General features: G+C 37.1%; 1 protein-coding gene across 2 annotated transcripts; it reads left to right on the plus strand.

Moving 5' to 3' along the window:
• Positions 1 to 14,853: 14,853 nt before the first annotated feature.
• On the plus strand, positions 14,854 to 43,874 carry LOC121984362 (nucleobase-ascorbate transporter 6-like). 2 transcript variants are annotated; one of them, XM_042537253.1, is made up of 15 exons: positions 14,854 to 15,008; positions 15,124 to 15,342; positions 28,518 to 28,615; positions 29,382 to 29,558; positions 29,641 to 29,741; positions 29,822 to 29,897; positions 30,251 to 30,310; positions 30,455 to 30,642; positions 30,775 to 30,871; positions 30,957 to 31,043; positions 31,141 to 31,199; positions 31,313 to 31,404; positions 43,039 to 43,116; positions 43,198 to 43,358; positions 43,431 to 43,874. In XM_042537253.1, exons 2-15 carry the CDS (start codon positions 15,240 to 15,242, stop codon positions 43,647 to 43,649), a joined length of 1,596 nt encoding a protein of 531 aa, XP_042393187.1. In that variant the 5' UTR covers positions 14,854 to 15,008; positions 15,124 to 15,239; the 3' UTR covers positions 43,650 to 43,874. The 2 variants fall into 2 exon arrangements, with proteins under 2 accessions (XP_042393187.1, XP_042393188.1); XM_042537254.1 differs by having other exon boundaries at positions 14,879 to 15,045.
• The last annotated feature ends 28,215 nt before the right edge of the window (positions 43,875 to 72,089 follow it).

Genomic DNA, 72,089 nt, shown 5'->3' on the forward strand with positions numbered 1-72,089 from the left:
ACACTATAAGTAATATCATTTCCCAACTTATCGGGCCTATTGATTTATCGAGCTAAATCTCACCCTTTGATAAGTTAAAGAAATAAATATTAAATATATGTGCTTGTTATTATATTAGGATTAAGAGCACACACTTCCATAATAACTAAGGTCTTATTCTTTTATCAAGTCAGTATAAAAAGAACTTATCTTAAATAATCCTACTCAATACACTCAGAGTGTACTAGTGTAATTTATTAGTAAGATAAACTAATATCTAATTACACTACGACTATTCCAATGGTTTGTTCCTTTCCATCTCAGTCGTGAGCTACTCTTTATAATTTATAAAGAACTGATAACATGATCTTCTGTGTGTAACACCACATACCATGTTATCTACAATATAAATTAATTGAACAACTACACTTAGTATATAAATGTAGATATTTTTGACCAATGTGATTCTTTATTTCAAAATAAATGTTTACTAAAGTTAGACTTTTAGTATACACTCTAACAATCTGCTGCCATACATCTGATTCTCATCCCCTCCACATGCCGATCAAAAGCTTTCGTCGGAAGGGCCTTAGTGAAAGGATCTGCCAGGTTATCTGCTGATGCAATCTTGGCGACAACAACTTCTCCTCGCTTTACGATGTCTCGTATCAGGTGGTACTCACCTTATGGGCTCGTGGTTCCTTCAAGTTTGCAACTGCACCGCTATTATCACAATAAATTGTGATGATTTTGGGCAAACCAGGAATCACATCTAAGTCCATTAGGAAGTTCCTAAGCCATACAGCTTCTTTGGCTGCCTCAGAGACTGCCACATACTCAACTTCCATGGTTGAGTCTGAAACGCATTTCCGCTTAACACTCCTCCATGCAATGACTCCACCTCCTAAAGTAAACACATAGCCTGATGTATACTTACTATTGTCCCTATCTGATTGGAAGTTTGAATCCATGTAACCCACAGGGAGCATATTATCTGCTTGGTAAACTAGCATATAATCTCTAGTCCTTCTCAGGTACTTCAATATATGCTTTACAGCAGTCCAATGTCCTTGTCCAGGGTTACTTTGATATCTGCTAACCATGCCCACGGCAAAGCAGATATCCGGTCTCGTGCACAACATAACATACATTAGGCTTCCAACAGCCGAAGCATAAGGAACTGCCTTCATGTCTTCTATCTCCTTTGATGTCTTCGGAGATATCTCTTTAGATAAAGCTACGTCATGCCGAAAAGATAAGAAACCTTTCTTGGAGTTTTACATGCTAAAACGAGCAAGAATTGTATTTATATATGAAGTTTGAGATAGACACAACATCCTTTTCTTACGATCCCTTATGACTTTGATCTCAAGAATATGTGCACATTCTCTTAAGTCCTTCATATCAAATTGCTTGGATAACCATACCCTTACATCCGATAACACTTTGACATTGTTGTCAATTAACAAAATGTCATCTACGTATAGTATAAGAAATACCACCACGTTTTCGTTACACTTCTTGTATACACAAGACTCATCCAGATACTGAATAAATCCATATGACTGGATTACTTCATTAAACTAGATGTTTCAAGATCTTGAAGCTTGCTTCAGTCTGTAAATGGACCGATTGAGCTTGCGCACTAGATGCTCTTTGCCTTTTTCAATGAACCCCTCTGGTTGCTTCATATGGATGTTTTCTTCAAGACTTCCGTTAAGGAAAGTTGTCTTGACATCCATTTGCCAAACCTCATAATCCATATGAGCGGCAATGGATAAGAGTATCCGGATAGACTTAAGCATAGCTACCGGTGAAAAGGTCTCCTCATAATCGATTCCCTCTTTCTGAGTATACCCTTTCGCAACAAGCCTTGCTTTGCAGGTTTCTACCTTCCCGTCTGTCCCTCTTTTCCTTTTGTAGATCCACTTGCATCTAATGGCTTTTACACCATTTGGTGGTTCTACAAGCTTCCAGATTTTATTATAATACATTGATTCTATTTCAGTATTCATTAATCTTTTCCAAGATGCTGCAACTTTATCTTGGAGTGCTTCATCATATGTCCGGGGATCAGGTTCATGTTCACCAAGGATAAAATCCCAAGACTCTCCCAAAACATGAATCTTTCAGGTTGCCTAACAACCCTGCCACTACGACGAGGCACTTTGTGTAATTGTATATCATTTGTGATATATGTTGTAGTTTCTTGTGATATTTCATCTTGTACAGTTGGTACTAGATTAGACATGTCCTTTATTATTTCCTTAAGAATAAATTTACTTATGGGCTTGTGGTTCATTACATAGTCCTCTTCTAAAAATCGAGTATTGGTGCTTACAATGACCTTCTGATTTTTAGGACTATAAACCTCCTTTCATTTCTCTAGGATAACCCACAAACAAGTGAACTCCTGTCCAACTTATCAGTGTCTCCCTTCAGCACATGTGCTGTACTACCCCAAATCTGAATATGCTTCAGACTAGGCTTACGCCCATTCTACAATTCTATGGGAGTAGAGGGTCCTGACTTTAGAAGGTACTATGTTCACTTCCGTTTCCAGAGTATATCCTCAAAACGAATTTGGTAATTCTAAATAACTAATCATTGATCTAACTATTTCCATAAGAGTCTTATTCCTTCGTTCTACTACACCATTCTGTTGGGGTGTACCAGGTGCAGTCAGTTGGGATTGAATCCTGACTTCTGATAAGTGACTCCTAAACTCTCTTAAGAGGTACTCGCCACTATGATCTCACCGTAGTGTCTTGATACTTTTACCTTGGCGTTTCTCCACATCAGCCTTATACTCTTTGAACTTATCAAAACACTTAGACTTGCGGTGCATCAAGTAAATATACCCGTATCTCAAATAGTCGTATATAAAAGAGACGAAATATTCGAAACCACCTCTTGCCTGGATAGTCATAGGTCCACACAAATCAGAATGAACCAATTTCAACACTTCTTTGGCTCTATACCCCTTAGACTTAAAAGGCCTCTTGGTTATTTTTCCTTCCAAGTAAGACTCGCAGGTTGGAAAGTTTTCCACCACCAATGAACCCAAAAGTTCATTGGCTATTATCCTTTGAATCCTACTCAAGTCAATATGACCTATCCTTAGATGCCAAAGATATGATTGATTTATTTCTGAAGGTTACTTTCTCTTATTAGAGTTAGAAGATGTGTTATTAATTTCTATTTGTTGCATCGTGGGAGTTATTGGATTATAAATTGTCAACCAACGTACTAGAACAGATAACTTCCCTATTATTCTTGATAACAACTTTGTTATCAAAAGAGACAGAATATCAAGTTCTTTGATAGTTTAGAAACCGAAATCAAGTTCTTTCTAAACTTGGTATGTAAAGACAATTTCTCAAAATCCATATTTTATTCCTATAAGAGGATAAACATCTCCCACTGCAATAACTGCTACTTTTGGAGTAGTGTCCATGTAGACAGTGTTTTCCCTTTCATATAGTTGTCGGGTTTCCTAGAACCCTGCAATGAATTGCAGGCATCATCAGTGGCCCCTGTATCTGTTAGAGTGTATACTAAAAGCCTAGCTTTTGGTATAAACATTTATCTAGAAATAAGAATCACATTGGTCAAATGTCTACATTTATGATAAATGTAGTTGTTCAATTAATTTATATTGTAGATGACATGGTGTGTGGTGTCACACACAGAAGATCATATTATCAGTACCTTATAAATTATAAACAGTAGCTCACGACCATGATGGAAAGGAACAAACCATTGGAAGGTCGTAATGTAATTAGGTATTAGTTTATCTTGACTATATAATTACACTAGTACACTCAGAGTGTATTGAGTAGGACCAATTGAGGTCGTTTCTTTTATACTGACTTTATAAAGAAACAAAGACCTCGGTTATTATGGAAGTGTATGCTCTTAATCCTAATGTAATAACAAGCACATATATTTGATATTTATTTCTTTAATTTATCAATGGGTGAGATTTAGTTCGTTGAATCAATAAACCCGATAAGTTGGGAAATGGTATCACTTATAGTGTGTGTTGTTGATTATAGAAGGAAACTGTGTCCTAGAGATACTAGGTTGATAATGTCCTCAAGAGGAGCTCATAAAGATTGTCATGTTAAACCCCGCAGTGGACTTAGTTCGACATGATAATAAGGTTGAGTGGTACTACTCTTGGACTTAGATATTAATTAAATGAGTTGTCAGTAACTCACTTAATTAGTGGACATTCGATATCTTAAACACAGGGAGACTAACACACTCATAATAAGAAGGAGCCCAAAAATATAATTTGGGATTGGTGCGGTAGTTCAATGATAATTCTCTAGTGGAATGAATTATCATTGATAAAATTAAGTTGTGTGTTGGCGAACACGGATGCTTAATTTTATCGGAGACCAAAACCAATTCCTCCTCTCGGTCCCTATCGTAGCCTCTTATTTATAGAGTTCTATACCCACCTATACCCACCTTCTATACCCACCCATAGGGCCGCCAAGCTAGCTTGGGATTCAAGCTAGGGCCGGCCTAGGTATGAATTGGGGTGGCCGCCCTAGCTTGAACCCAAGCTAGTAGGGGCCAAAATAAATTAAAAAGAAATTTAATTTTAATTTTATTATTATGTGGAAGATATATTTTAAAGAGAATTAAAATTAAAATATCTCTTGTAAAAGATCTACAAAGATTAAAGAAAGAGATTAGATCTCTTTCCTTATTTGTAGATTGGAGAGATGTTTTATTTTTTCTTTAAAAATTATTCACATGTTGATAAAATTAAAATTATAGAAATTTCCTTTTATCAACCATGAAGAGATTTTAAAGAGAAATTTTATTTTTTCCGGAAACAAATTAGGAAGTTTTAATTGTTGATTAAAACTTGTCCTCTTTTGTTTTCCAATAATGTGGCCGGCCACTTGAAATTAATTGGGGAAATTTTATTTTATTTCTCTCAATTAAATCATGTCAAGGAAATTAAGGAAAATTTATTGTAATTAAATTTCCTAATTTGCCTAGGCCAAGGAATATAAAAGAAGGGGTGAGGGTGCCTTCACAAGACACAACATCTATTATTCCTCTCCCTCTTTTGTTCCTTGGTGTGGCCGGCCAACCTCTCCCTCTCTTCCTCTTGTGGTGGCCGAACCCTACCCTTCTATTGGAGCTCTTGTGGTGGCCGGATACTACTCGGAGAAGAAGAAGAAGAAGGAGAGAAAGCTAGCATCTCTTGGAGCTTGGTTAGTATTTTGTTTTTCTTCCTTGGTGAAGCTTCCTCTTTGTTGACCGAACCTAGCTAGGAGGAGAAGAAGGTGATTGGTGGTTTCTCGTCTCGGAAGATCGTTGCCCACACAACGTCCGAGGTTAGAAGAGGAATACGGTAGAAGATCAAGAGGTTTTTCTACAAGGTATAACTAGTAAATTTTATTTCCGCATCATGCTAGTTATTTATGGAAATAATACCAAATACAAGAGGCTTACGTTCTAGAATTTCGAATATGTTTTTTCAAAGTTGTGTTCTTTTGTTTCTTTCTTTTCCTTGTGATTTGATTGTTCTCTTTAGTTAACCTAAAGTTATTTTAGGAAATTAAATATTAGCTTTCTATTAAAGGTTTTGTCTAGTCGGTGGTGGTTGCTCCCATATCCAAGAAGGCCATGTGCCTCGCCATGTCAGTACTGGGAACCTTTTATGGAAATTAATATTTAATGGAATTAATAACTTAAGGAGACTTGGGTCGAACGTGTTAAGTTCCGCAGGAGATCCAAGTCAAAACCTAAAAGAACAAATAGATTAAGTTTTGGATCAAACGTGTTAAGTTCCGCAGGCGATCCAAAATTTAATTTAAAAGAACACATGGTAGCTAGGAAAAGGTTCAGACCTTTGTACAAAATTTTTGTACAGTGGAACCTATAGATTTTCCGAGTAGCATCCAACAGTATCTACACATCAGGTACCGGTAGATAACACCACTAAACATGTTTCTACAACTAATGAATAAAATACACCTATATTGTTTTTAGTTCTGAGAGGACAGTCCACCTTAATGTCCAAGTTTTATTTCCAATCATTATAATTGGGACTACTAAGTCTATTCTATAGTATAATAGCTAGGTGATTGAAAACCTAAGAATCATAAAACATTTGGTCAAGACTTTAGAATTTAAAATAATATTGATTCCTCAAACAATATCATTTAAATTCACCAATACCTCAAACTCCGTGAATTTTGTATGCCACGATAGTGTGGACGTATACAAATTCAAACATTTGTAAGAGGAGGGTTTTACCCATTAATAACCTTGTCAATCTATCTTTATGACAAATAAAATTACCTCAAACACCGTGAATTTTGTATGCCACGATAGTGTGGACGTATACAAATCCAAACATTTGTAAGAGGGGGTTTACCCATTAATTTTATTATCTTGTCAACTTAACAAATAATATTACCTCAAACACTGTGAATTTATCCAAATATTTGTAAGAGGGTTTTACCCATTAATTTTATTATCTTGTCAACTTGACAAATAAAATTACCTCAAACACTGTGAATTTTGTATGCCACGATAGTGTAGACGTATACAAAATCTCAACATTTATAAGAGGGGGTTTTAATTTTATTATCTTGTCAGCCTATCTTTATGACAAATTAATAGTTGGTTTTCCTTTGGTCACACAAATAATAGCAGTGACTCCGATGGAGAGGATATTATTAAATGTGCTTAAGTGTATACCATTACTTGATACTTAGTCCATTAAATAAGATTGCACCCCTTCCGATGGGGAAGATCACACGCTCCTAATTAATTTCCTATAATCATCCAAAATGGAAGTTTGATCTAGTGATCCACAAACAAACTCATCCGATATGGAGGAAGGCACTCAGAGCCAACGCACAAGTTTGTTTGCATCACCTACAAACCAGTAATGGAGACCGTGGAATTTATTTTAAAATCCCTCTCCCACTTAGTTATTTGAGGTGAGGAATTTTAACCTAGCAAGCACACATCACACACATCACAATAAATAAAAGCAATAAATATGGAAATTAATTTTCCAACTATTATGGTCTTTCCATCACTGTCCTTCGTGTGCTGCTAACCCTAGGGTTCATGCCGTCAGGTCCATCGAGCTTCCTTTTCCGCTGCGCCTCTGGTCCTCCAATAACACCACGCCTCGCAAGGATACGATCCGCGATAGAAAAAATAAAATTTTACATACATCGATCCTATATTCCACAAGGGAATGTACATCAAGTCTAGATAGAACATAAATGTAAAATCCTAGGGCTAATACAGCTCCTGCTGTATTAGTTAAATACAATCATACACACACAATAAAATGCCCTTGACATGTCCAAGGGTCCAATCACACACAATAACCATAAGCCGTAATAGTTGGAGCATGCAACCATAGAGTTAGCATATCCTACTATTATCCTGCCTAAATTATGTATGACATGTGCATAATTAAACTAAAACCAAACACATAGAGGCAAACCCTAGCTCTGATACCAATTGTTGGTTGCTACTCGGAAGATCGTACCAGTTCCACTGTACAAAAATTTTGTACAAGTGTCGAACTTTTCCTAACAACCTATTTGTTAGTTAGAGCCCTAGAGCCAATCATTTGATGATTGTTGTATGGACTCATTGCATCATATTCTTGTATATAAATAAAGACATTTGTTTTGGTTATTATACTTACTTGTATTGGTGTCAAATAACTAAGTATAATAGCGTCCTTGAGTAGAGGGTTCTTACCTATATCAATCGGTTAGTTGAACCGATAGTGAGATGATATAGGGAACACTACTCTTAATCATTCATAGTCGAGTATTAACATTCAGGGACAATGTTAATGCGACGAGACTAGCATGTAAGTCAACTAGATAACTTGATCTCACAAGTCATGGATATAGAGATATCAAGTTGACACATGGGTATGCATTGGAGAATGTATACTGAATGACCCGCCATGAGAAAGTATCATGAATCGTTATATGAGTGTCATATACTTTCTCATGTGGCTATTAGTATGACTACTAGTTCTTGGACCTGAAGTCACCATGGTTCCCTGCATAAGGAGTTACATACTTTGGCTTCGTCAAACGTCACCCGTAACTGGGTGGACTATAAAGACGATTACTGGGTATGTAACAAATTATGCGGAGGGATGTGAGTGATGTAGATGTGATCTATCCCTCCTATATGATGGGAGTGACATCGATATTCTTGATAGAGTGAGACCACGAAGTGCATGGTCATGCCCAAATGAGTCAATATGAGATATTGAGCTCATTTGATTGAGTGAGTCTACTTGGGATTCAAGATTTAGATTGATTAGAGGATGACACGGTCTATGCCTCACATTGATCAATCTAGATGTCTAGGATAGAAGGACAATGTCATATATTGTGAGGAGTCACAATTAGTAGTCACAAGGTGATGTTGGATCTCAACATTCTTGTAACTTGGGTAGTAATGATGTGTTGCTAGATACCGCTCATTACTTATGCTCCTAAATGAGTTTAGGAGCATTGCCAACGTTACAAGAACCTATAGGGTCACACACAAAGGACAATTAGATGGAGATTAGGTTCATTTGAAGAACCTAAAAGATTAGGTTCATGTGATGAACCAAATTGGATTAAGAGTAATCCAAATTAGGCTAATTGAGTTGGACTCAATTTGGTTCATGTATTAAATGAGTCTAATTTGGACTTAGATTCATTGAATCAATTTAATTCAATAAATAGGGATTCATTAAATTAAAATTGACTTGAACCAATGGTTAGATTTGATCAACCATGGGAGAGAAGTGGTCAAGTTTGACTTGACTTGAGAGGAGATGAAGAGTCAAGTTTGACTTGACCATTTGCCACCTCATTGGTGAGTTGGCAAGAAGTGGACCAATGATGATGCTCCACATCATCATGGTTGCTTAAGTGAGATGCCACCTCATGGGAGTTATCAAGAGTTGTGACTCTTGGCATCCCATGAAGGTTACAATCTCTCTTAAAGTGGTCGGCCACTTTAGATGAGGGAGTTAGTGCATTTGTGTGCTTGGTAAGTAACTCTCATCTTCTTCCTCAAGCTCTCATCTTCTTCTCCCTCTCCTCCACCTCCTTGGCCGAAACTTCTAAGGGTGCTAGCACACCTTTTAGTTGTTTTCTCCATCATTTGTTCATGTGGATACACATAGAGGAGTATCTACTTTCATACTCTCGAGATCCGACGAACCTTGGACGAGCGGGATACGCGAAGGGCTTCGCATCAAGGGTAAACTCTTCTCCTTTGTAGATCTAGTGTAGATCTAAGTTAGAAAACTCATACTCGAAGTTTTACGAAATTTTATTCTTCGCACGGATCCGGTGGCGGGGGTTTCGGGGTTTCCGCAACGCAAAAAGCGATTTTTGCGGCCCAAAAAACCCAACAGTGGTATCAGAGCCACGTGCGAAGCGAGTATGTGTTTTAATTTGTATTTTTATGAAAATTACAGATATGTAACTTTCTGTGAAATTATGATTTTTGGTATTTTTATGGGTATTTTTCTCGTAGAAGCGAAGCACAAGTGTTTAGACACTTGTAGGCTTCGACTACCGAGAAGATTTTTCCAAAACGGCAAGGTTTCGCCCCAAATCATTTTGGGACAGTGGACTAAGGCGTTGTAGGATCGCTTAGGAACACTCGCGATGGTTATATCGCGGGTAGGGGCGTTGCCCCTGACCTCGCAAGGGGCTTCGTTCCGCGATTGCGCCCGAAAATCACTAAACGGGACCGCCGGGAATTTTTACTCATAAAAAATTGTAATAAAAATTACAAAAATTTATAGAAATTGCATAATTTAGAATTATGTATTATTTTGTGATGGTCATGGCCCAAAAGACCCGATTAGATTGAAAAATTGTGTTGTAATTCATAATATTGTGCCTTTTCACATAGTGTCTATTGGTAAATATCTACCTATTACTTCCATGGCCTGCGTGTCATTTTGTGTTTGTGCGTGTTGTACTTGATTCGCGACCTGCGCATCGTGCTTTCCTCTATTTTATATTTCTTGTTGTAAATTAGTTTAGACTCGAATGTAACTCGAGTTTCACTTTTGTAATGTACAAAATGGAGCGGTGGAAGGTCCACTCGAGACGGAGTTACGAGGAGGGCGCGAGCAACACAAGGTGGTCAAAGGGAGGAGCTTGAGAAGTTGTTGACCTTAGGTTGACCATCCGATCTTCTCATTGGCTTAAGAAGATCGTAGTAGGGCCATGACTAATCACAAAACATTTAATTAATTGCTTATGTGTGTATATGTGATGCATGCTAGAATAAGTAATTAATTAGCGCCTTAACGATTCGATTCGATCAATCGCGTATATGATACACCTCGACGATTAGATTAGATCTAAATCGCGTACATGATGCGCTCTAATGATTAGATTAGATCTAAATCGAGTATATGATACACCTCGTCGATTAGATTAGATCTTAATCACGATAACTCGTAATGCCTACCATGCCGTGATACCTATCACTACCTCGATCACATGTAGTTGTTGAATCTGCCAAAGCAGAGCAACACATATTATCTTGGTAGGGTACGAAGGGACAATCTTGATCCCGCCTATCAACGCATGGGTGAGTAAAACTCAATTAGATTGAGTATAACTAGTTAAATCAAGTTTAACTGTAGGCATTTTTCCAATTGTTGGTAGATAGGACAAAATCACGTTTATATTAACTCTTGGGCGTATTAGCCAAAGCTAACTCGAGTTTTAATATAAATGCGGATCTTGATCCTATAAACAAGAGTTGCATAGAGATGTAATTGGTAATTAATTACCTACCGATCATACTAAGTCTTGGGCGTTTTAGCCAAAGCTAACTCAAGGCGTAGTATGATGTAGATCTTGTCCCACATGAATTATAGAATTCAATGGGAGCATCATTTAATTAAAAGGCCTAATTAAATGATTAATAGAATATGATATTTATTTTTCTGCATTTCTGTTGTAGATAACCATGATGTCAAATACGAACTCTTTCTCCCTGTGTTCCGTCCTTGAGAAGGACAAGCTCAACGGAGCAAATTTCCTAAATTGGTATAGGAACCTGAGAATCGTTCTCACACAAGAACGTAAACTGTACGTTCTAGAGCAGCCCATTCCGGAGGCTCCTCCTGCCAATGCCACGCGAGCAGACAAAGATGCTTACAAGAAGCATCAAGATGATGCATTAGATGTGTCTTGTCTCATGCTCGCAACCATGAATTTTGAGCTTCAGAAGCAACACGAGCTGATGGGTGCTTATGATATGGTTGAACATCTTCGTCAACTGTATCAAGGACAAGCAGGACACTGGAAGAGGAACTGCACAGGATACCTAGAAGATCTTAAGAAGAAGAGAAATAAGATTTCTACTTCAGGTATAAATGTTATAGAAGTCAACCTCTCTATTTATTCATCGTGAGTATTAGATACCGGATGTGCTTCTCACATTTGTACTAATGTACAAGCGCTAAGAAATAGCAGAGCATTGACGAAAGGCGAGATAGACCTACGAGTAGGCAATGGAGCACGGGTTGCTGCTGTTGCTGTAGGAACTTACTATCTATCTCTACCCTCTGGGCTTGTACTAGAATTAGATGAATGTTGTTATGTGCCTGCCTTGACTAAGAGCATTATATCAGTTTCTTGTTTGGACAAGAAAGAGTTTTCATTTATAATAAAGAACAAATGTTTTTCAGTTTATTTAAATGATATATTCTATTGTAGTGCACCTCTGATGAACAGACTCTATATTCTAGACCTTGAGAGCCCTATCTATAACATAAATACCAAGAGGTTCAAGTCAAAAGACATGAACCAAACCTATCTTTGGTACTATCACTTAGGTCATATAAATGACAAGCGTTTATCCCAGCTCCATAAAGATGGTTTGCTGGACTCATTTGATTTTGAATCATATGAGACATGCGAGTCATGCCTTTTAGGCAAGATGGCCAAGACTCCCTTTAGTGGACACAGTGAGAGAGCGACTGACTTGTTAGGTCTTATACATAGTGATATATGTGGTCCTTTCAATGTCGCTGCTAGAGGTGGTTATAGGTACTTCATTATATTTACTGATGACTTCAGTAGATATGGTTATGTGTACTTGATGACACATAAGTCAGAATCCTTTGAAAAATTCAAAGAATTCAAGAATGAAGTACAAAACCAGCTTGGCAAGAGTATTAAGATACTTCGATCAGATCGAGGTGGGGAATACCTTAGCCATGAGTTTCGTGACTATCTAGCTGAGTGTGAGATTCTATCCCAACTCACTCCTCCTGGAACATCACAGTGGAATGGTGTATCTGAAATGAGGAATCGTACCCTATTAGATATGATACGGTCTATGATGAGTCACACAGATTTTCCTACATTCCTTTGGGGCTATGCTCTAGACACGGCAGCCTTTATACTCAACTGAGTTCCATCCAACGCTGTAATAAAGACACCATATAAGATATGGGTAAAAAACTGAGATTAGCTATGATCTATTATTGGTTGAAAATGCAGAGTAACATCTTATTGAGCGTAAACGAAGAAAGAGCTGTTACATCGTTGTAGCAGCTAACATTCCAAGTTAGTTGCTACAAGTTGTAGCAGCTACATGGAAAGTTAGCTGCTACAAGGTGTATCAGCAAAACAAAGGTGTTGCTTAAATAATTTTAAATAATTTTTTAGCAAGTTGATATACTGCTACAAAAATATTTTTAGGGTTAAAATCTGCTAGAAAATATAACTACTAAAAAAATGACTTACCAAGCGGCTGTTACAAGTTGTAGCAGTTACATGGAGAGTTAGCCGCTACAAGGTGTAGTAGTTAATTGTCGAAGTAACTGCTATACTTTGTAGTAGCTACATGGACAGTTAGCTCCTATAAGGTGTAGCAGTTAATTGTCGAAGTAGCTGCTATAACTTGTAGTAGCAAAGGAAAGTCCAAGTGGCTACAGGCGTTTGTAGCAGGCGTCGGCCTTGCACGCCGTAGCATAAATCCTTCATTCCTTCTACGATCACCATTCCAAGTTAGCTGCTGCAAGTTGTAGCAGCTATAAGGACAGTTTGCTCCGAGGTAGTTGCTGCAACGTTTAAAAGCGAAGTAAAAGCGCCGCATCAGTAAAAAATAATTTCAAATAATTTTTTACTAAGTTGATATATATGAACTTAAATATTTGTAGGGGTAATATCTGCCAGAAAATATAGCTATAAAAAAAATAACTTACCAAGTGACTATTTCACGTTTATCGCTGCTACAACGTGTAGCAGGTAACGCGTAAAAGTGGCTATAGCCTGCAGGTGTTTGTAGCCGGCGTTGTCCCTGCACGTTATAGCATTAATCCTTCTAATATATGTATGTTATAACGGTGGGGGAATAACAAATTAAAATGAAACGAATTACCATTGGGAATGGAGAGAGATGATAAGCTTTCACAACAGCTGTGAGATTGAAGACGCTAGTGAAACTTTCTCGACGGGAGTGCGAGGTTCGACGGACGACGGACAATGGAGACGGAGGGAGCAAGAGAGAGAGAGAGAGCGGCGAGGGAGATTTTAATTTAGAAAATTTCCAACGCAGAAGTTTTGAATAGAAGGCGGAAGGGGAGAGAGAATAAATGATATATTTTTTTAGCGAAATCGAGCTGACAACGTCACGTCTACGCGTCGCTCACGATCACACATAATATATATATATATATATACACACACACGTTTTGTGGGCGATCGTATATATTGACCGTTCCATGAAATATTATTGGAATTGAAACAGTAAAATTAGCAATGATTACACAGACCCTTCCAACAAACCATATTTTGAAGCAAAAATCTTAGTCTTAACTTGTCCTTTTAGACAGGACCGTATTTTCGCTTTTCCAATTCTATTATTCAAAATGAAATTTGCCAATGGTTAAACATGGAGGCATGCAGCCATGGAGGAGTCACGCATGAGCTTGAAGGGTACGGTAGAGAAGACAAACTGAGCAAGTCACAAGCACAATTGATGGGGAACATAAGGGAGCAAGTTGGGAGGTCATTCTCCAAGAAGAGGACTCCATCTGCACTCGACGCTAACCTCACGTGCTCAATTTAACCAGCACATAGAATTTCTCTTTTCTTGTTTTTAAGAAAAGAGGAGAAGAGAAAAACTCTTTTTACCTGCAAATTTGTTTGATTCCTCAGTGATTTGACTTGCTTCTGATGACAGCAATGTGTCGGCTGCCATGCCTGCTTTGTCTCGTGTTAAAGGTATCGTCCAATTTCTGAATCACCTTCGCAATTTGATTTCCTTCCAGTGTGAAGTTTATCGACTATTTTACCTCTGGCATCAGTTTTGTTGCACGAAGGAACTGGGGTCTGAGAGAGACCATCAAAATAATGCTGATCTATACGATTTTACTCCTTTTCCTTCCCTTCTAATTCCCTCTGGTTTTTTTTCTTTTTTCTTTTCCCTTTTTCCCTTGTTAGTTATCTTTTTTTATTTCTCGATCCTTTCAAAAATCATATCACTTGCGAGTCTCGTTAGGCATTCACCATTCATTATTTACCTTCTTGGAGATGGAGCCGTGCAATAGAGTGAGCGGACCGCCTCCGGCTGCTACAATTAGAGTGGCCGATTTTTCCCCAGACTGCGATATTATGATAGAATATTTAAATAATAATTTAAATATAATATCTGAGTATAATATATTGGTAGGATTTTTTCTTTTAAATAGAATCAAATCGGTTATTTTAAAAATAATCGGTGACACCAGATTTATCAATTTTTTTTACCAATTAAAGTGGCCGAGGTGATAGCAAACAAGCCCCGAGCCATATAACGATTTAAAACATAAACAATGAGGTAAAAAATATTAATAAAAACCGGAAAGTCTGCAATCTTCCTAGTCCTAGAGCATGGCGAAGAAGCAAACCATCGGGGTCCCTTTGCCTAAACTTTAGCCATTATAGACGCAGATCTTGACTCCCATTCAGTCTTCTGTTCTAGTGGTGGGTGCATGCCGGCGAGCTGCTGCATCTCTTTATTGTGATCTTCGACTTCCGTTTTGACTGTTGGTCTTGGATTCTTGGAAGACTTTGACGTTTAGATCCTTGAATATTGTAGGTTCAGCTAGGAACGCTTGGGAAGAGGTCGGTCTTTGAGTTGTGTGCAGTTAGTGTGCATCAATTGAGTGAGGATTTTAGGGTTCTTAAAGTGGTTGTTTTAAGGCGGTAGATGAGATGTCTGGAGCAGCGCCGGCGCCGAAGCAGGATGAGCTAGTGCCGCATCCAGTGAAGGACCAGTTGAGTGTTGCCTACTGCATCAATAGCCCTCCGCCTTGGCGTAAGTTCTTCGTTTTTTTTCTTCCATGCTTCTTTGTTTCTAGCCATGCATTGCTTCGTTTCTTTCTTCTTCCCATCGAATAATTTCTGAGCATTCGTCGCCATCTTTTTTAGCATTTAGGACACTTGTTTTTACAGCTGATTTTTGTAATTGTATTATACTTGTGATAGCTGTCCCCAGTTCCTCTTTTTAAGATTTGACTTCTCTGAATCCCCTGATTCACGTCATCTTCCTCCAAGCTATCATTAATGCAATTAATGATGTTGCATATTTTCTTACAAACATCGTGTATTTACCAGTTTATCAAAATAATAATAATAATAATAATAATAATAAAGCAGATTTAATTCTCTGTATGCTTTTATCGTGTTTTTTTTTTTGCAGTTCACAATTTTCCAAGTTTTTATTACTGTAAAAGTGCTTTATTGTTTCCTCGTGTGGATTTTGGACGGATGATCTCTTCTCTCCCTTTTCATGTTTTTTGTTGTGTTGAATTGATTTTTATAACTAATTGATTGAATAAAGATATGGATGATTTCTAAAGTGAATAAAAAATTAATGTATAAGATTATTCAAATTATAAGGGTTGATCTAGAATTTCTGGAACAGCAAGCTCCACAGACGCAATACCTAAACACTAACTCGATTATGTGTAAGTGTTAATTCTTGTGAGACAATTAGAGGATGTGAAATTGGTTGAGAATTTGGGTAAATTTCTGAAATTAGGCTGCAATTGGAGGGATGGGAATTAATTAAATCTCAAAATTATTAAGAATTAATTAATTAAGCCTTTTCTTAGTGCTACACAATCCAAGGAAACATAAAAAATGCTATAAAAATGCTAGAAATCAATGTCAACCAATGTTGTAGTAATAGTCTAGATCTCAAATCTCATATGCATGTGGATTTGGAGGCATGCAAAATGCTGCAGTCACCTGCATTTTTTTGTCACCAAGTTGCATTTTTTGCATTGACACAAAAAGCACATTGGTTTGTCTTGCGAGGAAACAACAATAGCAAAGAACCATATAAATGTGGCATTCCTAATGCACCTTGAATCACAACATTCAAATTGTGTTGAATCGTCTAGAGAGGCTAGGGGGGTTGAATAAGCTTTGTTTGTAGCTCATTCTTATTCCTACAAGGTGTGAACAAAAACTAAAACAACAAAAGAAATAAGAACAAGAAGGCAAACGGATCTAGACACGAGTATTTTAATGTGGTTCAATAGTCCCTAGCCCTATTCCAAAGCCTATAATCCTTTTGATGGATCACTCCTCGAATGCACCACTATTTTTCTTCTTCTTAGCCAACAATATGAGGTGGAGAAATCTCTTATAACATCTCTTTACAAGATGTAGAATTTGAGCACAAGAGATTACAAATAAGAGTACAATAGGAGAACAAGAGTATTGAACACGAATGAGTCTACAGGTTCTCTCCCCTTTGTCTTCCCGAGCTGTCATAAACCCATAGCTTCAAGTTTGAATTCTATCTTCGAAATCACCTTGCCTTTCTTGTTGATAAGTCAATTGCTCATTTGTCATCAATCGGCTAGTTAGTTGATTTGACAACTAACAATTATCAGTTAGTTAACACCATCAATCAACTACTTAGCTCGTCATCTTGATTGTCATCTTCTAATACGTAAGCTTTTCAACTTGTTACCTTTGAGCATCAATTGATTAGTTCTTCAGTCTATGCGATTGATTTTTCTGTTCAGATGATTGATGGCTTAGCAGTTGGTTAAGTCAACTGTTTGGAATTGAAATATACAGTATCTCTGTTTGATTCTGAGTTAATTCAGTCATTAACACATCAGTTGACTTTGAATTCTCAAATGAGTTGACTCCTTCTCTAACTCTAGTCTTTTCTAAGGCTAAGTTCACACCTTAGTTTAATCACTTTCTAGTGTAGATGGATACTTAAACTCTTCGTTATAGAGTTTACCTTCGTGCTAAGAGGCTCTCTAAACCTTCGAGACTTCGTCGTGACAAGAAGCTCCTTACTTCTGGACTTCTATGCCTAGAAGCATCTTGCCTCCTGGACTTCATTGTTCCTAGCATCCGATCTCCCTGATCTACTAGAATTTCATGCCTTAATATCTAATCTCTTTAACTTTCTGGGATTTTGTTTTGCTCAGTGTTTATATCTGACAAATTGTTTTTCCTTATGCCAAGTTTTCAATCTTTGTCGACCTACTTGGACTTTCATTCATTCACCTGCAACACATGTCAAATTTCTTGCACTTGCACACTTGACACGCACATATGACATCAACAATTATCTCCCTAATTTAAACTTTGTAACATCAAAATGACATACCATTGCTCCAAGAAATTGTATCTAAAGAAAACTTTGATTACAGTGCCAATGTTGAAATTGCATTTTGGTGCTTGTGCTCATTCATGTTTTCTCGAACAAGACACAATAAAATAAATGAATTTGAGATAGCCACATGTGAAATAGAACATTGGATATGATTCATTTAAACAACAAATTCTAATGCTTGCACAACCAGAACAGTACTCTTGAGTACTATGTATTTTTTTAATTTTATTAATAAATTAATAAAATTTATTTAGAAAAGGACACAACTCGTGAATTTGTGTCTTTTCACTCCTTACAAGAAACCACTCCTATAAAAGGAACCTCAAAGTTTTGGGTAACTCATTCAATTCTCAATTAATGACCTTGGGTGGGGCAACATTGTCTTAAAAAAGAAAGGGTTTTCATAATCTCAACTTGACCTTACTCTCTCTTACTCAAAAGGGTGTTTATCGACATCCAAAGGGGTAATTCATTGACTAATGATATTAAGTTAGTGACTAACAAGATTAAATTACTGATGACACTATTGAAAGGGTACATCTACCACAAAAGAGGTGTTTGAACAACTAAAGGAGTGTGTTAAGATTTGTTATGTTGTTTACTTGTAGGCGCGGATGAGAGAAAGGATGAATTGCATATCCTTTCCTTTATTTACCTAGTGTAAAATAATGAGCGAATGAATTAAAAAATTCGTCGGGATTAGATTTTAGATATTTTTTTCTAGTCAAAATTAGATGGAATGAGCTTCCCGCCTCCCTTCTTCATCAACTTGCTTGAATTTCTCTCATGATGTTGTTGCTCGTAGTCAGCCTGGTGGTCTACCTCGTGGTTGCGAGTTGGTCCTCTTGTGGTCACAGACAACCTCACTTATGATCGAGGGCGGCCTCACTCGCAATTGTAACCCCATAGGCGGTCAGTTGCTGTTAGGACCAAAATAATTTAAATATCTCTACAATGGTATGATATTGTTCATTTTGGGTTTAAACTTTCATGGTTTTATTTTTGGGCTCTATCCAAAAGACCTTATACCAATAGAGATATCTTTTGCTTATAAATCTATGATATTTCTTATGTATTTTCAATGTGAGATTTTGTTTGTAACTTTACAATCGAACAATGCCCCCCCCCCCAAACAAAGGACCATAGGCTTCCCATGTCCGATCCTCAACCCACCATGAAGACCTGCCCCTTGGTCCACTCGACCTACTAGGACTTCCTTGCCTAGTTGCAACTAAGACTTCCTGCCTGGTGTCTGGTCCTCTTGATTCGAATACGGGAGCCCCCACTTCCTTTGTTCGAGGTAAATATTCTATTCACATGGCTTAATTAGACTATAGTTCTTGTGCACAGTCAGTGGTTAGATCTTCTAGCAGTCCGGGCTCTGATATTAATTATAGGATCAAAAGGAATTTAAATATCTCTACAATGGTATGATATTGTCCACTTTGGGTTTAAGCTCTTATGGTTTTGTTTTTTGGGCTCTATCCAAAAAGCCTCATATCAATGGAGATATCTTTCCCTTATAAATCTATAATCTTTCTCATGTATTTTCAATATGGGACTTTGTTTGTAACCTTGTAACCCAACAATTGCGACCTCACCGAAGTCTCCTATTTTCATTATTTTTCTTTCCCACCCCCTTCCTTCCTCTTTTCCTTTCCTATTTCTTTCCTTTTCCCTAGGGATTATTTTCTTCCTTGGATTCTTTCCCTTCTTCAATCTGCACCTCATAGTAAACAACACATAAAGGGACAAGATTCTCATCACCTTATTGATGGCCCATTAGTTCGAGCCATCAACTAACTGATGAAATGACTGATTTGTAGGAATCTCTTGAACATATCTCATTAATTGAGATAAATTTTAACAAAACTTTTAAGACAATATCTACAAATATAATGGTTGTGGGTCTCACTTCTATTGGAGAGAAATTGGAGAAATTCTCTAGAATTGACTTTATGTAGTGACAATAAAAAATGTTTTACTTAAAAAAATATGTAACTGGTTAGGTTTGTTGGATCGTGATAGACGAAAGAGAGGGGGTGTGGATCTCGTTCGTTTGAAACCTTTTCTTTTTGTAAAAATAGATCAAAGTAAATAGCAGCGAAAAATAAAAAACACCTTTGTTTTTACTTGGTTCGCAGTCCCATAACTACTACTTCAAGGCCCACGATCCTTAACCGCACTTGTTAGACGATCCACTAATAATAATTCGTACAAGTATGAATATAATGAATATGCAAGTATGAAAAGAATTTACTAATAACACAAGCATGAAGATTTAGCAAAGTTGTTGGAGAGCTTTTCGGAGCAGATATACACATCACTTGCACGAATAGTGACACAACAGAGATTGAATGAATCGGAGTGAAAAAGTTATTCTGGCTTGGAGCTTGAGATGTACTTTTATAAGAAGCGTTTGGTTGATCGAAAAAGCGTTCGGTCGACTGATCCTTTCGGTTGATAGATCTCCCTATTGATCGACTGATCACGCAGGCTTCCTTCTTTGCCGAGATTTGAACTTCGTGTCATTAATGCATTTATTGTTTAGTCGATCGAAAGATGTGATCGGTCGACCGATCACTGAAAATTCCTTCTTCATTGAGATCAAATATTCTACGTTTTTAATGTCATTTAATGTTCGGTCGACTGATCACCTTTATTAGTCAACCGATAAGCCTAAATACCAAAAGTATTATGTGCGATTTGAACTTTATGCCATATCAGCTTGGTTCAGTTGACTGTAGTTTCTATAAAACAGAGTTAGTCTGATATAACAATAATGTTCATGCAAAACAGAATTAACACATGACAGTAAGACCTTTCTTGATCTCAACTTGGAAACTTCCTGGTTTCTTTAGTTGGCTCAGCGACCTAGGATTTGTCTCTTCCTGGGATACGACCTTCCTATCACTCCACTCCAGTTGTTTAATTTAACTCGCTTGTCAAACATCGGGTCCTCCAGACTTGTTTGGACTTAACCTTAGCATCGAATCGGTTGCCAGGACTTCCACTTGACTCGATATCGGGTTCTCCAGATCTATCGAGTCTGCTTGCTAGATGTTAGGTCCACTTGACTCATTTGAACTTCTTGTTTGGTTCCATGATCTGCTACGACTTTCCTTGCCTAGTATCGAGTCCAGCTGACCTACTAGGGCTTTCCGAGTTGAGATTTGTTCGATCGACCGATCACTGAAAATCCCTTCTTCGCTGAGATCAAATTTTCTGTGTCATTAATGTCATTTAATGTTCTTTATCGGTCGATCGATAAGCCTGAATACCAAAAGTGCTTTGCGCGATCTGAAGTCTGTGCCATGTCAGCTTGGTTCGGTCGACCTATTTCTTCAGTTTTTGCAAAACAGAGTTAGTTTGATATAACAATAATATTCATACAAAACAGAGTTAGTTTGATATAATAATAATATTCGTACAAACAGAGTTAGCATAGTATGAAATAATACATTAGTAAGACAGTAAGACCTATCTTGATCTCAAGTTGGAAATCTCCCCGTTTCTTCAGTTGAATCAGCAACCTAGGATTTACCCCTTCCTAGGATACGACCTCCTTGTCACTCCACTCCAGTTGTTTCATTCAACTCGCCTGTCAAACATCGGGGTCCTCCAGAGTTGTTTGGACTTAACTGCTCAGCATCGGATCGGCTGCAAGGACTTCCACTTGACTCGATATCGGGTTCTCTAGAGCTATCGAGTCTACCTGCTAGTTGTCAGGTCCACTTGACCCATCTGAACTTCTTGCCTGGTTCCACGATCTACTAAGACTTCCCTTGATTAGTATCTTAGTTGAGCATCTTGCACATTGGATTAACTCATTAGATAATAATAAGATTTAACTTTGAACCTTTGACAATATCAAAACATAGATTCGATTATGGTGCTCGTTGCACCAACAAGGTTACCATCAAAAGATGCATCCAATGCATTTAAAGATTAACCTCAAGCGAAGGTAAAGTTGATCACGTAGAAAAAGATATTTTCTATGCAAGAACTGGATGCTCAAAAGGTTGGACAACGAACTATACTACGTATATACTGAAACCATTATGAAAAAGGCTTTGTGGGGGTCGTTAAACAAAAAACACAAAGCGCAGGAGGATGGTGACTTAAGTTGAACTATCTCAAGCAAAAAGAAAAGAGATAGGTTTCGAGGATCATCCAAATAAAGGAGATTACAATGTATCTATAAAGAAGACCAACAAAAGATTTCCAATGGAAGTGTGGACCCATTTGGACGAACTAATAACCAACAAGAAGAAAAGGAACCCTTACAATGGCCTAAAACAAAAGGCCAAGGGAACTTCTATTGTGGAAAACCTAACTATACAATCAACTCAAAGAAATAGAAAGTCTCAAAAAGAAAAAGCTTAAGGTTAGGTGCACCTTACCAAGACAAACTCCCTTACAACTAAGTGTTAGATCACATGCTCATTGCAGTGGTACTTGAAATCAATTTGGTTGATACCCTGAGACTAGTGGATCAACATTAGAAATGACATATATGTGCCAATAAAGTGATGTTCTCTTCCTCTACACTCTACGCTCTACATTCTTTTCTCTAAACAAGTTGTACATGGACAACTCATCTAAATCTAAGATCATAGGATTAGGAAGGATCATATTGAATATGTCCTTGGGAATAGAGCTAATGCTGGTTGATGTCTTGCACATTCCTAATATTTGAAAGAACGTGACATTGGGATTGCTGCTAATTAAGAGAGATATCACGCTAGTGTTTAAGGCTGACAAGGTTGTCTTACAAAGAACAAAGAATTTGTAGTGATAGAATACCTAAAGAGATGGATATTCAATTGAATACAGCCCTTGTAAAATAAGTTCATGTAAACAAGAGGTGGAAATAAGCCTTCATCACTTTTGTCAATGATTGTATGACATACTATTATGTGTACTTGCTAAGAAGTAAGGATTAAGTCCTTGAAATGTTTAAACATTACAAGAGTGAAGTTGAAAATTAACTTAGCAAAATCATCAAAATTATCCATAGTGATCGAGGAGAATATAGGGCATTGTTTGAGGAATTTTGCTCTAAGATGCATGCCCTTCACCAAATGACTGCATTCTATTCATCTCAATTTTAGGGTAAGTATGGACTTTAAAGTAGAAACCTTTAGCTTAATAATAAAAATAAAACTATAAATTAAAGCAAAGAGAGTTTCAAAATGATGAGTTTGAGTATTTTTAGTAATCTTTATGAGCTCTTCTTGGTACCATATTTATAGCCTTTAACTTAGCTTCACTTGAGTATGAAAATAGCTACTTTGCACGAAAGCAATTAACTCTTACTTTAATAAGTTGACTAAAGCTAGCAGCCTTTTGCACAACAAAGAATACATTAGTTGGCTAAACTATTATTATATCAGGTAAGCCTTCTTACAGTCACAATCTTCCTTCTTTTTTCAGATCAACTATTTCCTAGTTGACTAACTTCATTTCTATCCACTCAACATTTAACAAAAATATTCTATTCGCAAGTTGAATTAGTTTGAGTTGACTCCCTTCTCGACTCACATACTAATTGATTGAATTCATCATTTAGTCAAATTGTTGATTAGAACCAATTCAAAGTATGAGTTTTTGCTAAAGTTAAGTTCCACCTAGACCTCAAATCACAATTTCACTCGACTCTTACAACTCACCAAGAGTTACCTACCGGGCGGCCTCACCTCCATAAATTCATTCTTTATAAGAAGTTTTGCCTCGGAGTACCTAATCAACCTACCTTGACCTATCGAGACTCTTATATTATTTAACTTTTTTTAAGGATGTAGTTTTAATTTCTAAAACTCTTTAGATTTTTTTTTTGCAAAACTACAATTAAAAACCTACAACCTTATTTCTTCTCCTCCTTCCCCACTGTGTTTTTCCATAACCCTAATCCTTTTCCTAAAAACCACAAACAATACTCACCATTGTCCTTCCCTTCTCCCATTTTCTTTTGTCCTAAACTCCTCCCCTCCTCACCTTGCCGACACCAACCATGTCATTGCTACTGCTGTTGTTGCCACGATGTGTTGCTGCCATCACCTTTTGTTGGAAATTTCCTTTAGTGAAGTGAGCAACAAGTAAAGCTCCTTAATCCGATTGTGTCATTGCCTACAATCCACCATCAAAAGATGTGTCGTATATGTAGAGGTGAACAACCCGCAATATATAAGAGTGAACGGCCCATATATATACATATATAGGGTGAATGACCCGAAATGCATCTTGCATAAAAATAAGGTAAACAACTCGCAATCCACCCAATGAGTAAAGCATCTTCTATAATATGACTAACACTTAGGAATGCATGAAAAGACTCAAGAGTCCTTTTTGAATGCGGAGCAAATGCTCTATAATCACATAAGTTTATTATATTTTTAATTTAACATAAATAATCTCACAACTCTTATAATTGTAGAACCAAAGCACTATAATACAAAGGGTACAATCATTTCATTGTTAATTCAATTGAGAAATATGTATCTTCTTACGAGCATGGAGCCATAACTCTCTCGTATTATTTATCTATATATGATTGGTCTAACATAAATAATTATGTTGATTGATCACTTGGGTTTCAATGATAGTCTAAGTGTTTTTTGGGAGGGACTACCCTAGGGTTCCTTACGTTTCATTTAAGTTTTGAGTTGGCTCTTTGTAATTTAATCATAAACTCCTAACAAAGTATCAATGAATTGATAAATGACTAGAACGTAAGAAAGACAAGCAAATTAAGAGACATTACCAAGCAATAGGAGTAAATATGAGTTTGCAATTAATTTTTTTTTTAACAAGGGTATAATTTAAATCTCAAGTAAATTATTATTTATTTTCTATCAATCATGCATTAAATTAATTTATTAAAAAAAGGAAGAACATACACTACAATTTATTTATCTAATCCTCATTTCATGATCACGCAATATGTAAATGATTTCCTTTTTTTAATGATATCGTAATTATCTAATAGCATTCATGTTGTATATTTAGTGATGCACAAGATAGTTATGGGAAAACATGTACTCGATTGCACTAAGGAGCTTTACTTGTTGCTCTCTTTGCTAAAGGAAATTTCTGCCGGAAGGCAGCAGCAACAATGTGTCATGGTAGTGGTGGCGACAACAGCAGCAACAATGCACTTGGTGTTGGCGAGGTGAGCATGGAAGAAGTTTAGGATGATAGAAGATAGGTGAGGAGGGGAAGGATGATGATGGATGGTGTTCGTGGTTTTTGGGAAAGGATTAGGGTTATGTCAAAACACGTAGTAGGGTAGGAGGAGAAGAAATAAGGCTATAAGTTTTTTAATTCCAGTTTTTTACATAATGTAACATCCTACTCCCCTAAAAATAAATTTGGTCCTCCAAATTTAATAGTTTACCTAAAGGAAAAATATGAGGAAATCATTCTTGCATATCTTCCACCCCTAGGTAACCTTCCTATTGGAGTGATGTTGCCAAACCACTTTCACTACATGCACCCTCTTCTTTCAATACTAGTGCTTCTTGTGTTCCAAGATGTGGGTTGGATGCTCCTCATCTGTAGTATCTAGATAAAGAGGTATCATCAAACTCTCTAGCACATGTGATAGATTGTGAACATATTTTTGCAGCATTGATATATGAAACACATTATGAGCTCCTGCTAGTGAAGGTGGTAAAGCAAGTCTATAAGCCACTAAGTGTACTCGTTCAAGAATCTAAAAGGGCCCAATAAATGTAGGAGCTAACTTTCCTTTTACCCCAAATCTCTTTACACCCTTAATGGGAGATACATGGAGGAACATGTGATCCTCCACTGAGAATTCTAGTTCTCTATGACTCTTGTCTGCATATCTTTTTTTGTCAGCTTTAAGCCATCAACAATCTTTGTCAAATTATCTTCACCATCTTTGCATCTTTCTGAATGCATTATGGACCAAGTAATTGACATTTGCCTACTTTATCACACAATAGGTGATCTATAATTTTGACTATATAATGCCTCAAAAGGAGTAATGTGAATAGAAAAATGAAAACTATTGTCATATGCGAACTCTACCAAATGTAAGTGGTCCTCCAAGCTTGCAAGAGATCCTCTAATATATGATTAACCATTCATTTGGGGGTGGAAAGCTGAAATATAACTACATGCCCAAAATCTTTTGTAAGTATTGCTAAAATTTAAACGTGAAGCGAGGGTCCTAATTGGATATGATGATAAATGGAATTCCATGTACTCTCACAATCTCTAGGTTATAAAGCTCAGCTAAGCAGCTCAGTAAAATGTGTGCTGATTTAGTTAATTGGTTTACAACTACCCGAATCGCATCATGATGCTTCTTGGATCTCAGTAGTCCAATAACAAAATCCATGGTGATGTGTTCTCATTTCCACTCAGGGATACAAATCTTTTGTATGAGTCTTGTAGGCCTATGATGTTCTTTCTTAATTTGTTGATAGACTAAACGAGGCACAAACTATACCATATTTCTTTTCATATTTTGCCACCAGTAGTCTTTCTTAAGGTCAATATACATTCTTGTCGTGCTGAGATGTACTACAAATCAGGATCAATGAGCTTCTTGTAAGAGTTGTTCCTTAACCACATGTGATTCCGGCAATGGGAACCATGTCTCAACTCTGCAACAATGGACTGGAGATACTCATCCTATAGCTGACACTCCTTGATCCGATCAACAAGTGGGGCTTTTGCAATGAGAATGATTAGGATGTCTTTTTGTGTATGGCTTACCTCAACTAAATCCAACTGCGGAATTTCATGGATCAAGTCTGTGACTTGTACTCTGCAATGGGCTAATACTCCTCTAGAATTTTGGCTTAATGCATCTACTACAATATGTCTTGCCAAGATGGTAATTTATAGTGCGGTCATAATCTTTAAGAATTCCATCCATCTTCTATGATGTAGATTTAACTCACTTCATATTCTTATGATCAATGAAAATTTTAAATGTAACAACATACAGATAATGACTTCATATTTTAAGAGAAAAAAATAATAGTTGCTAGCTCTAAGTCATGTATTGGATAGTTCCGCTTGTGGTCTTTCTGGAGGCATCCACTTGATCACATTGCATTGAAACTGCCCTTAACCTTTGGTTTGACACATTTGTGTAGAGAACAAATCCATCTTCGCTTGCAGGAATGATTAGGATGGGAGTAGTAACTAGTCTATGCTTGAGCTCTTAAAAACTATCTTCACATGCTTTATTAGTATCATGGGATGGTCTTGCTCATATTTGAGATGATTTCTATTAGAATGCATTCAGTTTATTTTTCTTTTATGTTTATTGCATCGGCTGTTACTTTATGTGTTTTGGTATTTTATTACCTTGACGTATTTATTTGTTATCAGACTAAGTCTAGGTTTTGTCAGTCATGTTATGTTATGAGTATAACAGAGTCATTATTTTGAATTGAACATTGTGTTAACAATTTTCTATATTATTAAATAAATTATTAAGTATTCATGTTTGTTATAGCCTAGTGCATCCTTAGGAGTATTACTTGTGGTTTTTGATGCCGTGATGGATAAGCTTATCCCTTATATAAGGATAGAAGCCTTTGCGTTGTGATAGGGACTTTCATCTGCCAAGCGTTTAGTCACTGTTGATCATTACAAGATGTGAATTTGGTTAAAAATCTAGGACACATTCCCGAAATTAGCCTGAGAATAAATTAATTAAGCCTTTCTCATTGGCACATAATCAAAGGCAACGTGAAAAGATGCTAGAATTTTGCCTCAACCAGTGTTGAGATACTAATCCAACTCTCGAATTCTATAAACATGCAGATTGGAGGCATGCAAAGCACAATTGTTGCTTGCATTTTCTAGCACACCACGATGCATTTTTGTGCAAAAATGTGTCAAATTGTCTTGCAAGGAAAAATAATAGCACAAAGTCACTTGAATGTCCTAGCACACCTTAAAGAGCTTGTACACCGATGTGGTATTTCAGTGCCTGCTCTGGTTCGTGTTGTCCCAAACAGTATACAACAAAATTAACTAATTAGAGATTGCTATGCATTAAAAAGAACGTACAGTCCATCTGTTTAGCCAATCTAAATGCCTATGGAGCCGGAATAGTACTCTCAAGTATTGCGTATTTCCTTTAACTTTATTAATAATTGAATATTTATAAAAAATCTTGAATTTGACATAACTTTTGTGTCTTTTCTCCTTTATAAAAGAAATTTTCCATTCTAAAAAGTTCTGAGGCAAGTTTGTTAGGACTTAAAATTTGAAGTGCTCTTATTTCGAAACAAAGGTCCTTATATCTTCAGAGTTGATTATTGATCAACTATAAACACTTAGGTAGGACAATATCGTCTTAAAAGAAGCAAAAAGTTTTCATATCCTCACCTTGACCTTTCTCTCTCTTACCTGAGAGGGTGTGGCCAAATCCAAATGGGTGATTTGACAACTCTCTTAAGTCAGTGATCGATAGTGACAAATCCACCAAAAGTGGTATGCCTAACACCTAAAGGGGTATGTTTAAATCAAAGGGTGCGTCGAGAATTTAAAAGACAAGGTCCTTGTGGCTATACGGATTCCAACTAGCTCAAGGAGTCAACTTATTGACAAATTGGCCAATCAAAACTGAACCATGAACTAATCTTATTAATTGAGATAGATTCCAACAACATATCATAGTTGACTTTTTCTTTCTGAATATTACAATTTACCATAAATAGTTTTTTTTATTCCTTAAAAAAATGCTTTATCGTTTCCTCATATGGAATTCTAGCAGATGATCTGTTCTGCTTTTTTTTAACACCAATCTACTGCAGAATGCTAACCAGTTCTTAGTTATGTATTTGATGCAGCTGAGGCTGTTCTTCTTGGATTCCAGCACTATCTGGTTATGCTTGGAACCACTGTTATCATCCCCACTGCGCTTGTTCCTCAAATGGGAGGAGGAAATGTGAGGACTTTGGCTCAAAAGAGTCCTTTCTTATGATTAAGAATCCGGGGCATTTTTTTGATTCGGTTACTATTCTTGAATTCAATTAAAAAAGAAAGCAAAAAGGTAAGTGCGGGCATATTGATATGTTGTTATGTTGTTACGTGATTTCTGGGTATCCTATGTAAATTCTTGAGATCTTGAATATACAATGTATTCATACTCTTCTTTATTCATATTGGTGAGTTGAAAAAGAGATAGAGATGGTTGAATCCAAATAATGAGTTTTTTGAAGTTCAATTTATGTTAGAGGAAAAGAAATAAGAATCTTAAACCATGTTGCATTAAAGAGGAAAATGCTAAGATGAGCATGTAGGATTACTAGAAAATATATATATATATATATATATATATAATACTACAATTAGGTAAACTGTATTAGATGATACAGTGAGAGCAAAATAAGCTAAGATGATATGAACCTACAGTAAGACAATCTGTAAATTTTATAACTAGACAAGTCGAATCTATTGGAGATGAAGCTACATGATTTAGAGAGAGCATGAACAAACTTTATTTGATGTAACTAAAGTAACTTAAAAGATAATGATATTATTTGTGATATAAGCATAGAGTTAAATGGCCAGATTAGCTTTACATTGTCAACTCAAATAGTTATGCCTCATGATTTGTATTCAAATCGAAACAATTCTCAGGGATCAATTTGCATTTAATCCTCTGTGATTTTGTACTGTAAGAGGTTTTTGCTCTCATTTTACTGTTTTAGGATGAGAAAGCAAGGGTAATCCAGACATTGTTGTTTGTGGCTGGTATTAACACACTTCTTCAAAGCTGCTTTGGAACTTGCTTGCCGGCTGTAATTGGAGGGTCATATTCATTTGTGCTTCCAACCATATCTATCATTTTGGCAAGGCGTTACAACAATATAGTGGATCCTCACGAGGTTGCTGATTAAACTATATTTAGATTGCCCTTATTATAATCATTCTTCTAGCAGTTAACACTTGAATGTTTTTCCCATGAAGAAATTCTTGCATATCATGCGTGGAACCCAAGGTGCATTAATTGTGGCATCAACACTACAAATTGTTGTTGGTTTTAGTGGACTTTGGCGTAATATAACAAGGTTATCTGCTTATCATATTCCTCTGTTTATTTTGGATTTTATTTGAACTTCTGAACTCTGTTCTTATTTATCATATGCAGATTTCTAAGTCCACTATCAGCAGCCCCTGTGGTAGCACTTACTGGGTTTGGACTCTATGAGCTTGGTTTTCCTGGGGTAAGGATTTTCTGTTTCTTGTTTTTTGTTGGAAATAGCAAATATTTTGTTGAAGATATTGAATATAGTCTACCAATCTGCTTTTTTATGAAGTAACTGATGCCTAGAATTCTAGTAGTCGAATACCAACCTTGATTCAGTTGAAATAGTATTTACATTGTTAGCGGTTCTGGCCATCATCCATTATTAACAGATAAAAGCAAGATAACATACATCTCTACAATAGTACATGTACAATGCTTGTACTTGTTCAGTTATTCTTTGTTGGACCATTTTATATGCATAACCCAATGATGAACCGTTCCATTAAATTTCTTATCACTAAACAACGGATAATTTTTATGGCTATGTAGGTTGCAAAGTGTGTTGAAGTAGGGCTCCCAGTCATCATTGTTTTAGTGATATTTTCACAGGTAAGTAATCTAGTCATAAAGAATAAACGATTAATGCACATGATACCCAGATATCCATTTCAATTATTTTCACAAATTTGTTCATTTATAATGTGTTTTACTAGTTACAGAGACATTATTGCTTATTATTTTTTATATCCTCAGTATGTCCCTCAAGCATTGCATCATAGGAAGCTGCCTGTATTTGAGAGATTCGCTGTGATATTTTCAATTTTAATTGTGTGGTTCTATGCCTACCTTCTCACAATTGGTGGGGCATATAGGCATGACCCACCAAAGACACAAGTGCATTGCCGCACTGATCGTTCTGGACTTGTTGGTGGTGCTCCCTGGTGAGCTTCATTACTTTTGTCTATTGGTTGTCATACCAAATTCTTGTACTAATTGAATGATGGCATACCATACTGCCAATGAGGAAGAACAGTGTCCTGGTTTGTATAATTATTTTTTTTTCCAACTCTTAGGATAAGAGTTCCATATCCTTTCCAATGGGGAGCTCCAAGTTTTAATGCTGGTGAAGCTTTTGCAATGATGGCAGCATCTTTGGTTGTCCTTGTAGAGGTTGGAACGTGGCTCTTTTGGTTTGGAATATTTCTTAACATGGACTTTCGTGTTGTTTTATTCTAACACATCCATCAATACACAGTCTACTGGTACTTTCATGGCTGTAGCAAGGTATGCAAGTGCAACCCCTGTGCCTCCTTCAGTTCTCAGTCGAGGTATTGGTTGGCAGGTGAGATTTAATCTGTTTCCTTGAACAAATTCTTGAACCTTTTCTTCCCAAATTGTTTAAGTTTCTGAAAATCTCAATTGCAAAATTAATGTTTTAGGGTATTGGTATCTTGTTGGATGGATTCTTTGGAACAGCAAATGGTTCAACAGTGTCAGTGTAAGAACTATTTCTCATAAGTCATGCTTTCATAAGGATTGAAAAAGTTGATGTTTTTTTTGTCTTGAGAGAAACATCATGTTTGAAAGTTCTTAACTACAACGATTCCACAGTGAAAATGCTGGTTTGCTGGCCTTGACAAATATTGGCAGTCGCAGAGTTGTGCAAATATCTGCTGGATTTATGATCTTCTTTTCCATCCTTGGTAAGCTGAATATTAAGAAGTTTTTGGTTTGAATAATATGCATACTTGGAAATTATACTAACTTTTGTTGCTTTTATACATTTTCACATTATAATATATTAGTTACCATATTATCTATATGTATTAGTTACCATAATATATATGCCAATTAGGCTAATTATCAATTAGCTTAATTATAGTTTCCTAGTTTGTATATAAATATGCCTCACTTTTTAATAAAGATTATCAATTTTTTTTATCTCAAGTAACATGGTATCAGAGCAACTTTGAAATTAGGGATTTGAAATTAGGGTGTCTCTTCTATCTCTTACGTACTTTCATATCTGTGACGTGTCACTACCTCACCGTGGTCCAAGAGCATGCCTCTATCGGCCGACCACCACATCCTTGCCGACACTCTTTCCTCCCCTCTGTTCGCACACGAAGTCGGTTGCTGCTCGTTGCCGCACTGGTCACTGCTGCACATCCCCTTCCTCAGTGCACAACGCACAAGGCTATTCTTGTGTTGACCCACTGCTGCATGAGCGCCGACTCTCCTTCCACGATGCCATTGTCTCAGATTTCGGCTATCGAGTAGCTACCACGTTGGCCCTATCCCTGGCGGCCGCCCTTGCTACTCTCCAGATACGCGTAATCAGAAGCATCATTGGCATCGCCCAATCTCGGCCGCCAATGATCCTTGTCGCTAGCCTGAACCTGTTGCCCTACTTTCCTCAACGCGAGCAACACTTGAGCACGCATGGGTTTGTTTGTACTTGTTGGTTTGGATCTTCTTTCGGATTCTTCTCTTATTTGACTTCCTTTGGGATAAGTTTTATGGTTGAAAATAAACCTTCTATTGTGACGGATGTGGTGCATGTGATGTCTAAACTCACGGACTATAAGCTAAATGATTCGAACTATTTGGATTGGAGTAAGATTGCTCATCTTTATCTACGTAGTACTGACAAAAATAGTCAATGACTCTCCTCAAGATGATTCGAAGTAGACATGACTTAGAGAGGATGCTCGCTTGTTTCTTTAGATTCAAAGTTGTATTGATAGTGAGGTAATTGGTTTGATCAATTACTATGAATTTGTTAAAGAACTAATGGATTACTTGGCTTTTTTTTGTACACTAGAAAAGAAAATCTCTCCCGCATGTAAGAGGTTTTCAAAGCATTTTACCGTGTGAAAAAACAAGATCAGCCTATGATAAATCGATCCTTATCTCTACAGATGAATTTGCCAAGTTCTCAAAATATCAGGATCACTCAAGTCTTCATCTCCATCTGTCACTGCTATTATTGATTTAGGTAAACAAAATGATATCTTCTTTCCTCATTCTCCAAATGAGTTATTGATTCTGGTGCCACAGATCATATGATAGGTAATTTTAGTCTCTTTTCTACTTTTCAGTCCAAAGCTAATACTTATACCATTACTTTAGCTGATTGGTCTCCATCTCGAGTTCGTGGGTCTGACACTATCAATCCTACCCCTTTGCTTCTGCTGTCCTTTGTTTTATATTTACTTAATTTATCGTTTAATTTGCTCTCTGTTTGTGGGTATTAAATCTTTCATTCATACTCAGTTTCACACGAAATACTTGGGTGCTAAAGTATTTCTTGGGTGTTGAGTTACAAGAAGTAAAAAAGGTATATTTCTATTTCAAAAAATGTCCTTGATCTATTAACTGAGACATGAAAATTGGGGGCAAAATCTTGTAGTGCTATAATAACTCAGAACATGCACCTCACAGGAGATGGAGAACTATTTGAACATTCTGAGAGATATCGAAGGCTGGTTGGAAAGTTGAATTACCTTACTGTGACTTATTCAGATATTGCATATTCTATTAGTGTTATCAGTCAGTTTATTTCATCTCCAACCATTCATCATTGGAAAATATTAGAGCAAATTTTATATTACTTGAAGGGAGCACCCGGACAAGGTATCTTATATGCAAACCATAGTCACACTCATATTGAATATTTTTCAGATGAAGATTGGGCAGATTTCAAAATGGATAGAAGATCTATTTCAATTATTGTTTGTCGGAGGAAATTTAGTCTCATATAAGAGTAAGAAGCAAAACGTTGTGTCACGATCCAATGCAAAGTCAGAATATAGAGCTATAACACAGTGTTTATGAGATAATATGGATATATTAACTCTTGAGTGAAGTAGGACTTAAAATTTAAATACCAGTAAAACGGTTGTGTGATAATCAAGCTGCTCTTCATATTGCATCGAATCCTGTGTTTCATGAGCTAACTAAGCACATTGAAATTGATTGTCATTTTGTTCGTGAGAAATTTCAACAAAACTTGATGTCTACTTGAAGGCCGGAGAACAAATAGGGAACATCTTCATAAAAACTTTAAATGAGGTTCGGCTTGATTATTTTCGTAACAAGTGGGTATGATTAATATCTATGCTCCAACTTGAAGAAGAGTATTATACGTATATATTAGTTGTCATATTATGTATATATATATTAGTTAATATATCTGTCAACTAGGCTAATTGTTAATTAGCCTAATTATAGTTTCTTAAGATAGATTCCTAGTTTGTATATAAATATCTCTCTTTAATAAAGATTACCAATTCTTATTATCTCAAATAACAAATAATATGCATACTTAGAAATTATACTATCTTTTGTTGCTTGTATACATTTTCACATTATAATATATTGAATGACCTAGTAGGTACCAACATCGGAAGTACCAATATATTATATATATTTGTATTAACTAGTACATTCTTTGTCCTTTCAAAATTATATAAGATAAAAACTATAAGGTCAAATAAAGTAGAAATTTGATCTGTCATCAAAAAACTTATTTGTGTTGATATGAAAAGTGCGAATGGGGTTCATTTGCATTAACAATATTGCAGTAACAACAAAAGAAATGTGTGACATTCTCAACATAAAATTGTTCTTAGCCTGTAAGTTTACTTCTTTATAGCTCTTTAAATGAGTTAGGGTGGCTTGCATAGCAGTATGCCAACCATAAACTCAACCAAGTATGACAACTCCAATATACCAATTCATGCTAGTCAACAACATGGTATATATGTTGACCAATTGCTGATGAATCACTTTCTGACTTTGGCATTCATGATATATACTGGTTGGCCCTGTCGGAACAAAAACCATGTGGAAGAACTGGGTACTGAGGGAGATTAACAAAAGGGATTTATATGTGTAAACACAATACTTGATCTGAAAGTACAATTGAATCATGGCAATCCTGCTTTTTATTTCCTATCCATTCACATTCTTTGTTTGTGGGTTTATCATCACAAGAATCAGATATTCACTTCTGAATTTAAAGGATGATATGTTGAACAGCAACATTGAGATGGTAAGTAGACAGACATCATATTAATGACATAATTTTCTATCTTAAGCTTTGGTGAATGTTAATGTCTGATGTTGACATATTATTAGAGCTTCTAAAATGGGGTTGGAGCAGATTTTTTCTAAGTCTTCTGAGCTTGGAGGGTCTTGAAGAGATGGAGGTCTGACCTATATTAATGACCAAGAAGGAGAATGATACATTGCAGAAATACTCGCTTGGTCATGGTGGCATTCCACCAGAAAAACTCTCCTTATTCTTCTTCATAAGGTCCTAGTTATAGCCTTGGGATTTGTTTTGTGGTTGGAGGTTGACATGTCCTGAATTGTTGATATTAATTGCTTTGCCTTTTGTCTTAGGGTTGGCGTGACACTAGGATAGAGAACAACAATAGGAGTAGGTGTGTGGGAAGGAAGAATTTTTAATTAAAGGTTAAGGTGGTGCCTCAAAATGGTGGTGGGTTATGTAGGGGGCACCTTATTACTCAAATTGAAGTGGACTCTTGAGTGATGTCCCTTTTCCCCTACTTTTCTCATCTTTGCAAGCCATTTGTGGTTGTAAAGGGCCTTTGCTATACTGGGTAAAGACTTCTATCTCCCTTGTGATTATTGTTTGTTTGTGTTTTCTTCCCTTCTTGCATTGATTCTCAACCATATCCAAGGTTGGTAAATTCTCTAGTTGTTGAGTTTCTTTCTTATGTTGTAAGGTGTTTAGATTGCTTTTGTCATGGAATTAAATTTTGTACTATGCTGGTCAGCACGGGTTGAAGTTTCTGTTGTGTCGACCGGCATCGCAAGGCTACCACAACGTGACCACGCGGCGACCTATGTGGGGTCATGGTAGCAATGCAATTTTTTATTTTAAAAAAATTTTAGGTTAAATTTTTTATTGTTTAACAGATAATTCCTTTCCCTTATTAATTTTTCCATCTTCTTAATTGTTTATTTATTTAATCTATTAATTTTTTTACTCTTTCATTCATTAATTTTTTCCCTTCATCCACACAAAAAGGTATACAAAGAGCAAAAAAATCTCATGAGGATGGTTATTTTTTTTCTTGTTATCTCTTCATTAGGTAAATAGAGGGGAAAAAAATAACATCTTAATCTTAAAATTATTATCCTTTTTTCCTTCTTTATTCGTCTACAAGATAAACATAGAGAGAAAAAAACTTTTAAAGAGGTCAGAAATAGATTATTAAGAAAGATAAAAAATTAAATATAATAAAGTTTTTAACTTTATAAAATATATTATATAAACTAAATTATTTTGTATATAAATTTAATTTAATTTTAAATTGATCAAAACAAATCTAAATTAAATCTTGTTTAAACCTACTTCATCCTGCCATATTTAATTGGTGGATTTCAGTTCATCTAAGTTGACTTTACTCAATAAGTAATAAATATTTTACAAGATAATAACCAAATATAAACTCAACGTTCAGTATCTTAAATATAACTCAATAACAAACAGTTTTAGCGATCAAATATTAATAAAAATATTTTTAATTAATATATTTAAAAACGTATTGAAACCATATCGGCATGGGATGATATTGTACCGAAATCATATCATTCCGGTCATAAACCAAAAATCCGGTGTGGCTCGAAATTGTAAATCTTGCTTTTAGTCGCTCTAAATTTTCTATCTATGTCATTCCCCTTGTTTCTCTTTCTAATGGGACTAGAACCAACTGAAGTCCAGCTTGACCATGAGATTGAGGTGATGATACAACAACATTAGTGGGAGTAACTCTACGTGCTCCCTTCCACCATGACCTTTTAGAAACTCATTAAGCTTAGACTGAGGTATGGGGTATTAACTTCCTCTACTTGATATCCTAAAAAAGTGATTTATCATCTACTCAGCGTGATATTAACTTTCTATTCCTACTTCTTGTTCGTTCCATTCCTTGTCAGGCTCTCGCCATTCTTACACCTTTCATTTAGGTAAATCACTTTGAATTCTTGAAGGCATTTGATGATTTTTTTTATCAGGGCATGTTGGATCAAGATCAAGTTAACTCTTCCATGAGGTGTATAAGATCAGCTTCGGCAAGAGGGTTTATTAATATAGCCCTTTAGCCAAATAAAAGCCTCCTAATTTCCCTTCTTCTATTAAAGGTTAGAAGAGACACTTTTCTACGTTGCGTACCTGAGATGTCCAATGTTGATTAATTGGTCTTACTCTCTACTGGATTCCCAACCTTCTTTGACGTTAAAGGGAATTGAAGAGGAGTAAACCAATTACCATTATAGAATTCTATCTTATTGAAAATTTGTACAAGGAAACTATAGTAAATGTAGGCTTCCAAGGTCCTATAGGCGCATCCCACTTACCTTATAATGATTCTTAGGTTTTTGACTTTGTAATATTTGTTGAATGAATTTCCCCCGCTCAAATTGACGTATTTGATACCACTTGACTTCCTCTGCTTTTTTCTACTTGGTTTCCTACGATGTTGACCTTTTGCTTTGACTTCTTATTGGTTGGCCTTCTATACTTGTTCCCCATCACAGGTCGAGCTCTTGCATTCTTGTGCATGATAGTTGGCCATTTCATTTCAAACTCTTCAAGGCACTTGATGATATTTGTTGGATCGTAAAGACGCTAGAGGAGGAGGTGAATAGCGATCGTCGAAAATCTCCATTAATAACAAGTTACATAGTGAAAATAAAAATAAGGAGAGGGAAAGGAGAAAGAAAAACCAAGCGCTAACACAAGTAGTTTTTTACTTGGTTCAAAGCTTTTGACGACTCTTACTTTAAGGCTCACACTCGTCGAGTGCTTTTGTTGGACAATCCATTAATAGTTCGAATGATTATAAAATTTAAGTACAAGAACTATAAGAAAATGTTACTAACAACCGTGAAAATAAATATATCTTGATTGCCGATTGTCGGAGGAGTGTTACAGCATCATAGGAGCTTTTCTGGAGCAGCGCGTAGGAATGAAAGTCGTAGAAAAAGTTGTTCTGAAGCTGCTGGTAGAAGGCCTTTATATAGGTCTATTCCGAGTGCCTGGAACCCTCCGGGCACCTAGACCGCTGCTGATGTGGCGATCTCTCGTCAAAATTTGATTCGTCAAGTTTATCCACTTTCGAACGCCCAGACCCCCTCTGGGCGCCTAGACCGTTGATGTGAGTTCGGCCAATCGTCGCACTCCAACTCAGCTTCGGGATGATTTTTCTAGTCTAGGTGCTTGGACCAGCCCCGGGTGCCTGGACGACCCTAGTGCTTGGCAGGCCACCCGGGTGAAGTTGGTCCAGGTGCTCGGACTAGCTTCGGGTGCCCAAACCATCCTTTTTCCAGTCATCTTTTTTTGCAAAAAAAGAGTTAGTCCAAGCAAATAAAAATATGTTTATCTTGTAAAACAAAGTTAGCACAATAAGATAGTAGTAGTAATTAGATTCCGTCTCTTCGAGATTAGGATCTAGTCAAGGTCTCAACTTAAGTTTTTTAAATAGACCTAAGCTGGACCGACACCTATTGTCCCCTCAACCGGGATGCATCGTCACTAAGTCACTCTCTTCTAGTAACTTATCTTCACAAACATTTGGTCCTTCAGATCTGTTTGGACTTTCTTTGACCTTGCTTAGTATCTGACCAAGCTGATCTATTAAGACTTGCTTGCAACATTGAGTTAACACAATTGATATAAAATGCTAAAGAAAAATAGTGTTAGCATTATTAATAATTCGCTGGTCCGGTCGACTGCATGTGGTCGACTGGAAACCAATCGGTCGCATATTATTTAGGGTTACCTCCCCCTAGGATTGTCCAGCTTCACTCACTAAGACTTTCATTGCCTGGCTTCATTCACCAGGACTTCCACCACCTAGCTTCACTCACTAGGGCCTGACTTCACTCACCAGGACTTTCACTACCTAGCTACACTCATTAGAGCCTGACTTCACTCACTAGGACTTCCATTTCCTAGCTTTACTTACTAGGGTCTGACTCCACTCACTAGGACTTCTCCTTGCCTAACCTCCAGTTAGGACTAGTCACTCGGTAGACTTCTTACCTGCTTATCCTTCGGTTATGACTTACCTTTGTTAGTCATCTAGTCCTGGTTAGACTTTTCTTTTTCAAAAATCAAGTCTTGTTTGGATCAACCTTTTGTCAAACTGACCAAACTTAGGTATATTGTCAAACATCGAAACTCTAGAGGTTGATTGCATTAACAGTATTTTTTTTATTGAGGCATGTTAGGCGAGGATTGAGTTGATTGAGAGGCTCTTTCATGAGGTGTGCAAGACTAGTTTCGGTGAGGGGTTATCATATATCCATCGAGCTAGATAAAAGCCATCTAATATTCCTTGTTCCACTAAGGGATGGTTGCCTACTTAGGGTCTTAAATTCCAACCCAATAGTCTACTCAATAAACTATTGGATTTTTGTTAAGATTATTATAGAGGAAGGTAGCACACTAGTTTTTAGCACTAGTTTTCCTTTAATCCAAAAATTTAAAGCAAAGAAATGACAAAGCAATTTCATCATATTTTGTCGAGATGCATTAGCCATTAGGCAACACGTCCTCGACTTTATCCGCGCAGCAATGACATAGCATGGAGGTGTTATTTTTTGTTGTAGCAAGGAGTAGATGGTTAGTGTTGGATCTCAAAGCAATAACATGCTAGGTTTTCAGTAGCGACATCAAGAGAGAAGAGGATGGCTAGGTTTTATCATGTATGATGTTCTTTTGATCTCACCTTAAGCCTTTTAGATTTATTCCTAGCCATTGGATATAATTTATTGAAGGGGAGCCTTGGCGCAACAGTAAAATTGTTGCTTTGTGATCAAAAGATCACGGGTTCGAATCCTGGAAACAACCTCTTGCAAAAAAGCAGGGTAAGGTTGCGTACAATGGATCCTTCCCTGGGACCCCGCATAGCGGGAGCTTCATGCATCGGGCTGCCCATTGGATATAATTTATTAAGAAACATTGTCAACTTATAACGAAATAATTATTTTAATTAGAAAAGGACTAATTACGCACTTTATCCGATTAAAGTTCAACTAATTTAGATTAAGCAAATATAAAAAGTTTCTAAATCTTTTAAATTTTTATAACCTTTTTAAAAAATATTTTAAAATTATGTTTCACTCCAAATTAATTTCTACAATATTTGCAAAATTAATTTATTAAATTTTGTATAAGTTTTATAAAATTAATTTGAGTGAAAATAAAATTTAAATTAATTAAGTCTTAATTAGTTTCAAATTTGATCTCTAAAATTTATAGCACAAATTAACTATTAATTTTGCAATTAGTCTATTTTTATTTAATTATACAAATTGACACTTAATTTATCTCAATTAAATTTTGGTTAATCAACATAATTAAATTTACCAAAATAATTGATATTTAATCATCTTGTTCTTTCTCAAGGTGACAAAAGGTGATTCGTTCGCCTCCAGCTCCTCTGTCAGCCCGTTCCCAGACTGACATAGAAGAGGTAAATCATGGGTGACTACTAGCCTTGGTCAGTTGAATAGTGGATGTGGGAAGGCATGCATCCTACTACTAGCAGGGATTTGACTCCCAAACCTCGTGGTGGCAACACCACCATGAGATAGCCAATTGTCCATCTGGAGGGGACTATCTTGTTCTTCCTCAGGCTCTTGGACATAGTTGCAGTGTACTTAAATGATTAAATTCTTTGATCCTACATATGCAAACTCTTTATTGGTTTAAGTATACAAGACTTGATTTAGAAGTTGTGGTTTCTACAAAGCCTTTTCGTAGCACAACTATTATTCAATATATTCCTCTTATCATCTTCATATTACTACATGCCATTGAGACTTAGAATATTGTTTGTCATATTATGGCACATCTAATAATTTGATACAACTAGAAAAAAATATTAATTTGAGAATCTCAATTGAGTTCCACTATGCATAGGTTTAATCCAAGTGGACACTTATCAAAGGAATCATATGATATAATTGATAAGTTCTGTGTTAATTACTCTCTAATCTCCGTGAGATTTGCAACATACAAAACAAGCACACATGTAACCCTTTCAAGGGATCAAATATAAATACTAGTTATCTTGTAAAATAAGTGGTAACTTCAAATCTAAAGGCCAACTGCACTTGATTGTATGAGACCCTATAGGGGTTATAACAGTGAGGCATGATCAATTCACAACATGCCTATACACATGCTTGTCTAGACATCACATGCCTATAAGTGTGAGATTGTATGCTGCTATCTAATAACAGAAATATAACATGCACCGATCTTACCTTGAAGTTGGTATTACGGTTCTTAAGATCATTATGACCAAGGACAATATTCAACAAGATTGATGCACATATTAGAATGGTCTCATATATCTCATTTCTATTACTAAAGCAATGATATTAGGATCTTTTATTACTAGTTTCATAGGCTTAACAAGATTGATAAAAAGAAAGGGAAGTCTGGTGCATGAAGCTCCTGTCCATGTGGGTCCGGGGAGGTCTATTGTATGCATCCTTCACCTGTTTTGCAAGAGATTGTTTCTAATACTCAAATTTGTGACCTCTAGGTTACACGACAACGACTTTATTATTGTGTCGAGACTCCCCTTCAGCTTAACAAGATTGATAACATAAAAAATAATAATTTCATTAATAATAAAAATACAATGACATTATAGCGATTCTTTTTTATAATCTAATTGTCTCTAGAGCAATATCTTAAACAATTTCTTTCTTGCACTAGAGCCAGTTATTAAATGTATTCATATTGAGTGATTAAACATGACTATTATGTTTCAGTTGGGCTGTGTTTGTTAGTGGATCAACAATGTTGTCGCTAGTTGACACTCTTTCCATAGTGATGTCCCTATGTTTCATACTCTTTGATAAGTGGAACTCTGGTGCTTATGCTTGGATTTGCTAGTGAGATCGTGGTTCCTTTGTGTACGCAATGGTTTTGTCTTTGTCACAATATGCCGTAATTAGTTTAACAACTCCTGTCACATAGTTAATACCTTGTGGATTAAACTCAAACTTCCTCTAATAGTTGTTTCTACTTCTTTCAGTCTGTAGAAGCTGGGGACTTTGCTAGACTAGCAAAAAGTTGGAGCGGTTAATTTGAGAGTCAAATCATAGGTTAAATTATAGAGAACAGAGTATTTCATCCAAGATGAGTATTGGAATTAGGCATTTTCTTGATATGTTAAATAAATGAATGGACAAGAATGCATTTAGGAAACGTGTCACAATTGAGATAGCTTCTGCTATGGGTGGATTCGCAGAGGTCACAGCTAGGAATTATCCGGTTAGGTGGTTTCACATGCTAAGTGAGATGATAAAATGACTGGATGCTAAGGAATCAAGGCTGATAATTTAGTAACTAAAAAACTTTTGGGTTGGATTGTGTTCTTGTATGTGTATGGAATTTTGCTAGCGAACTAGTTGGCTTGATTCATATCGGACAGTGCAGCCCATACAATTCATTGTGCATATTGAACATGACAATGCCTAGACTTACCAGTGTGTGGGGCAGTGCTACAACAGTCTTAATAGGCTGTCTGCCTACAATTTCGATCCAAATAGCTACACAATTTGCATGCAGAAACAAATGAAGATCAACAAATTATTTAGGTTTTTTTTCTTGTTTTCTTTATTGTGTTATAGAGTAGTTTATGGGGAGAGTTTTTGTACAGAACATGGACAACACTTTTTTTTAGATTATTTTTGTACCTTTTCTTGTATCATATAAAGCCTGGTTTACCTTCATGGATGAGGGGAAGTAACGTTCATCATTCTGTTTTTTTTTCTTGTATTGTGTTTATCATCGTCTGGCCATATTGGAGGAGGTTGTTCTTAGTTGCATGTAATATGTTGTGTGTTCACTTAGTCACTCTAGGGATAATATTTCCATCACATAGCTTCGTAGTGGGGTGACCTTGTGTCCCTTTAGGCTTTCTCATGGTTGATCTACTAGGGTAGCTTGACCGCCAGGGCATTTACATTGTACATGTGGGCACAGTTCTTCCACATGGCTTTTGTTAGAGTAGACAACAAATGTCCATGTGCTGCAGAAGTAAAATGGTCCTAAAGAGGACCTTTGATTACAAAAGAAAAACATAGGATATACACAACAAAGCTGCTCAAGTTTGTATTCAACATATAACAGTAATGATGGAATTTGATGACAAAATGCATGGGAATGCCATTAATTTGATCAGGTGAATTGGGGGGGCATACTGTAGGAATATAGTTCTGTTTTTTCTGTCTGATCACTTCCCCTCAAACCAACTAATGTATTTTGTCTGTGACAGGGAAATTTGGAGCAGTTTTTGCTTCCATTCCTGCACCAATCTTCGCAGCCCTTTACTGTGTTTTGTTTGCATATGTTGGTAGGCACAACATAAATTCTTGCACTTCTGAAATTTCTTTTTGATGATTAATAGATTATTCGTACAATAATGTATGTGCAGGTTCCGCGGGCCTCAGTTTCCTTCAGTTTTGTAATCTCAACAGCTTCCGCACCAAGTTCATCCTAGGATTCTCTGTTTTCATGGGTTTGTCCGTTCCCCAGTACTTCAATGAATACACTTCTGTTGCTGGTCATGGCCCAGTCCACACCGGGGCGAGATGGGTACGTTGGCTTCCTTGCTACTTTCATTTATATAGTTGAGCACCTAGTATACTGATGGGGATTTTTCTTTAGTTCAACGATATCGTCAATGTGATATTCTCTTCAAAACCATTTGTTGCGGGGCTTGTGGCTTATTTCTTGGACAATACCCTCCATAGGCACGACAGCAATGTGAGGAAAGACAGGGGTTACCATTGGTGGCACAAATTCCGTTCCTACAAGGGCGATACAAGAACTGACGAATTCTACAAATTGCCATTTAATCTCAATAAGTTCTTTCCATCAGTGTGAGCTCAATCCTTATGCACAGTGTGTCAACTTGTCTCTTCAGCTAATTCTTGGATCATGTATTGCATCACCTTCTTCGCTTAGTGGCCCATGAGAAACACTTAGTGTTTCTGTATCGCAAGATCTCTCTGGTTTTCATTTAAATACATGTTTAATCTGCATATTTCATAGTTGATATGGTTCTGTGTGGAACATATTCTATCTTAATTAGCTTAATCTGCTTCACTATCTACTGCTGCTGTATCGAATCAGGATTAGCCTGAGGTAGAATTCAATATTTAGACTTACAATCCAACCACTATATTGTTATAAAATAATGAATAAAAAAACATGGTATTTCCACGTTAGAAGTCCCCTGAGAGAGAGAGTTCAGCAGGATCTAAATTGGCAAGGGCATGGATAGAGGTTTGTAGAGGTGAGAAAATCTCGAGTTTTGACATCTAAGCATTAGGCCATTATCTCATGCATTTATCAACTGAGCCAGAATGACAATTTGTGGTGGCTTTTTAGTTTTCAATTTGATAATTTATTGCTTATGTCAATTTTATGGAGTTCAGATCCTCTGGTTCGTAATTCCTGTTACCTTCTTGGTCTTTTTTGTAATTTGCATATCGGATTGTGGTTAGAATTCGGTTAAAATTGGTTGTGATCTCTCTTAAGTACACTTTCTTACCTAGGTTATAATTTTGAATTGACTCAGGCGGCCAGAGGCCGTTGTTTTAGCCAGATTTCGACCGTGATTCAGTGTACGAATTATAAAAGGGATCAAGAAAAAAATTAGGAATTGTGGACTAGAGGATGTGAGCTTAATTTTATGTGACTTATTCTGCATGGATTCTTTTATCTTTCCATCTTAATTTTTTTATTACTATTGTTTGTCTTATAACAAGTTATTAATATGCAACTGGGGCAACGTCACGATTTAGAGACGGTAAGTATTAGTTGTGTCTTTGCTTATGTTTTTAGCTAATTAATTACCTTGCTAATGCTTGTGATTATATCTTATATAAGTTTATTTTTTCTTTCTTTTCATGTTAGTTTGATGCTAAAATTCATGAGTGATAATAAAGCATTTTCCATGTCTTGAGTATGCTCATACAGCAATAATACTATTGAGAGAGAGAGTTTAAGAAATATTCTAAACTGATTTGTTTGCTGCTGAAAAAACTAAGTTAAGAAAAAGTCATGAATTCAGTTCTACTAGTACTATTTCATTTCTTGAAGTGGATGTGAGATGATGTGATAGAAATTTACCGTCGTACTAAAGCTTTTTCTCACAATGTGATAGATCTACATAGATTATAATGCGTTAAAGGGCGCTGAAGTTATTCTAGCAAAGTTCCTTGGGTAATTTAGTACTACGTAGATTTTTAAATATTTTAAAAGGCATATGCTATTTGATATTTATCTTTTAGTACCTTTTCTAATATAATTCTTATTTTATCCTCCTATTTCATATGTCATTCCCCCCTCTCTTATATACATGTAACCAATTTTATTTTTCCTTCCTTTTATTCTCTTTTCTCTTTTTTTTTTTTTTTGTTTGTATACATGCATAACGGAGATTTGATATATAAATCATATTGGGCCCATGATATTTAGAGGTTAGTTGATTTTTTAATAATATTTTAATATATTTGAAAAAATTGAAATAATTAATAGACAATATATTTGAACTCTTTACAAAATTGATAAAAATTAATTTATTATTTATTTTAGTTTCTACGGAGATATAAAATGTAATAAGGATGAATCGACAAAAATCTTCATGTGTGTAAAATATAATAATGATGATTCCATATCAAGCCCAACGTAAGCCTAATATGATACATATTAGATGTGCGTGTAGTAGTTTAGGATATTATGGTGTTAAAGGGATTAATGAATTTATGGTATCAATAGGTTAATTAGATTTAATTAATCTAATAAAATAATCTAACTAATCTAATTAATCAAACTAACTTAATTAATCTAACTATTCTAATTAAGTCAATTTGATTAATCTAAATAATCTAACTAATCTAAAATTAATCTAATTTTCCAAATTAATCTAACTAATCTAATTAATTTAATCTAATTAATTGAATTAAACTAACTATTATAATCCATATAATTACCTTAACTAACCTAATTAATCTAATTAATTCAATATAATTAATTTAATTAACCAACTTAACATAACTAATCTAATTAACGAAATTAACCTAATCAATCTAACTATTCTAATTAATTTATTCAATTATTCTAATTAACCAAATTAAACTTATTATTTTAACCTATCTAATAATATAATTAATTGAATTAAACTAACTAATCTAATTAATTCTATTTAATTAATATAATGACTAAATTAGCTGAATTAAATTAATTAGTTGATTTAGATTAGTTAAATTGAATTAATTATATTAGTTAAATTGAACCCTAAACTTATACTCTATATATCCTATAAACTCTATTTCATATCATGCCAATGTTGAGTCTGATATGATTCATATCATGCTCAACGTAGAAGTTTTTGTCGATTCTCCTTATTACATTTTAATATCTCTAAGAAGCCGAAATAAATAATGGATAACATATTTGAACTATTTGCAACATTAAAAATCTACAAGAACTGAAATTGATACAATTAGAACTCTCTAGGTTCATTAGTAAATTTCGATTAAAACTCACTTATGGACCTAGAGAACTCCGATTTTATTCATTTTAGTTCTTGTGAATTTATGAGATTGTAAGGAGTTCAAATATGCTATATATTGTTTATTTTGACTTCTAGAAGATGTTAAAATGTAATAAGAAAGAATTGACAAAAACTTCTATGTTGGACATGATATGATTCTATATTTGGTCTAATATAGGCATGATATAGAATAGTGTATAGGGTATAGAGTATAGGTTTAGGGTTCAATTTAACTAATCTAATTAATTCAATTTAACTAATATAAGTCAACTAATTAATTTAATTCAACTAATATAATAATTATATTAATTAAATAAAATTAATTAGATTATTTAGATTAGTTAGTTTAATCCAGTTAATTAGATTAGTTCGGTTAATTTGGTTAATTAGATAGGTTAAAATAATAAGTTTAATTTGGTTAATTAGAATAATTGAATTAAAATAACTAGAATAGTTAGATTGATTAGGTTAATTAGATTAGTTATGTTAAGTTGGTTAATTAGATTAATTATATTGAATTAATTAGATTAATTAGGTTAGTAAAGATAATTATATGGATTTGATTAGATTTGTTTAATTCGATTAATTAGATTAAATAAATTAAATTAAATAGATTAGTTAGCTTAATTTGGATAATGAGATTAATTATATCACATTAATGAGTTAAATTAGATTAGTTAGATTATTTATATTAATTAAATTGAATTAATGAGAATAGTTAGATTAATTAGGTTAGTTTGGTTTATTAGATTAGTTAGATTATTTTATAAGATTAATTAAACTGAATTAACCCCTTAATACCAGAATTCCATTAATCGCCTTAACACTTTTGTTGGAACCCCAAGGTGTTTTGATGTGATCAAATAAGCTATGTTAGGTCCTGCGTTTGTTTAACCCTTGTGTCTAAGTGTGCAGGAGCTTAGGAACACAGGAAGTCGAGCGGAAGACGCGGCTAGGGAGAAGGACGACACGGGAGAGAGCCGACGGGCTCGGTGCGTCCAAGGGACGAGGTGACCGCGGAAGAATACACCGGTGGACGAGAAGAACGTGTGCGGCGTTCGAGGGACGAGAAACCGGGAAGGAAGGCTGCTCGAGGAGAAGGCCGGAACATGGGTTCGGGTAAGCCCTATTCCGGATGGCCGAGATCACCCAAGCTAGTGGAGCCGGAACAGAAGACCCGGATCGAGACGAGCTGAACCGAAGCGGAGCGACCGGACAAAAAAAGTCAACCAGAGTTGACTTTTGGGGTCCGGGGCGCCCGGACCGAAGTTTTTGACCAGATCGAGTCAAACTCGATCTGAACGTTGGGGGATAAAGTTTTATCCCCCCAGGGCGCTCGGAATCCCTTCAGGGCGCCCCGACCAGTGCTATAAATATAGCACTGGTTTGCACAGATCATTTAACTCACTTGTAATCAATTCTTTCTGTGCTTTCAGTTGTGTTCTTTTCATTTGTGCTGTCAACGTTGTAAAGAGGCTTCTCCGCCCAGAGGAGATCTTAGTGCGCTTACTTTCCTTGGATTAGCAATCCTCTGATTGCAAACTAAGTAAATCTCTGGTGTATGATTTCTTTACTTAGTTTCTACTTTTTATTACAAGTGTTTATGATATAGTTGAAATCCGAGAAAGGTTTGAGTTTTATTTTGTAGGGCAATTCACCCCTCCCCTCTTGTCGGCCTCCAAAGGGACCTACAACTTTAATATCTTAAACTGCCGTGCGCGGGCCTGATATGAATCATATCAGATTCATATTGGATATGATATGGAATCATATGAGATCCAACGTGGAGATTTTTTTTAGCAATTCTTTCTTATTATATTTTAACACCTTTGAGAAGCCAAAATAAATAATGCATAGCATATTTGAACTTCTTACAACATCAGAAATCCACAGGAACTAAAATGGATGCAATCGAAGCTCTATAGGTTGAAATCCACTAATGGACTTATAGAGCTCCGATTGTATCCATTTCAGTTCTTGTAGATTTTTGATATTGCAAAGAGTTCAAATATGCTATCCATTATTTATTTCGATTTCTTGAAGGTATTAAAATATAATAAGGAAGAATCGACAAAAAAAAAACTCTACGTTGGGCCTGATATGAATCATTTCAAGTCCAATGTAGGCCTGATATGATTCCATATCAGGCCCAATGTGAGCCTGATATGATTCATATCAAGCTCATGCATGAGGATTTTTACTGATTCATCCTTATTATAGTTTTACACCTTTGTAGAAGTTGAAATAAATAATGGATCAGTTTTTGTCGATTTCTGAGGATGTAAAGTGTTTAAATATGCTATCTATTGATTATTTTGACTTCTCTAAATGTATTAAAATATTATCAAAGTCTCAACTAAACTCTAAACGTCGTGGGTCTAAGAGCCTATGTTATGCATGTATGCATGCATGAAAAAAAGAGAGGAAAAAGAAGAGAGGATGGGAAAAATAAGATTGGTTGCATCCATAGGAGAGATGAAATAGAAGAGAGGGAGAAAAATGATAGAGAAAAGGGAAAAGTTAGATTTGTCTAGAGGATAAAATAGGAAATGTACTTAAAAAGATGCACCCTTTGGTAAATACCAAAGTGGCGTGTGCCTTTTGATAAATTTAGAAATCCATGTGCACCCTTTGATAAATTACCGAAGTTTAAGATATCGCGATAAAAAATCCTAATCTAGAAAATCTTTTGCTCTGTTTTAGTTGCGAGATCATCCCCCTCTGAAAGCCTACATAAGTGTCTTCGTGAGTCCCTCAGGCGACATTAAGGGTTTCCAACAAAAATCCACACTGATTGCATCTCTGCAGTGAAGGTTTAGGGTTTCCGTCAATACTCACATTTCATAATGGTACAAGGAAGTGGGACAGGTGTTTCATCCCCTGATGTTCAATTATTCACAAAGGTATTACCTTCGAAACTATCGGATTTGTAAAGGTTCAACCAGTTTGGACAGCAACTGTATTGGAATAGTGTGTTAGATCACTTTAACAGATTTTTTGAAGCATCTACAAAGAAAGGAAGGTATCATGGATTTGTTATTTTTCATGATCGACACATAGCAATGATTAGACAATCCCCCTTTAGTATTTTCTTGTGTTGGTGCAACATCCCTCAGGTCAAGGTTGACCAAGCTTGAGTCTTGGTTTGAGTTTCGATGTTTGACAATACAAGGTTGATTGAAGAAGAGTCAAGTAGGTCAAGGATGATCGGATACTTGACTGAGAAGTCCTAACTAGGATGTTAGGCAGAAGGAAAATCCTGGTGAGTGAAGCCAGGTGAAAGACCTAGTGAGTGAAGCTAGGCAGTGAGGAAATCCTAGTGAGTGAAGCTAGGTGAAAGTCCTGGTGAGTGAAGCCAGGCAAAGGAAAATCCTGGTGAGTGAAGCCAGGTGAAAATCCTAGTAAGTGAAGCTAGGTGAAAGTCCTGGTGAGTGAAGCCAGGTGAAAATTCTAGTGAGTGAAGCTAGGTGAAAGACCTGGTGAGTGAAGCCAGGCAGAAGAGAAGTCCTAGTGAGTGAAGCTAGGCAGAAGGGAAGTCCTGGTGAGTGAAGCCAGGCACGGGGAAATCCAGATGGGTCAAGGTTGACCAGACATCTGGTGAAAGTCCAAGTAGGTCAAAGAGATTGACCGGATACTTGGCACGAGGAAGAAAAGTCCAAGTAGGTCAAAGGGATTGACCGGATGCTTGGCAAGAGGAGAAAAGTCCAAGTGGGTCAAAGGGATTGACCGGACACTTGGTAAGAGAGTCCTAGATGGTCAAGGGTGATGCTAGGTTTTATGTACTAACAAGTCATGGTTGACTGGATGTTGGTTTAGGGGGCTTTGGACTTGGTTTTGGACAAAAATCAAGATCTGGATTGATCAGCCGATTGATTCAGCAGATTTGGATTGATCAGCCGATTGATCCAGCAGATCTGGATCGATCAGTGGATAGATCCAGAAGATCTGGATCGATCGGCCGATCAATCTGGTGAGTCCCCGCGAACAGAACCCCTCTGGATCGATCGGTGGATCGATCCAGAGGTCCCAATCGATCAGTGGATCGATTGGGAGTTGCTGTTTATGGGCGATAAGCCCTGGATCGATCCATCGATCGATCCAGGCTATTCCAGAGAGAACAGAGGCGCTCTGGATCGATCCGTGGATCGATCCAAAGCCTCCCCGATCGATTGGGAGCAATCCAATCGATCGGGATCCGACCGTTAGCGTCGATTTAAGCCGCAGGCGTTCATTTCCTTCGGAAGAACTTCACCGATTCACTCCAGATACTCTCCAGCACCTCCATAGCTCTCTCCAAGCTCCAGATCGCCAGTTCTTGAAGATTCTTGGAGGCTTTTCCAAGTCAAGAGGCGGATCAAAAACAAGAAGAAGAAGTTAGGGTTAGGGTTTTTTATTGCACATCTTGTAAGCTTTTGCTTATCTTGTATTTCCCTTTCTTCTTCTTGTATTGAGAGTGTTGTAGGGCTTCTCCGCCTTTGGTAGTTACCATAAAGGAGTGTTATTCATAGTGGAGGGTGCGTGAGTAGGTGTGGATCCTTGGACTAGTCACCTCTTGTGAGGTGGATACCAAGTAAACCATCCTTGTTAGCGTTGTATGCTTTTGTTTCTTATATTTCCGCTGCATATCTCTGAAGAAACAAGCAACGGCAACGACGAGCACGCGAAGAGCTATTCACCCCCCCTCTAGCTACTTTTCGGTCCCAACAAGTGGTATCAGAGCAAAGTAGCTCTTCACCGGAATCATCGTCGGAAGGGGCAAACAAAACAAGCAAAGCTAGAGGGTGAAGAAGTTGAAGCAAATTCATCAAAAGTCAAAGATTTCAAGAAGCTCAACTTCAAGATGCAATTCCAAGATGGACTTGGATTTGACACAAGGGTGACTCCACCGTACACATCCACAAGCTTCGATTCTTGGAAATCAAGAATCGAAAATTTTCTTATGATGGAGATAGAGCAATGGTTTGCTCTAATGGAAGGCTTCAAAGCTCCAACAAACTCCAAGGGCAAGCTTCTCAAGAAAAGCAAATGGAGTAAGGAGCAACTCCAAAGATGTGAGGCAAATGACAAAGTGACCAAGCTTTTGGTCAATTTATTGCCAAGCAACATCTTGGAGCAAATTGGAGAGTTTGAAGATGCCAAGGAGCTTTGGAGCAAATTGGCAAGGATTCATGAGATCCCCTCCACTATACCAAATCAAGGAGAATCCAAAGAGGGCGACTCAATGGATCAAAACCAAGAAGAGAAGGACTCCGAGGTTGAGAGATGCTCAACCTCCGAAGAGGAGGTCCAAGAAGCTTTATCCTCAAAGGAGAGCAATCAAAAGAGCAAGGAAGGAGTATATTATTCCTTGTTTCATGTACAAGAGGATGAAGATGAAGAAGAAGGTGAAGCCTCCACCTTTAAGATTGAGGGGGAGCAATCTTCATTGACACCGGAACAAGAGCAAGAAGAATCCTCCACATCCGGGTCAAGAGAAGAAGAGGATGAAGAAGCTTCCACCTCCACAAGTCAAGCAAAATCAAATGGAGGAATATCACCTTCAGATCAAGAGGAAGTTTCTACCTCCGGATCCAAAGGAGAAAGTGTCATCCCTACACAAAAAGGTATAAACATTTTAATTAATAATAAAAATCATATTATATGCTTTGAATGTAGGGAACATGGGCATTACAAAAGTAAATGCCCTAAATTGGCCAAGAAGAAGGGCCAAGTGGCACAAAAGAGCAAGGAGAAGCCCAAGGACACCATCCCCGGAACAAAGAAGAGCAAGGAGCACATTGTGTGCTTCTTGTACAATCAAAAGGGGCATTACCGAAGTCAATGCCCTAAAGGGAAGAAGGTGGTCAAGGCTCATGGAAGAAGCTCAAGTCAAGGGGGAGCCTCCAAGGTAAAAAGAAAGGTAACTTTCATTGAGCCTACCCCTTTAAATTATGGTAAAAAGCATGATAGTTCTAACTTATATCATTTTAATGCTATTTACCATGAAAATAGGAAGCATGATAGCGTTAAGGAAAAACATATAGCTTTTCATGCTAAAACCACTACACCTAGGGCTAGGAATGTAGGTAAAAGTCTAGGCAAGAACTCTAAGGATTTTAGCTACAAGCCTAGAAACAAAAATGCTCATGGATTTAATGGAAAATAAAAAACTAAGGACTTAGTGATGGAAAATCAAGTATTGAGGTCAAGACTTGACAAACTAGAAAAGACCCTAAAAAGGATGGAAAATATCCTTAAAGGGCAAAATGAGCAAAATCTAGGTTTAGGACAACAAGGGTCATCCAAGGGCCATAGAGGTTTGGGATACAAACCTAAAATCAAAAAGGATGTACCTACTTACCATAGGGTTCCATATAGTTATGGAACCAACCCTAAGTCTAGAAGTCAAGTCAAGGATACAAGGGAAGTCATCCCTAGAAGTATCTTTGCAACAACAAATGTGACTAAGACTTCTAAGAAGTCTAAGAAAGTCACTAACAAGGTCACAAGGGAGGCTATCCCTAGAGTTGACCTAGAAAAAGTGACCAAGGCTTCTAAAAAGCCAAACAAGGTCACTAGGAAGGTATCTAGGGAAGTTATCCCTAGTGAATACCTAGAGCATCCAAGGAGCACCAATAGGTTTTGGGTTCCTAGGAGCATCTTCTCTACCCCATAGATGGGTTAGAGAGTGTCAACTTTAAGAAGAAGGGTAGTTAACCCAACTTTGAAGAAATTGACACTCAAGGAGCATTTTCAAGGTTATTATTAACCTTTGAAAATGAAGTGGATTTATGTTTACTCTTGGGAAGAGTAAAATGTGTCACAATTTGATAAATTGGATGATATTTTAAGTGACACAAATTGGGAAAATCATAAGAACTACCAAGTTGGGATTTTGGTATGTTCTTAGGAAATTTAAGGTCAATCTAAGCCTTAATTTAAAATGCTACTCTTGTGGAAGAACGAAATATGCCAACATTTGAGGAATAAGCTTAATTTCAATTGGCATAAGTTAATCAAGAGAACTAGAAATGCAAATTTATGCTTTGGCATTTTCTTGGAGCATTTAGAGGGCAATCTAGGGTTAAGTTTAAACTTAGCTAAGGTTTAAGGACACTTAGATAGGTAATCTAGGTATTTTATTTATGCTAAACCTTGCCATGATTGTTAGCATAACATCATATTTAGTTTTGTATTTTGCACTCATGCCTTATTATGAAAACACGAAAATATCATGTCATGACATACATACATCATGTAGTTATAGGAATCTTTCTTTTGAAAACTATTTCATTTTGATGTATGCCATAACATTATCATGCATTATTTTTAATTCCTTAAAATTAAGGACAAATGACATTTACGAAGTGTATCAACAAGTGACATCCTAGGTGGATGTCCAATATCTACAAAATTCCTAGATAAATATGCATGATCCCTAGATTAGGGTAAAACCAAACTTTACATCTCACAAAGACCTATAAGATGACTTGTATGTGTTTTGTACACAATAGATACAAGTGAGATGTTAGGATGATGAACAAAACTCAACATGTTGATTTAGTGCATTTCTTTGAGTTTTAAGTTCATCAAAACACATAGTTATGTGTTTTCCCATCATTGGAAAAGCTAATGTATAAGTCATGTGCATTAAGCCCAAGGAACATGATGGGATATTGGTTTTGAAAAGGTTTTTAAAATGATTTTGGAAAACCTTGGTGAAGACTATCTTTTGATAGTAATCACCATTGAATAGTTAGACACAAACTTGAAGAAAACACTAAAGTTTATGCAAGTTTTCAAGTTTGTGTCAATATTTGAAAATATGATGTATTTTCATAGAAAATTATTTTTCCATGATAATATACGCCCTAAATAATGTCTACACAAATTTTCACGATTTTTGGAATTTTGTAGAATTTTCTAGGGGTTTCTGAAATTGGTTGAAATTGAATTTCAGCAATTTCAGGCCTTCAATCGATCAGTGGATCGATTGGAGTGCCTCAATCGATCAGCCGATCGATTGAGAAGGCATTTCTCGCGAGCAGAAGCTCGCTGGATCGATCCAAGAAGACTGAATCGATCAATGGATCGATTCAGCAGGGTTCAATCGATTGGAACCCAACTCTAATCGATCGAAGATGCTGATTTTGGCTGGAAAAGCTTATTTTCAGCATTTTGAACCTATTTTAGTCTAGGTAACCATTCCTAACCCCTCAAAATACATTTGTATACATAAAAAGGGTGTTTTCATGTTGAAAACAAGGATGGATTGGTTAAGGGAGACTAAGTTAAAGTTTAGGTTGAGGTTTGCTTCAAATTTTTGAATATTTGAACCTCAAAACTTCGTAATTTGGATTTCCTAAAGGTTTAGGGATTCCAAGTCATTTTTGGTGCAATGACAGAAGTTACTACCATGTCTTTAGGGGGAGGGACTCTTTAAAGACATTAAAATTATTTTTCATGAACCTTGGGAGGTGGTTTACCTTCTTTTCAGAACATGCTCAAGGTTGAGCGTTTGAACTTTAATGGGGAGTGGATATCCTCATTGTTCAAGTGGTTTAAGTTAAAAATGCTCAAGGATGGGCATTTGACTACATTAATGGGAAATGTAGGGTTAAGGATAATGAAGGGTATGAGACCTTCATTATCGTGTTGATCACAACGAGTAAAGTTGTGAACAACGATGAACAACTCTTCAGGGGGAGAGTTTTCAACAAGTGAATTTGTTGATGTGTGCCCAAAAATGAGGCATGGTTTGATGTGTGCCAATAGAGGGAGAATGAAAGAGAGTAAGTTAGGCTTTCATTACCTAGAGGGAGTTTGCCCTCTTATGGGGAGAATGAAGGGCTTAACTTATGTTTTCATTACCTAGTGGCATGAAGAAGGTTTAGACTATGGGATTAGCCTAACTTACATGTGGTATTGTAAGTGATAGTGTTGGTATTGTCAAACATCAAAAAGGGGGAGATTGTTGGTGCAATATCCTTCAGGTCAAGGTTGACCAAGCTTGAGTCTTGGTTTGGGTTTCGATGTTTGACAATACATGGTTGATTGAAGAAGAGTCAAGTAGGTCAAGGATAACCGGATACTTGACTGAGAAGTCCTAACTAGGATGTAGGCAGAAGGAAAATCCTGGTGAGTGAAGCCAGGTGAAAGACCTAGTGAGTGAAGCTAGGCAGTGAGGAAATCCTAGTGAGTGAAGCTAGGTGAAACTCCTGGTGAGTGAAGCCAGGCAAAGGAAAATCCTGGTGAGTGAAGCCAGGTGAAAATCCTAGTGAGTGAAGCTAGGTGAAAGTCCTGGTGAGTGAAGCCAGGTGAAAATTCTAGTGAGTGAAGCTAGGTGAAAGACCTGGTGAGTGAAGCCAGGCAGAAGAGAAGTCCTAGTGAGTGAAGCTAGGCAGAAGGGAAGTCCTGGTGAGTGAAGCCAGGCACGGGGAAATCCAGATGGGTCAAGGTTGACCAGACATCTGGTGAAAGTCCAAGTAGGTCAAAGGGATTGACCGGATACTTGGCACGAGGAAGAAAAGTCCAAGTAGGTCAAAGGGATTGACCGGATGCTTGGCAAGAGGAGAAAAGTCCAAGTGGGTCAAAGGGATTGACCGGACACTTGGTAAGAGAGTCCTAGATGGTCAAGGGTGACCGGATGCTAGGTTTTATGTACCAACAAGTCATGGTTGACTGGATGTTGGTTTAGGGGGCTTTGGACTTGGTTTTGGGCAAAAATCAAGATCTGGATTGATCAGCCGATTGATTCAGTAGATTTGGATTGATCAGCCGATTGATCCAGCAGATCTGGATCGATAAGTGGATCGATCCAGAAGATCTGGATCGATCGGCCGATCGATTCGGTGAGTCCCCGCGAACAGAACCCCTCTGGATCGATCGGTGGATCGATCCAGAGGTCCCAATCGATCAGTGGATCGATTGGGAGTTGCTGTTTATGCGCGATAAGCCCTGGATCGATCCACCGATCGATCCAGGCTATTCCAGAGAGAACAGAGGCGCTCTGGATCGATCCGTGGATCGATCCAAAGCCTCCCCGATCGATTGGGAGCAATCCAATCGATCGGGATCCGACCGTTAGCGTCGATTTAAGCCGCAGGCGTTTATTTCCTTCGAAAGAACTTCACCGATTCACTCCAGATACTCTCCAGCACCTCCATAGCTCTCTCCAAGCTCCAGATCGCCAGTTCTTGAAGATTCTTGGAGGCTTTTCCAGGTCAAGAGGCGGATCAAAAACAAGAAGAAGAAGTTAGGGTTAGGGTTTTTTATTGCACATCTTGTAAGCTTTTGCTTATCTTGTATTTCCCTTTCTTCTTCTTGTATTGAGAGTGTTGTAGGGCTTCTCCGCCTTTGGTAGTTACCATAAAGGAGTGTTATTCATAGTGGAGGGTGCGTGAGTAGGTGTGGATCCTTGGACTAGTCACCTCTTGTGAGGTGGATACCAAGTAAACCATCCTTGTTAGCGTTGTATGCTTTTGTTTCTTATATTTCCGCTGCATATCTCTGAAGAAACAAGCAACGGCAACGACAAGCACGCGAAGAGCTATTCACCCTCCCTCTAGCTACTTTTCGGTCCCAACATCTTGGACATACAAGATATATTGCCACCTTGGACATACAAGATATGCAACATATCCATGGTATATTGGTCAATATATTTCAAAATTGGGATTCAACTTCTCAAACCTTTAGATTCTTAGGTAAAACTTATAATTGTGAATTTTAATCATGAAGTAGTAGTGTATTAAAATAAAATAGTTTGAAAATATTAATATTTATTTATTTTAGCCATCGAGGTATTGGGATATCATGGCAAACGAGGGTTTGAATGATCCCATATAAGGTCCAACGTTAGGCCTGATATGGGATCATATTAGGCCCATATTGGACCTGATATGCTGGGCATGATATTATCCTATATAATATTTATCTTGTCATAGAAGATAACTAATCATTTATGTTTTTCAGATGTACCGGTTGCCTTCACTAGAAGAGATGTTTCTTGATTGCTTGGTATTGTAGACCGAGGTGCTTTGGTTCCAATTAATTCAACTAAAGCATTAGGGGATCTCATTTCAACTTACTTCTTAAATAAAAAAGAAGCTACCAGATTAAGGATTAAGGAGCTACTTAAATTTTATACCAATCACGTTGAAGTAGATGATGATGTTTTATTATTTGAAAAATTCTATATTTTGTAAACATCACCAAAAAAATATTGTCAAAGCTATGTAGTACCAAAATAATAGCACATCTCAATTGTAAAAAAAGCAAGCAAACAATAACAATAACAAAATCTAATAGATTCACCATATTCATAGAGTCAATGACCAGCTAGCTCTATGGAAGGCTCAATTCTTTTCGATAGTAAATGGGGTAGGCAGTACGCATAATACATTATAGAATTTTCAGTAATAGATTTTCTTTTATCATTATGACACATTAACTTAGTCAAACCTTGATCACTATGGCTAGACCTTTAAGGTAAGTATTGCGTTAAAAAAATGCATATACATTACTTGATTCATCAAGGTAAGAAACAAACTTCTTTTTTTCTAAAAATATATACATAAAAAAGTAGAAACCATGACCATTCAACTATTTAGAATTGGTTACATGGAACTTTGTGCATCCTTAAACACAAAGTATAAAAGAAAGTAATATTTATAGCTAAATCATTAATAATGATAATAAATCCTTGTCAAAAAAAATGCAAAGGATGTACTAAAACACTCCATCAAAGTCCATTCATGAAGTGCCAGAATTGCCTACCATAGTATTCCCATGTTATGGACCTAAGCAAATAAGACGCACCAACCAATTGTAAGACAGACCCAAGTGTAGGGCTAGGCTATGCATGAAACACATCAAAATCATTAGCTAATAAGCTCCTGAACATATGTGACTTAAGCTATGGATTATCAACAATTGTTAGGTTCTTAAGCCATGAAGTGCTAAAAGCACCAGTGTCGTTTAGTTGCAAAATTCCATCTGCTCCAAATTCACTTAACACTTTGGAACTTAACCTTAGCTCCTATAGAGATGCCAAGCAATAGGAATGCCAAAGTATCACAATTTCAATGGAGAAATCATATTTAAATTAGGAGAAAATAAGTGTAATGAATAAAGACTGATTTACTTAACTTGCAGACACTTATTGGGCATGTTTTAAGCTTTATAGAAGCTTTGGGACCAAAAGAGTGTTGGATCGTGAAGAACGCTAGAGGGGGGGGGGGGGGGGGGAGGGGGAATAGCGATCGTTGAAACTTAATCGAGTAAGCAGCAGAAATAGAAAAATAAGAACAATGCTAACACACCAAGTTTTTATTTTGTTTGGAGCCTTTGTCGACTCCTACTCCAAGGCTCAACAATACACTAATAGTTCATGAAAAGAGTTACACGAGTAGTACAAGAACTATAAAACTAAATTACCGACAACAAGGAAATTAAAATTGAGTCGCAGGTTGTCGGAGGTGCTTCACAGCATCGCAGGAGCGTCTTTGGAGCAGTGCGCAATAGAGCAATGTGGTAGAAAGTTGTGTTTTATGCACTGGTAGAAGGCTTCTTATATAGGTATCTCCGAGTGCCCGGATCCCTTTCGGGCGCCTGGACTATGATGTCAGCCCAACCAATCAGCGTGCTCCACATTTGTGACAAGATAGACTTTTGCATTCCAGGTGCTCGGACCAGTTCCGGGTGCCTGGACCAGTTTTGGGCGCTCGGGTTAGCTCGGCCGCCCGGATCCCTTCCAGGCGCCCAGACCACTTTTTCTAGCAAAGCTTTTTCATACAAGAAAAAGATTAGAATTATAAAAACAGAGTAATAATTAGATTATGTCTCCTTGAGACTAGAATCTAGTCAAGATCTTAACTTAGATTTTCGAAATGGATCAAAGTTGGATTGATGCCTACTGTTCCCTCAAACTGGGAACACGTCCTCACCAAGTCACTCCCCTCTGGTGACTTACCTTAACTTATGTTACGCAACCACAAATGCACGGTTTCGTCATTAGTAATAAAAAGATATCGATCCCACAGGGACTGGTTATAAGCACAAGAGATATCTCACATAGAATTAGCTAAACAAAGTAAATGAAGTATATGGTTTGGTAAGTGTTCTAGTAATTCGGTTTCATTGTGATATTCATTGATGTAGCATGGTTCTCCAATTCATATCCTTAATTGACATGCATTTGTAGGAAGTTGCTGGTTTTCTCCTGTAGAAGACAACCAACAAGGGATTCTGATCTACACCTCTAGCGATTAAATGATTATGATCCCTATGAAGTCCATTATTGGCCACCAACATCCTTCGGTCATACAACACATAAACACAACACTACTCAATTCACATAAAAGTGCAGGAACTAAATGCATTCAACTATCCCACCTCCTTGTAGAGACTAGCTTTACCTTTCAAGGTGATACCCTAGACGTCCATTAGCGGGGCAGCTTGTCATAAATGCCCCTCGGTCATACGATTTAGGGTATCCCTCTATGAGATCCAAAAGCCTCACAAATATTCAATCAAACATGGTAATTAGTCCCAAACACAAGCATCCACACAAGATCAAATAGATACAAAATACATCAACATCATCTAAATAGGAAATTGGTATATCCATGAGATTCATACATCAAATCACACCACAATTACTCCCTTAATCCTAGAATAATGAATCTACTCCAGAGTATAAAGATAGAGATTCGAAGACAAAAAGATTACAAACCCAACGAGAAGAGAGAATAGAAATGCTTATCTAGAGACGATGAGTGGTCTTCGGAACCAATCCTTAGCTTCTGGAGTCGATGTAGAGGTGGAGATAGCTTAGGATCACTAGAACAAAGCTGGAGAGGATGGAGAATAACCCTAATTTGAATCTCCCCAAAAGGGAGAGCCTCCTATCTTTGAAAGGGGAAGAAATCCCCTTATATAGAGCAAGGCATAGACACCACACGACCCGTGCCACGACCGTGTGGCTCTCACACAGCCTCACAAGTCCTGCTCTTGGCCAAAGTGACACGGCCGTGTAGATCTACATGACCGTGTGCTGCTGCAACTTTGGATGGCTTACACGGTTATGCGTCTGAAATGGCCGAGCCATTCTTAGCTTTTAGAAATCTTGCACGATTGTGTGGCACACATGGCCTGAGCTTGCTTTTACTCTAGAGTCATTGTACGGTCATGTGGATTTACACGACCGTGTGATGGAAAAGCTACTGGGATGGCACGACCGTGTGGATCCACACGGCCATGTCATCCTCCTCCTCTAGTAAAGCTGTTGGGTTTTTCGAGCCGTAAAAATCGCTTTTTGCGTTGTGGAAATCTCGAAATCTCATGCCACCGGATCAGTGCGAATATTAAATTTTTCATGTACATGTTTTCTAATCCTGGATCAACTTTAGATCTACATGTTTAGGAGTTTATACCTTTGATGCGAAGCCCTTTGCTTATCCCGCTAGTCCAAGAAGATGACGGATCTCAAGGGTGTCAAGTGAACACCCCTCTATGTGTATCCACACGAACAATTAGGTGGATAGGAAACCTTAGAGTGTGCTAGCACTCTTTGAGGGTTTCGACCAAGGAGGAGGAGAGGGAGAGAAGAAGAAGCAAGGAAGAATAATGATGATCGATTATAAAATAAGAGTAAAAAAAAATGGCTTAAGTATTTTCATCTAATGAAAATACTTAATGCTTATTAACACCATTAACGAGACTCATTAATGAGCCTTAATGAATATTTAATGAATATTTATTCTTCATTAAATGACCATTTTGAAACTCATTCGAAATTTGAATCTAAAATTCAAATTGAATCCCATTTATCATTGAATTTAAAATTCAATGAATATCATCATTAAGCCTTACTTGAGTCTAACTCAAGTCTAGCCTCACTTGAGTCTAACTTAAGTCTAACTCAATCAAGTCTTACTCAATTAATTTAATTTGGATTACTCATAATCCAATTCGGTTCATCACATGAACCTAATCCTCTTGGTTCATCATATGAACCGAATCTCCATCTAATTGTCCTTTGTGTGTGACCCTATAGGTTCTTATAACGTTGGCAATGCTCCTAAACTCATTTAGAAGCATAAGTAATGAGCGGTATCTAGCAACACATCATTACTACCCAAGTTACAAGAATGTTGAGATCCAACATCATCTTATGACTACTAATTGTGACTCTTCACAATATATGACAATGTCCTTCTATCCTTGACATCTAGATTGATCAATGTGAGGAATAGACCGTGTCATCCTCTAATCAATCTAAATCTTGAACTCCAAGTAGACTCACTTTAATCAAATGAGCTCAATATCTTATATTGACTCATTTGGGCATGACCATGCACTTAGTGGTCTCACTCTATCAAGAATAATGATGTCACTCCCATCATATAGGAGGGATAGATCCTATCTACATCACTCACATCCCTCCGCATAATTTTTTACATACCCAGTAATCGCCTTTATAGTCCACCCAGTTACGGGTGACGTTTGACGAAGCCAAAGTATGCAACTCCTTATGTAGGGAACCATGGTGACTTCAGGTCCAACGACTAGTAGTCATACTAATAGACACATGAGAAAGTATATGACCCTCATATAACGATCCATGATACTTTCTCATGGCGGGTCATTCTCCAATACATACCCATGTGTCAACTTGATATCTTTATATCCATGACTTGTGAGATTAAGTCTTCGAGTTGACCTACATGCTAGTCTCATCGCATTAACATTATCCCTAAATGTTAATACTTGACTAGCAATGATTAAGAGTAGCGTTCCCTATATCATCTCACTATCGATTCAACCAATCGATTGATATAGGTAAGAATCTTCTACTCAAGGACGCTATTATACTTAGTTATTTGGCACAAATACAAGTAAGTATAATAACCAAAACAAAAGCCTTTTTATATATAGGAATATGATACAATAAGTCCATACAGCAATCATGATATGATTGGCTCTAGGGCTCTAACTAACAATCCCCACTAGCACTAGTGCCAATCAGTGTAGGCTCTAAGGCCCAATGACCTAGTGTGACCATCATGCTTTCTCTGTGCCAAAGCCTTGGTCAAGGGATCATCGATGTTAGCCTCTGTGGGTACTCTACAAATCTTTACATCTCCTCTATCGATGATCTCTCGAATGAGATGGAAGCGCCGTAGTATATGTTTGGTCCGCTGGTGTGAGCGAGGCTCCTTAGCCTGTGCAATTGCTCTATTGTTGTCACAATAGAGCTCTATCGGATCGGCTATGCTAGGAACTACCCCAAGCTCTGTAATGAACTTGCGGATCCAAACTGCCTCCTTTGCTGCTTCTGATGCAGCAATATACTCGGCCTCTGTTGTAGAATCAGCGACTGTGTCCTGCTTCGAACTCTTCCATCTCACAGCACCACCATTTATGCAAAACATGAACCCAGACTACGATTGATAATCATCCTGGTTAATTTGGAAGCTAGCATTATTGTAACCCTTTACAGCTAGCTCGTCATCGCCTCTATATATCAAAAAATATTCTTTAGTTCTTCTTAAGTACTTAAGAATATTCTTGACTGCTATCCAGTGACTTTCAACTGGATCTGACTGGTATCTGCTCGTCATGCTCAAAGCATATGAGACATCAGGACGAGTACATAGCATGACGTACATGATAGATCCTATGGCTGAAGCATAAGAGATCTGATCCATGCGGTCTCTCTCCTCTCTAGAAGAGGGACTTTGAGTCTTCGAAAGACTCACACCATGTGACATCGGCAGAAATCCCTTCTTGGAGTTCTGCATGGCAAACCGTAGTAGTACCTTGTCAATATATGTACTCTGACTTAGGCCAAGCACTCTCTTAGATCTATCTCTATAGATCTGTATGCCTAGAATACGGGCTGCTTCACCTAAGTCCTTCATTGAGAAACAATTCCCTAGCCAAGTCTTTACAGACTACAACAAAGGGATGTCGTTCCCAATGAGTAGTATGTCATCCACATACAATACAAGGAAGACAACTGTGCTCCCTACAATCTTCTTGTAGACACAAGGTTCATCTTCATTCTTGATGAAACTAAATTGTTTGATCGCATCATCAAATCGAAGATTCCAGCTCCGAGAAGCTTGCTTTAGTCCATAAATGGATTTATGCAGCTTGCATACTCTGCCAGTATGCTGTGGATCTACAAAACCCTCAAGTTGTGTCATGTACACATCCTCGAGCAGGTTTCCATTCAGAAATGCGGTTTTGACATCCATCTGCCAGATCTCATAATCGTGGTATGCTGCAATAGCAAGCATGATCCGAATGGACTTAAACATCGTGACTGGAGAAAAAGTTTCATCATAGTCAATACCATGAATTTGCTTGAAATCTTTTTCTACCAGACGACCCTTATATATAAGTCCATCCATGTTAGTCATTCTCTTAAAGACCCACTTACACCCAATGGGTTTTACCCCTTCAGGTGGATCAACCAAAGTTCATACTTGGTTGGTGTACATGGATTCCATTTGGGATCTCATGGCCTCTAGCCATTTCTCATAATCTGGTCTCATCATAGCTTCCTGATAGGAGGTAGGCTCATCCTCAACGAGCACAACATCATCATGGTCAGACAAGAGAAATGAATATCTCTCAGGCTGACGACGTACCCTATCAGACCTACAAAGAGGTAGGTCTACTTGAACTGGTTGTTGTTCCTCAACTCCTTGTGGAACAACATCATCCACAACACTTTGTGGTTCTAGTTCAACTTCCATCGAGGCTTTAGTGCTATGGTTCACATCTTGAACTTCTTCAAGATCGAACGTACTCCCACTAGTTTTTCTAGAAACAAAGTCCCTTTCTAGAAATACTCCAGTCTTTGCCACAACTACCTTGTATTGACTGGGAATGTAGAAGTAATATCCCTTAGTTTCTTTGGGATATCAAATAAAATAGCACTTATCGGATTTGGGTCCCAGTTTGTCCGAGACTTGATGTCGAACGTAAGCCTCATAACCCCAAATCCTCATAAAAGATACCTGGGCATCTCTCCCAGTCCATATCTTATATGGTGTCTTTATCACAGCCTTGGATGGAACACAGTTGAGTATGAAGGCTGCAGTGTCCAGAGCATAGCCCCAAAGAGATGTATGAAGATCTGTGTGACTCATCATAGATCGCACCATATCTAATAGGGTACGATTCCTCCTTTCGGATACACCATTCCACTGTGGTGTTCCAAGAGGAGTGAGTTAGGATAGAATCCCATACTCAGCTAGATAGTCACGAAACTCATGGCTAAGGTATTCACCACCTCGATCTGATCGAAGTATCTTAATACTCTTGCCAAGCTGATTTTGCACTTCATTCTTGAATTCTTTGAACTTTTCAAAGGATTCAGACTTATGTGTCATCTGATACACATAACCATATCTACTGAAGTCATCAGTAAATGTAATGAAGTTCCTATAACCACCTCTAGTAGCGACATTGAAAGGTCCACATACATCACATGTATAAGTCCTAATAAGTCAGTCGCTCTCTCGCTGTGTCCACTAAAGGGAGTCTTGGTCATCTTGCCCAGTAGGCATGACTCACATGTCTCATATGATTCAAAATCAAATGAGTCCAGCAAACCATCTTTATGGAGCTGGGATAAGCGATTCTCATTTATATGACCTAAGAGATAATGCCAGAGATAGGTTTGGTTCATATTATTTGACTTGAACCTTTTGGTATTTATGTTATAGATGGGGTTCTCTAAGTCTAGAATGTAGAGTCCGTTTATCAGAGGTGCACTACAATAGAACATATCATTTAAATAAACTGAACAACATTTGTTCTTTATTATAAATGAAAAGCCTTTCTTGTCCAAACAAGAAATTGATATAATGTTCTTAGTAAGAGCAGACACATAACAACAATCATCTAATTCTAGTACAAGCCCAGAGGGCAGAGATAGAGAATAAGTCCCTACAACAACAGCAGCAACCCGTGCTCCATTGCCTACTCGTAGGTCTATCTCGCCCTTCGTCAATGCCCTGCTATTTCTCAGCGCTTGTACATTAGTACAAATGCGAGAAGTACATCCGGTATCTAATACCCACGATGAAGAAATAGAGAGATTGACTTCTATAACATGTATACCTGAAGTAGAAATCTTATTTCTCTTCTTCTTAAGATCTTCCAGGTATCCTTTGCAGTTTCTCTTCCAGTGCCCGGTCTGACCGTAGTGGAAGCAAGTAGCATCCTTGGCAACCCCTACTTTGGGTTTCAATGCCTTACCTTTTCCCTTGGTTTGGGACTTTCCCTTGCCTTTAGGCTTGCCCTTGCCTTTGTGCCTTGCACCATCAAAATGGAGTTAGGCTTAATCTTCTTAAGGTTGAGCTTAGCTGTTCTCAACATGCTAAGTAGCTCGGGCAGTGGCTTTCAATTTCATTCATGTTGTAATTCATGACAAATTAACTGTAGCTCTCTGGCAAGGACTGCAAGATCAAGTCAGTGGCCAGCTCTTGGCCAAGGGGAAATCCCAACCTTTGTAGGTTTTCTATGTACCCAATCATCTTGAGTACATATGGACCTATGGGATTCCCGTCTTGCATCTTGTACTGAAACAGTGCCTTAGAGATCTCGAATCTCTCGTGCCTTGCTTGTCCTTAATATAGTTGACGAAGATGTTCAACCATATCATAAACACCCATCAACTCGTGTTGCTTCTGAAGCTCAGAGTTCATGGTCGCGAGCATGAGACAGGACACATCTAATGCATCATCTTAATGCTTCTTGTAAGTATCTCAGTTAGCTCGCGTGGCAGTGGCAGGAGATGCCTCAGGAATGGGCTACTCCAGGACGTACAGTTTTCATTCCTGTGTGAGAACTATTCTCAGATTCCTGTACCAGTCCAGGAAGTTAGCTCCATTGAGCTTGTCCTTATCGAGGACAGAACGCAGGGAGAAGGAGTTCGTGTTCGACGACATGACAATCTACAACAAAAAAAATATAGAAAATAAATATCATATTCCAATTATCATTTAATTAGGCCTTTAATTAAACGATACTCCCACTGAATTATAGAACTTTTGTAGAATCAAGTCAGGGATGTGGTCAAACCACACTTACTAGATTCCAACCAACTAGCTATAATTTTGTGGGACAAGATCCACATCATACTACGCCTTGAGTTAGCTTTGGTTAAATCACCCAAGACTTAGTATGATTGGTAGGTAACTAATTACCAATTACATCTCTATGCAATTCTTGTTTATAGGATCAAGATCCGCATGTATATTAAAACTTGAGTTAGCTTTGGCTAAATCGCCCAAGATTTAATATAAATGTGTTTTTGTCCTATCTTCCAACTATTGGATAATGCCTACAGTTAAATCCGATTTAACTAGTTATACTCAATCTAATTAAGTTTGTTGTCACCCATGCGTTAATAGGCGGGACCAAGATTGCCCCTCCGCACCCCACCAAGATAATATGCGTTGCTCTGCTTTGGCAGATTCAACAACAACATGTGATCGAGGTAGTGATGGGTATCACGGCATGGTAGGCATTTCGAGTTGACATGATTTAGATCTAATCTAATTGTTGATGTGTATCATATACTCGATTTAGATCTAATCTAATCGTGGTGCATCATATACGCAATTTAGATCTAATCTAATTGTTAAAGTACTAATTAATTACTCTACTCTAGCATGCATCACATACACACATAAGCAATTAATTAAATTGTGATTAGTCATGGCCCTACTACGATCTTCTCAAGCCAATGAGAAGATCGGATGATCAACCTAGAGTCAACAGCTTCTCCAAGCTCCTCCCTTTGACCACCATGTGTTGCTCGCACCCTCCTTGTAACTCCGTCTTGAGTGGACCTTCCACCGCTCCAATTTTGTACATTACAAATTTGAAACTAGAGTTACATTCGAGTCTAAACTATTTACAATAGGAATATAAAATAAAGAAAGGCACGACGCGCAGGTCGCGATCATATACAACATGCACAAACACACAAAATGGCACGCAGGCCATATTATGAATTACAACACAATTTAACCAATCCAATTGGGGTTTTTGGGCCATGACCATCAAAATATTATACATAATTCTAAATTATGTATTTTTTCATAATTTCTATAATTTTACTACTGATTTTTTGTGATTTTACGAGTCACAACTTCCCGGCGGTCCCGTTTAGCGATTTTTGGGCGCGATCGCGGGACAATGCCCCTTGCAGGATTAGGGGGTTCACCCTCGTGAAATGAATCTCACGAGTGTCCCACGATGATCTAATAGCGCCTTAGCCCGCTGCCCCAAATCATTTTGGGTGAGACCTTACCATTTTGGAAGGTGTTTCTCGGTAGTCGAAGCCTACAAGTGTCCAAACACTTGTTGCTTCGCCTCTACGAGAAAAATATCCATAAAATATATAAAAATCATAAATTTACAGAAAGTTACAGATCTGTAATTTTTCATAAAAATTAAAATAAAACATGTACACGCTTCACACGTGGCTCTGATACCACTGTTGGATTTTTCGAGCCGTAAAAACCACTTTTTGCGTTGCAGAAACCCCGAAATCCCATGCCACCGGATCCGTGCGAATATTAAATTTTTCATGTACGTATTTTCTAATCCTAGATCTACTTTAGATCTACATGTTTAGGAGTTTATACCTTTGATGCGAAGCCCTTCGCTTATCCCGCTCGTCCAAGAAGATGCCGGATCTCAAGGGTGTCAAGTGAACACCCCTCTATGTGTATCCACATGAACAATTAGGTGGAGAGGAAACCTTAGAGTGTGCTAGCACTCTTTGAGGATTTCGGCCAAGGAGGAGGAGAGGGAGACAAGAAGAAGTAAGGAGGAATAATGATGATCAATTATAGAATAAGAGTAAAAAAATGGCTTAAGTATTTTCACCTAATGAAAATACTTAATGCTCATTAACACCATTAATGAGTCTCATTAATGAGCCTTAATGAATATTTAATGAATATTTATTCTTCATTAAATGACCATTTTGAAACTCATTCGAAATTTGAATCTAAAATTCAAATTGAATTCCATTTATCATTGAATTCTAAATTCAATGAATATCATCATTAAGCCTCACTTGAGTCTAATTCAAGTGTAGCCTCACTTGAGTCTAACTCAAGTCTAACTCAATCAAGTCTTACTCAATTAATCTAATTTGGATTACTCATAATCCAATTCGGTTCATCACATGAACCTAATCCTCTTGATTCATCACATGAACCTATTAGTGTAGACACACTCTAATAAAATTAGCACAATATCTCATATTAACTCATTTGGGCATGGCCATGCACTTAGTGGTCTCACTCTATCAAGAATAATGATGTCACTCTCGTCATATAGGAGGGATAGATCCCATCTACATCACTCACATCCCTTCGCATAATTTGTTACATACCCAGTAATTGCCTTTATAGTCCACCCAGTTACGGGTGACGTTTGACGAAGCCAAAGTATGCAACTCCTTATGTAGGGAACAATGGTGACTTCAGGTCTAAGGACTAGTAGTCATACTAATAGCCACATGAGAAAGTATATGACACTCATATAACGATCCATGATACTTTCTCATGGCGGGTCATTCAGTATACATTCTCCAATGCATACCCATGTGTTAACTTGATATCTCTATATCCATGACTTGTGAGATCAAGTCATCGAGTTGAACTAGGAATGATTAAGAGTAGCATTCCCTATATCATCTCACTATCGATTCAACCAATCGATTGATATAGGTAAGAACCTTCTACTCAAGGACGCTATTATACTTAGTTATTTGACACCAATACAAGTAAGTATAATAACCAAAACAAAAGCCTTTATATATATAGGAATATGATACAATAAGTCCATACAACAATCATCATATGATTGGCTCTAGGGCTCTAACTAACAAAAGCCACACGGCCTGTCTGCACCACGAAGCCTAGGTTATTTTCCTCCTTGCTTCTTTGGCATGACCATGTGGCTCACATGGCCAGTGCTATCCTCCTTCCTTTATTGATAAGATTGACCACGAGCATCGATTCCTCTCCACATTCGACTCCTATAAGTAGAAAATACACAAGAGCAGATCTCCGAACAAAGAAGAGTAATTATGCTGAAAGTAAAACTAAGAGTATGAAGGTGCATAGATAAAGCTGTTGGTTGCTACTCGGAATACCGTTCTGGTTCCCCTGTACAAAAATTTGTACAAGCATAGAACTATCCTAGCTACCCATGTGCTCTACCGAAGTTAAATTTGGATTGCAAACGATGCTTAACATTATTAACCCAAATTGTCCTTCAGAAGTTAAACTTGGATTGGAAACGATACTTAACATTTTTACTCAAGTTTAACTGATGTGTTCTTCATAAGTTAAACCATATTACAGAAGTTAATTAAATATCTATTTCAAAGATCGGCTTCCAGGTTAAACATGGTGAGACACTAGGCCTTCTTGGGTATGAGATCATCCACCACTTCCTAGACAAAGCCTTTCAAAGAAATCGGATATTTAACTTCTTACAGTAAACTAGGTTTAACTACAGAGACCTCAATAGAAGCACAATATTGAAACATGAAATCGAAAAATAAAATCGATAACAAAACGATAACCTAAAACCGATAGCTTCTTGTGTTTGTTTTTTCAAGATCTATACAAAAGGATGAACTAGTTATGATGCAGAAACAAATAACTAGTTATACCTTTTTGTAGCTTATAGACCTCTTGATCTTCTATTGTATTCCTCTCCTTCTCTTGGATGTCGTGTGGATGACGATCTACCAAGATGAAATCCACCCAAGCCTTCTTCTTCCTTCCAAGCTTTCGACCACCAAAGGATGTCACAACTCGAGAGATTCCTTTCTCTTCTTCTTCACCTCCAAGTATCCAGCCACCAAAAGAGCTCCAAACTTGATCCCGCCGGCCACAAGGAAGAAGAAGAGAAGAAGATGATGAAGGGGTCGACCACCAAGGAAGGGAAGAGGAATAGAAGATGTGTTAAACCATAAGGCACCACCTCCTCTTCTTTTATAATCCTTGGTGAATGCAAAAAAGGAAAGTTTTAAAACAAAATTAAAACTTCCTTTAATTCCTTTATCATGGCCAGCCATAACCTTCTTCGTCAAACAAGGAAAGATTTTAAACAAAAATTAAAATCTCTCTTTTAAAATCTCTTTTGTGAATAGCTATAAATGGAATATTTTATAAAATTAAAATCTCTCTTTTAAATTCTTTTGTGGATATCTATAAAATAAAAGATTTCAATAATTAAAATCTCTCTTTTAAATCCCTTTTATGGATCTCTATAAAAGGAAAGATTTAACAAGATAAAAACTCATTTTATTTCCTTTCGTGACCAATCTAGAAAAAAAGTTTTATAATTAAAATCATCTTTTTAAATCCTTTTAATGGATCTCTATAAAAGGAAAGATTTTACAAAAAATAAAACTTCCTTTTTTCATGTGTGGTCGACCCCTTGCTTGGGCACCAAGCAAGGCTTATGCAACCCTAGCTTGGGCTCCAAGCTTGGCTTGGCCGACCCCTTGCTTGGACACCAAGCAAGGCTTGGATGGCCCTAGCTTAGGCTTTAAGAAGCTAGGCTTCGGGTGGATATAAGGCTTTATATGAGAGGCTACAATAGGGACCTAGTGGAGAAATTAGCTTTGGTCTCCCGATGTGCTTGAGCTTCCCGTGTTCGCCCCGAACACCCAATTCAAGTTCATCAATAATAACTCATACCACTAAAGAGTTATCATTGAACTACCACACCATTCTCAAATTATATTATGGGCTCCTTCTTACCTTGAATGCATTAAACTCCCTGTATTTAAGATATTTAATGTCTATTAATTAAATGAGTTACTGACACTCAATTAATATCTAGCTCCAAGAGTAGTACTACTCAACTTTATTGTCATGCAGGACTAAGTCCACCTGCAGGGTTTACATGACAATCCTCATGAGCTCCTCAAGGGGACATCACCAACCTAGATCACTAGGACACAGTTTCATTCTATAATCAACAACACATCATATAAATAATATCATTTCTCAACTTATTGGGTATTTTGATTTAACGAACTAAATCTCACCCTTTGATAAATTTAAAAAATAAATATTAAGTATACGTGCTTGTTATTATATCATGATTAAGAATACACACTTCCATAATAACAGAGATCCTGTTATTTTTTACAGTCAGTATAAAAAGACTCAGAGTATAATAGTGTAATTTTATAGTCAAGATAAACTAATACCAAATTACACTACAACCATTCCAATAGTTTTTCCCATTTCATCTTAGTTGTGAGCAACTATTTATAATTTATAAGGAACCGATAACATGATCTTCTGTGTGACACCACACACTATGTTATCTTCAATATAAATTAAATGAAAAACTACATTTAGAATATAAATGTAGACATTTGACCAATGTGATTCTTGTTTCAAAATAAATGTTTATACAAAAGCTAGACTTTTAGTATACATTCTAACAATCTCCCACTTATACTAAAAGACTATGCTGATAAATGTTGCTATACATCTGATTCCCATCCCCTCAACATACCGATCAAAAGCTTTCGCCGGAAGGGACTTAGTGAAAGGATCTGCCAGGTTATCTGCTGATGCAATCTTGGCGATAACAACTTCTCCTCGCTTTACGATGTCTCGTATCAGGTGGTACTTGCGCTTAATGTGTTTACTCGCCTTATGGGCTCGTGGTTCCTTCGAGTTTGCTACTGCACCATTATTATCATA

Source organism: Zingiber officinale, chromosome 5B (assembly GCF_018446385.1).
Source record: "Zingiber officinale cultivar Zhangliang chromosome 5B, Zo_v1.1, whole genome shotgun sequence".
NCBI lineage: Eukaryota > Viridiplantae > Streptophyta > Magnoliopsida > Zingiberales > Zingiberaceae > Zingiber > Zingiber officinale.

Coding starts and splice junctions, on each gene's coding strand:
- LOC121984362 (XM_042537253.1), top strand. CDS start 15,240: ATGTCTGGAGCAGCGCCGGCGCCGAAGCAGGATGAGCTAGTGCCGCAT. Junction 30,311..30,454: donor TTTTAGTGATATTTTCACAG/GTAAGTAATCTA, acceptor TTATATCCTCAG/TATGTCCCTCAAGCATTGCA. Junction 31,044..31,140: donor GTCGAGGTATTGGTTGGCAG/GTGAGATTTAAT, acceptor TTAATGTTTTAG/GGTATTGGTATCTTGTTGGA.